The sequence below is a fragment of the Orycteropus afer genome, unplaced genomic scaffold, assembly GCF_000298275.1.
Source record: "Orycteropus afer afer isolate SDZICR_OR568_19922 unplaced genomic scaffold, OryAfe1.0 scaffold00015, whole genome shotgun sequence".
NCBI classification, from domain to species: domain Eukaryota; kingdom Metazoa; phylum Chordata; class Mammalia; order Tubulidentata; family Orycteropodidae; genus Orycteropus; species Orycteropus afer.
The window spans coordinates 6,126,900-6,186,795 of NW_006921602.1; the positions used below are offsets into that span (position 1 = coordinate 6,126,900).

Below are 59,896 nucleotides of genomic sequence, written 5' to 3' on the forward strand. Positions count from 1 at the left end.
GTAGCATAGTGCCTAAGGCACTTGACTGCTAACCAGAAGGCTGGCGGTTCAAACCCACCAGCCACTCCTCGGAAGGAAGGTTGGGCAATCCTAATTCGGTAGTGATACTGCCTCGGAAACCCAAGGAGGGGTTGCTATGAGTCGGGCCGACTCGACGGCAAACAACAACAACATCCTCCATTTAGCTGTTCTTGTCTCAAAGTATTGCTTCTCTACATGAACACAGACAAAATGAGTTGGTCCAGCCTAGTTAAAGTATTTTTGTCACACTTGAGCTGCCTTTGAATAAATTGTGTAAGTGATGGAATTCATACACACTAGAAGGTATATAAAATAATTTTAGGTGAATTATTGGGTCAGAACATTTAAACCTGTGTTCCTCTGCTAGGTGAGAGTCCCCAGGCACCTAATATGGTTCTCACACTTGGTCATACTCAGATGAATTAAAAATCTTTATATTCATATTGCTAGGATTCAGAATTTCCAGAGAAAGATTATGACAGAGGCATCCTCTCCTGAAAAGAGACAGTATTCCAACTAGAAATACAAACTTTTCAATTTCTCAGAATGCATTAAGTTGATCTCTAAGTCAAGAAGTTAGAGAGTATATATTTTTAAATAGATCATTACTTAACAGGTATGAAAAACTGCCATTACTAAGTAGATTGCCTGGGAGGATAATTTTACACTGTATGCTTAAAATTATATATACCATTTGCAAATGGTAAATATATTAAAAGTTCTTAGAAAGTCTGGTCTCTATTTCTTAACCTATTTAACGGGTTTTAGTATCCTTATCAAAGGAGCCTTGGTGATACAGTGATTAAAGAGCTCGGCTGCTAACTGGAAGCTCAGTGGTTTGGACACACCACCCATTCTGTGGGAAAAAGAAAAAGTCTGCTTCTGTAAAGATTACAGCCCTGGAAAACCCTACTTTTAGGGGCAGTCCTACTGACTGATTCGGTCACCGAGTTACCCTTTTTATCATAGAGGTTAACTGCCACCCCATATGAGTTAACACAAATAGACTCTAAATTAATTGCATTTCTATTTTTCAACCTAGATTTCCTTTAGTCAGTCTTGCTCTATAGCTTTTCATTCCATTATTTGTCCTTAAGACTTTTACTTTTTCCTTTACAGCCATATTTTAATGCTAAATATGAGAGTTTCTAGTTCTCATCTTCTTCCTGGTGACCAGTAAGCAAGCTTTCTTGTTGCTGACTCAGATTATCCTTAATAAATGTATTTAAGACTGATTCACATTCTAGTGTGTAGGTGAATTGTTGGAGGTTTTTCCTCCAAAAAATATAAACTATCTTCAAGCTGCTTTTAAGATTCTATTAATTTTTTTTAATTAGATACATATAATGGCTATGTTCAGGAGCTCTGGTAGCATAGTGCCTAAGGCACTTGACTGCTAACCAGAAGGCTGGCGGTTCAAACCCACCAGCCACTCCTCGGAAGGAAGGTTGGGCAATCCTACTTCCGTAGTGAAACTGCCTCGGAAACCCAAGGAGGGGTCGCTATGAGTCGGGGCCGACTCGACGGCAAATAACAACAAACAACAATGGCTATGTTCACGCAGTAGCACTCTTTCTCCATGATCAAACCCATTGATAAGTTACTATTCAAATATTAAAAAAAAAAAAACTATCCAATGCTTTGTTAAGCACAAGAAAATTAAGAATAGGCAACTTTTGATCCTCAACATTCCTTTCAAATCAAAATGCAGTAACTTCACGTTTGTTACCATGGATTTCAAAAGAATAATCTACATTTCTAAAACTATTTATATAGGAAGACAAAGAGAACATAATTAAGCTGAAGTCTTTCCAAATCATTGTCTTTGGAGTCCAAGCAGCAGAACCATGATATAGGTGAAAGAGACCATGGCCAGGTTCCAGTATATGTGACCCAGGTTCCAATGTATGTGATTCAAGGTGAAGAACAAAAAATTGAAACGTGGATACATTAACTTCACTTGTATAAAGGATGCTAACCAGGGAGCTTCCATCTTTAGACACTAAACAAAGGCAATTGAGCTAACATGGGAGCAGCAATGATATGGTTATTTATAAAACAGTACTTTCTAACACCTAGCAAGAGAGGCTAAGATCACCCATTCTCATACCCCTTTGAGTACAAGATAGCCTGCTCAATTGTTTGGAATGGTTCTTGATGGAAAATATTCTGGAAGGCAGAGAGATCTCTTTCTCTACTCAAAAGCCATCTTTTTCCCTAGGAGCTCAGAACTTTGAATTGAATCTCATTTTTTATTCTCAGTGTGATTCAAGCCCAGTTATAGAGTTACAGACTTTACACCTTTCATAGCCTAACTCTGCCTAAGGCATTTTTGACTGCTAACCAGAAGGCTGGTGGTTCAAACCCACCAGCCACTCCTCAGAAGGAAGATTGAGCAATCTACTTCCATAGAGATACTGCCTCAGAAAGCCAAAGAGGGGTCGCTGAGTCGGATCTGACTCGATGGCAGTGAGTTTGGTTTTTTTGTAGAATCACTCATCAGTTAGGAACTCACCCTGTCCAGACTTCATATCAAAATTCAGCAAGATTCCTAACATGGGGTTTCTTCTCTTATTGTATCTTCTGATATACCAAACATTCATAATATTATTTACTATTATAGTATGCAATAAACTGTAATCTAAGGGCAGGAAAGAAGGACTAATGGAAACCAAGAACCCAGAAAGGAAGCTAAAAGAATACTGTTACATTGAGAGAATTGCAACTAATGTTACAAAATGTGTATAAATTATCCAGTGGAAAATTTGTTCTGTAAACTTTCACCCAAACCACAACTGATAATAATAAATTTAATCTAAGAAACAACTCTAGTAAAATAAGGCCTGTAAGAGAAAATATTTTTGATGTTTGGTCATGCAGCACAGGGCAAATAGCTCAGCTTTTCTAAGCTATCTCTAGTTCCTTTTGAGGAAAAAAATATTAAAATTTTCTGAGAAATAAACTGTTGTTATGTGCCACTAAGCTGATTGTGACTCAGCGACCCTATAAGGTAGAGTATAACTGTCCCATAGGGTTTCTTAGGCTGTGACCCTAACAGGAACAGATTGATAGGTCTTTTCTCATGCACAGAACTCCTGGTGGGCTCAAACCAAAGCTTCCTACCAGTTCATATGACTGCCCCACCGAGGGTCTGCATTTCTACCCCAAATACACTGAATCAGAACCTACATTTTAAAGACTTATACAAATCATCTGGGGATCTTGTTAAACTGTAGATTGATTCAGTATATCTGGGGTGGAAAGCTAAACTCTCAGCAGGGGGTCGAACCACAATGCGCCTGTTTAACTCTGGTTCCAGCATTCCGCCTTTCAGTTAGCAGCTGAACACTTAACCATTGTGCCAAACGGGATCCTCAGAAATAAACATTAAATTCTATTTGTGAAAGTGAAAAGGTATCTTTTCATTCAAAGTTTGTTGGAAAAATGGAAATACTAAGTATTCAATCACACACTTTTTTTTTTGATATTTCAGCTTCCGTACTGACTTGACATCCAGAGAAGTCTTCTTTCAATTTTCTAACAGTAATACAAAAGCAGTTGTTAAAATTTTAAAGGGCAAAAAATATATATTTTTTAAAGGGCAAAATGCTTCTAAAAACAAGTATGTTACAATTCCTAACTTTCCCCAATTCTAAATATTATTACTACATGGAAGGGTCTTCCATATTTTGTTTGGGTACACTCTTTTTAAGAGGGGTTTGAGCTTCCAAGTCATCCTCTCCAGTCCTTAGACTTGAAAGTAAGCTATTTGCTTCTGTTTAGATGTGCTGGATGGGGCACATTTCTGCACTTGACTGGTTGGCTTTTGAGAGATTCCTCCTATGGAAAGGTACTGTTCCCTATCACATTGCCAGTGGTATGCTCTTAACTGTGGTAAAAAATTTTAAATTGAAGATGTCCTTATCATCAAAGAGAACATAAACTTCAAGTGTCTATGATTAAGTTTTTCAGAGCTGTTTTAAAACAACTTTAAATACCATATTCAGAAATAACCGACTCAATGGCAAAGGAAAAGTAATTAGGGGTCGTTCCTTACATTTTAAAATGAAGCCAATACTATTTAAAAAAAAAAAAAAAAGGTAAATTCCAACTACTTCAAATAGACTTCAATATTAACTGAACTGAAGATGCTAGCTAGCTGTTAGCCAAATTAGCAAGTTAAATTAAGTACACCAAAATGGATGAAAATGACTTTTATTTTGCATTGCCCAGCTACTCAAAGTGTAAACATTACCACTTTTTAAAATTTCACTTATTCTGTATGAATTTATGAAGTGTAAAGTTGTAAGATGCCCCCTGTATGTGTCCTTGTTAGCAATCCCTGTGATTTATTAAAAGCTATAGGCAGCCAATTTAGTACACGAGGAGGTCCCAGGCCTAGCCATACATAGTTGGTAAACCAAAACCAAACCCACTGCTATAGAGTGGATTCTTATAGTGACACCCTATAAGACAGAGTGTGCCTGGCCCATAGGGTCTCCAAGGCTATAAATCTTTACGAAGGAGATTGCCTCATCTTTCATCGGCAGAACAGCTGGTGAGTTCGAACTGCTGACCTTTTGGTTAGCAGCCAAATGCTTTAACCAGTGCACCACCAAAGATCCTGAAGTGGGTAACCCAGTGAGAATTAAGACTTTTAAGCCTCTTAAAACTAATGTGATTCAAATAATCCAAAGCAAACAAATCAGAAAACCTGGTGAAAATGCTCCAATTACAGCCTCCATGGCAACCCAAATCTAACCAATGACTCAGATGGACGATTAGAATAAACGACACCGTTTTATTGAACTACATCTATAAAGTCCCATAAATTATCTTTGGTCCAGAAACCCAGGAGTTACTTAGCACCTTCCTCTTGCACGTTTTAATATTCTCTATATACATTTATCAACAGTTCTTATCCCAAGTCCACGGTCTTCATCTATATATTGTCTAAACAAGATCCTGGGTGCCTCTTGGTGACCACCCCTCCCAAGCTGATCTCTGTGGAGAGGGTCGAGACCGCGTGGTAAGTCATCCAAAGGTGGAAGGAAGCATCTTGCTTTTCTTTACGTATTTATTCGAGAGGCAGCAATGGCCGCAGCCAGAGTTGGATGAGGCTGGAGGGAGAGGGGTGTGCTGGACTGTGAGCTGCGGCCACGGAGTGGGGAGTGGGGGGAGCAGCCATGCTCCTACAGCTTGGCCCGTGGGACCCAGAAAATGACCAGTCCCTCCCCCGAGCTGCACCCTAGACCCCTCCCCCTCCTTCCAGACCTCTCCTGGGCGCGCCTAATGGGCAGCAAGCGGACCCCGACCTCTTGCCGCCCGCCTTCTTCCACAACCCCCTCCGGCCGCCAGGGGCGGCCCGGCTAAGCCTTAGGCCTGACTGGGACCCCGACCCGACCCCTCCGGCCGCGCCACTCCCCTTCGTGTAACGCACCTGCGGCCCCGCCCCCGGCCAAACGCCAAGGCGGCGGCGGCGGACTGGCAAGGCCCGGCTGCTCGGCCCCCGAGGCACAGTCACCTTCCCCCGCCATTCCGCCCACCCCCCTTGCTCAGCCACAAGCAGCCACCGCGCTCCTCAGCCGCCTGGAAATCTAAAGGGCTCGGTCTCCGGCAGCACGACCAAATGGCTGAACCTCCCTGGCTGGCTGCGCAGCCCGCCCATTGGTCCCTTCCCCCCCCGCCGCCGCCACCGTGGGCTGTTGCCCGGAGACCCTCGGCGGTGATTGGCTCAGGCTGCTGCCGCTCGTCCTCTTGGCCGCAGATCCCGCCTCCACGACGATCAGGTTAGTGTGCGCTGCGGGCGCTGGGGGCTCGAGAACCGAGCGGAGCTGGTTGAGCCTTCAAAGTCCTAAAACGCGCGGCCGTGGGTTCGGGGTTTATTGATTGAATTCCGCCGGCGCGGGAGCCTCTGCAGAGAGAGCAAGCGAGAGATGGACATGGACAAACGGATTCATTTAGAGCTGCGGAACAGGACGCCCTCTGATGTGAGCATTTGCCAAAAATATCTGTCGGTCCATTCTCCTACTTTGTGTGTGTGTTGGGAGGAGGCACTGTTTTTTTTTTTGGGGGGGGGGGCGCCCAGAAGGTGTGGGTTTAGAGGTCGGACTGCAAATGAATTGCAAGGTTGGGGGTTGCAATGCCATCCGAGCTTGTTCCGGCTGCTGCTGCCGCTGCCCTTGGTGTGTGACTACCTGTGCGTGTGCTCCATCCCGCGTGTGCGCGTCTGAGTGTGCGAGTGTGGGTGCGAGTGTGCGTGCGAGTGTGCACCCATCGGGGGCCAGCGGGCGCACGCGTTTGAGTCGGAGAGAATGAGGGAGAATTACCCTCTGAGCTCGCTGCTCCCGTGACTCTGTCGGGGGGAAAGATTAACGAGGGAGGGGGAGGACAGGGGCTGCCTCCTGGGTTTAACAACAAAAATAAAGGGGTTCGATATTTTATAAATTTATCTCTCCTTCCGCGCCCCCCCCGCGCTTTCCCCCTCCCTTTCTCTCTCTTACACACAATAAGTTTTGGGCTTCGCGAGTCCTGTTTAGTTTCTGATAAATGTGGGCCGAGGCCCCCGGGGAGAACGCGTGGGGAGGGGGCTGCAGTGGAGTTGGGAACGGCTTGAGTTTAAAGTGCGTCTTCATTTCTTTGCAGTGATGAGGCGAGAGACGGGGGAGCCATATTTGTAACTTTGTAGTGTTCGTGAACGCGCCCTTTCTCTCCCTCCCTCCCTCCCTTTCTCTGCCTCCCTTCCTTTCCTCCTCTTTCTCCCTCACTCTTTCCACCCCACCTTCGGGCCAGATGCTGATGTTTCTTCCCCTCCTTCGGAAGGGAGGATAAATTAGAAGGCGGGGGGAGGGATTTTTCGAACGTGCACAGATAATCCCCGCGCCTCCCCACCTCAAGCGATCGCTATTGCAAGTTATCGAAAGGCTATGTCCCGGTCCCCCCTCGCCCCAGCTCTTCCGGCCTCCCTAAGATGCCAGCTTCGGAGCCTCGCCTCCCCCCACAACACGAACCCCCTGGCCTGTCTTTCTCTGGGGTGGGCTCTTTGGTAGCTGTTCGCGCCAGGTTCATAAATGGGCATGGGAAACTTTGTCAGGACGCGAGCTGCCCAGAGCTGGTAATGTGATGGTGGGTATTGGATGGGTCCAGATTCATGCGGGCATGGAAAACACGCAGCTCCGGAACGGGAGTTTGCCTTGTCTTAGCCGTTATCGATTGGGCAGCAGCGGGAGTCCGGCCGAAGGAAACTTACGTGGATGGGAAGGGGAGGCTTTGGCAAAAGCCCACCCCCAAGCAGAGGGGAAGGTGAGGGTGGGTTACTTGCACACTCGTTTTTATTTGTCTCTGCTTTAAAACGGGTTTTATGCGAGTTGGCAGCTCAGCGGAGGAGACCTCTAGGCCTGGGGCGAAGATGCTGGCCGACAGCCCTACGGGGAGATCTGAGGCGCGCTGGTTGGCGGGGAGGACCCCCTTCAGCCTTGGCGGCCCGGTTTGCGCAGAGTTGGGAATTTGGGTAGCACAGCGCGCTGACCTGTCGCCCCTCCAACCTGTTAAAACCTGAATCCCTGGTGGAGGCTGGCCTTGCTTCCCCTTTTCCCTAGTTCCTCCCCCAAACGTGTGTGACTTTTCAAAACAAGAGCGTTTTTGTGCCGGCCCCTCTTCAAGTCAAAACGCAGCTGTGGACTGGAGACGTGCGAGTGCCTTATGGCGCGCAGGGCTGGGGGGGGGTGGCCGCCGGAGGGGAGGGGGCGGCCGCAGGAGAAGGCAGGAGTTTACGCCAACAAATAGCCGACGGTTTTTCTTTCTCTGGCCAGTACCATCCCAGTTTGGACCCGGAGCCGGAGGATTTGGGGCAGGGTGTGGTGATGGGGGAGGGGGCCGGAGGCCACGGTCTTCCCGCGTACTTTCCGGAAGCCCCCTGTGTGGAGGGGGAAGGGCGCCAAGTGGGGGGCCGGGGTCGTGGATGCTCGAAGTGGAGGGGCAGTTCGTTGGTCAAACCCTTAAAACATTGCTGACCAACTGGGAACAGGATCTAAAGCGGGTCGAACCAGCTCTTTAAACTTCACCGACTGTGTGTGTGTGTGTGTATGTGTGTGTGTGTTGGGGGAGGGGAGCGCGACGCTCCGAACTGAGAGATTTCTCACGCTTCGCCCCCTCGCCTTCTAGTTTCTGTGCCCACACGCCTGCCCCCGGCCTTAAGACGGGGTAGGGCGCAAATGGGGGTGGGGGGGGCACTTTCTGCATATTTGAGGAGTAAGGGGGAAAAAGCTACCTAATGAGGGACAAAAGACGTGGGGGAGGAGGAACTATTTTCTTTTGAAACGTTCTTAATGCAAATAATAGCTCCGGGAGAGCGCCCCCTGCACCCCTCCCCGCCGCGCTGCCCCCGGGGCCCACACACACCCACCTTCGGAGCCTCTCCCAACTCTGTTCCGGGGGCTGGAGGCCACGCCGCGACGCCGAACTAGGACGAGCAGCCATGTTTTCCCGGGTCTCTCGCGGCCCGCCCCGCCCCTCCCCCACGGCGCGGCGGACGCGGAGCGCGGGGCTCGGAATGCGGGCGCTGGCTCCATGCGGTGGGGCGCCCGGGCGGCTTGGACGCCGTGCGCGGGGGCTGGGGCGCGGTCGCGTTGCCGCGGTCCCGGGACTGCCCTTGCGGCTTCCCGAGCTGGTACCGAGCTCAGGGTGTTGTATTTATTATTATTACTTTTAAAATATTTTAATAATCAGGCCCGCCCGGGACTGAGCCCGAGGGGTGCGAGGCATTATTGGGGGCGGGGAAGGCCGCCAAGGCCTAGCGCGCCTGTGGCACGACTGCCGGGCGCTGGGCTGCCATTTTGTCACCGTGGATGTTGTCGCTGTGGGGCGGGCGGGGTGGGGGAGCGGAGGCTTGCGCCATTGCCCCGACGGCCCTGGGCACGGAGGCAGCGGGGGAAGGTGGCTCAGGGGGACCCCAAGTCATTCTCGGGACCCCGACTGTGGCCATCTCTTAATGTCTGCGGCCTAAGTGTTCGCCGGAGTGTCGCGGCGGCGGTTGCATTGGGAGGGCGATAGTCCTTCCTGCAAAGGCTCCCCCCTTTCGCGTTCTTTACTTCCCCCACCCTTACTCTCGCCAGTCATCGCTTTTCCTCCCGCGGGCGTTTCAGACGAATTTCTATATCTTAGCTACGCCTTAAATTAAGACGAAGTGATCACTCTAGTTGTTCTTTCCGCGGAAATAAAATGGTGAGGAGAAATTAAACGAGGTTTATTTTTCGGGAGGGAGGTCGCGCACGCGACTCGGGCGGTCCTGACTGAAGCCAAGGACAGGAGCAGTTTACCCGGCAAGGAAGAGTTGTTGCTTTGGGGAAGCGCCCCAGGGCTGGGCTCTCCTGGAAGGTAGGTCTTGCACCGTGTTTCAGGTGGATGTTTTAGCGCCCCGCGGGCTGCTAAGGCTAGCTTTCACAAACTGCCCCCATCCTTTGCCCACTCTTCCGCGTTTATTTTTGCCCCGGGGAAGTCAGCTACCTTAGTAAATGTGATCCTAAACTGAATGAGAATAAAATTTGCTTTTAATAAAAGTAAATAATGTTTCTCTGCTGACCCACTCCCTCTTTCTTTTGGCTGTGGCGCCAGGAAAGGTATCGCTGATGCTGGGACTCTTAAAAAGCTATCGGTGCTGGTTAAGCACCTCACTGTTTGAACTCTGATGTCTGCGTGGAGACTGGCTCTCATTGCAGTACCGGCAAGGGCTGCCTAGGAATCCTAGCCAGGTTTAACTTTGACCTTTGGACTACATCTCATGATGTTTTCCAGACTAACTTAACTGCCTAATTGGGTTCAAGTAGCCTGATATTAACTCTGATTTATTCAGGCCAACCAGGCATCCATAGGCAGAAAATTGAGCTTGTCCAACTCGGTATAGTCATGGTCAGTTGTGTGTCTTTACTGGATTGCGGCTGTTAGTTTTGAGTCTGGGGGTTTCCATTATGAAACTGGACTCTCTAATCACACTGACCACACAACTAAATTCCGCCCCCCCACCCACCCATGTTAACGGAGGCAGGTTAATTTAATCTATCTCTTTGAACCTTGGATCCCTCACCTGTAAATTGGGAACAGTAATCCCATTTAATCAGTAAGTGGCAAAACTAGTTTGATCTGGCCCTCAGTAGATGCACAATATATGGCAGTGTTAAAGAAATGGGATGGTGTGAGGCGTAGCTTTGAACCTTTCCATGGTTTAAAATACAAACAGCAACAAGAAAAATAATAACTAATGTTTACATAGCACCCATATTGTGTCAGGCACAGTTTAAAGTGGATTACACATACCACCTAATTTAATCCCCATAACTAGCCTATGAGTTAGGTACTATTAATATGCTCATATTGCACATAAGGAAATTAAGGCATAGAGATGTTACCACATAATTGGCGAGTGGCAGAACTAGGATTTAAATCTAGACAGCAGTCTACCTACGCTTAACCTCTATTGTCTCTCTTGAAAACTCCCTTTTGAGTAAAATACACGGAGGAAGACCTTTTTTCCTCTCCGGTTTATGAGAGTTCCCCATCATTAAAATAAAACTCATGCCACCAAGTCTGATCCAACTCAAAGCGACCCCTCCTTGGTTTTCCGAGGCAGTATGACTACCAAAGTAGATTGCACAGTCTTCCTTCGGAGGAGTGGCTGATGGTTTGAACCACCAGCCTTCTGATTATGCCTTAGGCACTATGCCACCAGAGCTCCCTTCCTGTTATTGGAAGTATTCAGATGAAGACTGCATTGCCTCCTAGTTGGAGATAGTTTGTGTATTTTGGAGGTAGAGTTCAGGACAAACAAGTTCTTTAGATTGTCATTTTAGGGGTAAGCTACCCATTTTTTGAGTTTTGTTTAGCATGTCACATCTAGACTGCAGCAAATCTGGCCGTTTACTTGTTGGGGGAACACTTGTCATATTTTGGTAAAAAGAGGCAAGCCACTCTTAGAAGTAGCTTGTATGGAATCTTGCATGTAGTTACTACTTTCTGCTGCCAAAAAAAACCAATAATTGGCATGTCCTTGGTGTCTGGGATATACTGGTTAATCATACCAATAACACTTTCTGGATCATCTCACTTAATCCACATAACATCTTCTTAAGGGTAATCCAAGCAGTGTAGCATCATCCTTGTTGTGAGGCTGAATCGTCTGAGGTTTAGAGAGAAGGTCAGACAACCCTTAGGCAGCAGAGCAGGGTTCTCCTCACACCATGAAACCAAAGGCCCCTTAGGTGGACGGTAGAGACCTTGAGGATTGTATAGTCCATCAGGTCCCTGATGAAGCCTGTCATCAGTCACCTGGGGAGCATATAAATTGTTGATTCCTGGGCTCCATTCCCTAGACATTAATTTAGCACGGGGATTGGCATATGATTGCTGAGCTGCCAATTTCTGTGCAGCCCATGAGCTAAGAAAAATTTGTACAGATGAACAACACAGTTGATATGATGGTAGGGAATACTAGTTTTGAGCCCCAATTAAGTGAAATATCCCCTCAAAAAGAATTCCGTTTGTCTTAATTTACAGACCTGTGTTACAAAAGATCCTGTATTAGCTTTTGAATTTTATTGAGGAATTTGTGGAATTTTGTTTTCTTTTGTATAAGTACCAATATAATATCCTCAATTTTGGCTTCTGGCAAAATTTACTATCTGGAATTTTTACAGAAAAAGTTTGCTAATCCCTGGTTTAGCAGCCTGGGGGACCTTGGTATCTTTTTTTTTTTTTTTTTTTTGTGACAAGCCATGCATTTGGGTGGTGCTTTGAGGGTCTTTCTTGCCTAGTGCCTAAGGCATTTGACTGCTAACCAGAAGGCTGGTGGTTCAAATCCACCAGGCCACTCCTTAGAAGGAAGATTGGGTAATCTACTTCCATAGTGATACTGCCTGGAGACCCAAGGAGGGGTTGTTATGAGTTGGCAAAATCTTTTTTTGTTGTTGTTTTGGTTTTTATTAAGTGGTAGGAGCCTAGTGAAAATCAGCCTTAATCAAAGAACTTTTGAGAAATTTTGCTTGTTAACCAGTTTAATATTATTAAGCACCCCTCTCCATCCAGAAGGTCTGTACAACCAACTGAAATTATTTGTTACATACTCAGAATATCTCAGAAGATTTGTGCATGTCTTGTAGTGGAATAGTTACTCTTTGGTTTTAGATATGTTTCCTAGGCTAGCAGGAAGGAGCTGTGAATTGCAACGATTTTAGCTTTGAGGCCTGCAGAAGGTGCAGCCGCTGTGTAACTGGTGGCTGACATTAGATCCTCAGAGCACAGATAATTGAAAACCACAGATAGTCCTGGAATCTCTAGTTTTGAGATTCTTCTTCTGCTCTTCCTACCGTGCATGCTTCCTGGGGAAAGAACCAGCAGCAAAGTGGCTTTGAGTTTCAGAAACCAAATTTCTACCTCCTGCCTTTTCTGCCTAACCTATTGTGCAGGAGGAACAGATAAAAAATAGGTTGGAATAGATAGAAGCTGTAAGAGGGTAGGAGGTATGAGTCCAAGGAGATGAGTTCCTATCCCTATAACTGATCTATCTGTACTTCTAAGACAGCCAACCATGGACTAGTTTCTTCTCCCAGCTGCTGCTACACCACTAGCCTTGCAAGGTGACTTGCTTTAGAGTTACACAATCTGTCATCTTTCTTATTTGCAGCATCACTGGAAAGGTACCTGATTTAGCCCCTGATTGGTCATCCCAGAGCTTTAGTAAAAGTTCATTACATGCTTTGAAATTAAAAACCGGAGGCTGTTGATGATCTTTTATAGAAGTTGCATAGAATACTCAAATGTCGTCTTACATTGTACCCTCTCTACCTTCATGTAGTCAGTGCAGGAGAAGAGACCTTGTTGTTCAGTAGTGTTTGAATGAACTTGGCCCCATTGTTTGGCCTGAGTTCTGACTTGGTTTAAGAGGAAGCCCTTTGCTCTGATTTCCAAAGGGGACATTGACATTGTCTTACAGGTATTTGCTGTCGCTGCCCCATACCCACACCCCCATTTTCACCTGTCTACCCTCTGCTCTGGGAGCTCTGGTAGCGTAGTGCCTAAGGCACTTGACTGCTAACCAGAAGGCTGGCGGTTCAAACCCACCAGCCACTCCTCGGAAGGAAGTTGGGGCAATCTAATTCCAAAATGATACTGCCTCGGAAACCCAAGGAGGGGTCACTATGAGTCGGGTCCGACTTGACGGCAAATAACAACAACCACCCTCTGCTCTAGCTAATTCTCTAGTGTCCTAGAAGTACCTTCTAGTCCCCTATCACAGCTGACTTCTTCCCACAAACAAATAGAGGAGCATGGACCTGACTCTGAATCTTAAATTATGGTGAAATAGAATTTATATAATAGAATTATATGACAAATGATACATACCCAGCAGCGATGTTTTTATTAAAGAGGTGGACTCTGCCAGGGATAAAGACTTGTGAAGGCATCCATTGTTGGAACTCTTTTAGCAGCATTCTTTGAAACTAGGTGGTTAACTCACTGTGGTCCTGGGCCACCTTCTCAGGTGGGGAAGCAGCCTCATTGTATATAGAACCAGTTGTCCTGATACTTGTTAATCAAAGTCTGTAAACAAGTTAAAATGCCTTTATTCGACCACACCAAGCCCTGTCCTGTACCTACGGAGCACGCCCTGAAACCCTGGTGTTTTCACTCCAGTTTATTTTCTTTTAGCTTCACAGTTACCCTAGTATGCTCATCTACCCTCTCCTTTACCAAAACTTGCTCCAGGCAGCAGATCTAAGAGATCAGCTTGCTGTACTAGAATGTGGATTCAAGTCAGAGCTGTCTTCCTCAAAGGTATTTGTGTTTCGATTCTGGTTTGGTGGGGAAATTAGCAGAGAACTATTAAAGATTTGGGTTCTGGTCTTCCCTTTGTTGTTAACTAACTTGGACAAGTTGTTAAGCCTCTTTTGACTTCTGTTTTCTCCTCTAGAAATGAGGGAGTTGAGTTAGATTGTGGCTTTCAAACTCTTTTGATCCTAACAGTAAGAAATAAGTTTTACGCTGCTGCTAGAGTATGAATACATACATACATATGTTACAGGGAAAATGGAAAGAAAAGTTTTGTGGAAAAGTATTCTCCCTTACTGTGTGAAAGTCACTTTTCATTAAAAATAAAAACCGTTTTACTGGATTTGACCCATAAGTTGATTTCATTACTTGTTAATGTTTGAAAGACATTAAAAAGACAGATACTAAGGTTCGTTCATGTTCAAATACTTTGTGGTTTGATTTCAGAAGATGAGAGAATGTCTTGTAGCTCTGTGATACCTCTCCACTGAGGGTCAATACTATTTTCTCCTGGTTTTAAAGCACTGTCGTTGGGTCCCATGTTTTCAAGTTGGTCTCCTTACTTCTACCTCTTTCCCACCCCAGACCCTGTCATGACATTAAGGAATCATCATCCCGCATTCTTGTCCTAGATAGATGCCTCCCAAGTTTCCTGACTGCCAGTGGCCCTCAGCCAGCCCTGTTCTCCCACCCCCTTCCCTGTGCTCTTGATCATCCAGTGTCCTCTAGCTCTTCTGTGTGCCACATTTATGAAAGAAGCCTTGGGGCTCCCACATTTTCCAGCACGGAGGGAAAGAAGATTGTGGAGAGGGGCATGTGCTGATGAAGCTCTTGACTTCTGCTCCCACCCAGACTGCCTGGGTATGTGTTTGTCTCTCCTACTTCTAGCCATAGGCCTTGGGCAAGACTCTCCTTACAATGCCTTACTTTCAGTCTCTGTAGAATGAGGGTATCATATAAATAGTAGCTACTGTACAGTCTGGATGGAGCTCTGGTAGTACAGTACCTAAGACATTTGACTGTCAACCATATGGTTGGCAGTTCAAACCCACCAGTACCTCTGCAGAAGGAAGATGAGGCAGCCTACTTCCATAAAGGTTTATCACCTTGGAAACCCAGTGGAGGTTCACTGTGAGTCGACTAGATGGCAGTGGGTTTGGTTTTTTTAATACAGCCTGAAGACCCACACCTGGTTGGGTTTCTAACTAAAAGGTCAGAGATTCTAGTTTACCCAGAAAGACTTGTGATCTGGTTCTGTAACATCAGCCATTGAAAGCTTTTGGACAGGGCTTTGAACCAATCATTCCAGTTCAACTCCTTGCTGAGGATTTGACTTTCCACCAGATACACTGAATCAGAAGCTACATTTATCAAGATCTTGAGGTGGGAATGCAAATTCTCAGCACGAAGTTGAACTGTAATGAATGAATATAAAGCCCTGTCCTTGGAGCCCATTTCTACTCTTGACATGTGACGTCACCACACTAAATTTTTTGTTTGTTTTTTAACACGTAGTCTGGCATAGTAAGCACTCAATAAATATTAGCTGTTACTGTTAGTATGGTCTGTTCCACTCAAACACCATAGTTAACCAAAAACCAAAACCAAGCCCACTGGCATTAAGTCCATTCTGACTCATCACGACCCTGTGGCGCAGAGTAGAACTGCCCCCATAGGGTTTCCAAGGCTGTAAATCTTTACGGAAGCAGACTGCCACATCTTTCTCTCGCCAAGCAACTGGTGCGTTCAAACCACCAACCTTTTGGTTAGCAGCCCAGTACTTTAACCACAACACAACCAAAGCAGCTTCTATAATTTACATTCACTTAAATATATTACATTGTCCAAAACACATTATATTAAAATGTAACGTTTGGTTTGATGAGAAATGAGGTGTTTCTCTACTGTAAGTTTCAGACTTCCCAGTAGAGTCATTATTGAAAGAATTTCAATAATAAGTTGTTTCTAAATCTGAGTATACCTCTGAACATGATGGAGCAGCCCTAGCATTGGGTGCCAAGTAACTTCTGCTGAGAATAGTATCATGACATGGCTATCTCCTGAGCTGCTGCTTTCTCTGGACCTCCACTCCTCAAACCACCGACTAGCCTGCCACCCTTCCCCTCTAAGCTGGTAACCTTTCTCTTGTAAGAGAGTCAAAGCCTCTTGGTTTCTTAGACCCAAACCTGCCTCTTATCTCTCTGCCCAGTTCAGCTGTCCTTTGGGTCTCAGCTGCTCTTAGCCTTCTTAGCCTTCAGTCTTCCCTTCTTCCTCTTGGGCACCTAGCCACTATTCTCGTTTGGTTCCTTTTCAAGCTTGAGATGTTTCTTACACCTTAAAAAAGACAAACAGAAAGCTTCCCTCAGTCCTACACCCCATTTTAACTACTGCCCCATTTCTCCTCCCTTTTACACCCATACTTCTTGAATTGACTGAAACCACTCTCTCCACTTCCTCACCTCTCATGCCTTAACCCTCTTGAGTCTGGTTTGCTTCCTAAATAGTTCCTAAAATCCCAGTAGGCTTCAACATCTAATAAATGACTCTCAGCAGCAGCATTTGACACCCTTGACCTTAACACAATGTTCCCACCTTGATTTTCCCTTTGTCTGGTTTTCTCCTACTGTAGCCATTTCTGTTTCTGGTGTCAACTTTTGTTGTTCCTGCCCTCCACCCCCATGCAGCTGTGGGCTTGGTCAAGGCTGGGGCCTGGGCCCTCGTACTCTGGATTCCCTCCCCATTAAGTCTCACCCTCACTGACAGAGTAGATAGCATCCGTGCACTGATGGGATGTGCTATTTACATCTCCAGCCCCAACCTCAGAAGTTTGAGACTCATCTGATGTCTCCTCAGGGTCTCCAGATTGCCCCACACTTGGCATGTCCAAACAAAACCTGTGACTACTTCTCCCCGCCCCCCATGCACCGTCTTTCCATCCATCACGCAGACCCGCTGCCATCAAGTCAGTCTGACTCATATGACCCTACCCTATAAGACGGAGTAGAACTGCCCCACAGGGTTTCCAGTGCTGCACATCTTGATGGAAACAGACTGTCTCATCTTTCTCCTGTGGAGCAGCTGGTGGGTTCAAACCACCAGCCTTTTGATTAGGAGCCGAATGCCTTAACCGGTGTGTCAAAAGAGTCCTATCAATTCAAAATATCACCCTTTACTGCTTACCAGCTGATCTCCCTAAATCACAGCCTGGCCCCTTAATGCCACACTTCAAACTTCAGCCAGAATGATCTTATCAAAACATAGATGTAATCATGTCACCCATCCTTAAAATACCTCATTGTTCTTAGGATAGAGTCCATAATCCTTAATAAGGCCAAAGTGGTTTTTCATGGTTTAGCTATTGCCAGTCTCTTACTCTCATCTTTTCCCTCTGCTTTGGTCACCTTTTTAGTTAATGGATTTATCTCAGATCTCCACACTATTAGGTAGCATCTAATTGTCTTTACTGTCTCCTTCATCTGCCGTTCCTCGGGTCTAGGGTAGTCTCTTTATTACAGAATTCTTTTTATTTTTTAATTGTGATTTGGGTGAAAGTTTATAGAGCAAATTTATTTTCCATACAGCAGTTCACATACTCTTTGCCTCATGACATTGACTACAATTTCCCATAATACAATAGCTCCCTTCCCACTTCATCCCCATAGTTTACCCCTTCCCTGTGTCCTTCCCTCCATGCACTCCTGCCCCCTGAGCTGTCTTCCTGTGCATACACAGCCCTTCTTTCTCCCATGACTGTTCTCTCCAAGGAGTGTGTCTATCTCATGTAAATGTTCACCTCATGTACTTGTCTTTTGTTTGGCTGGAAGTCGTAGGGGTATGTTCAATTCCAGACCTGAAAGGCAGCTAGGGGCTGTAGTCTCTGGTTTCACCAGGCTCTGTCAGACCAGCAAACCTGGTCTCCCCTTTTTTGCACCCCCCCCCAATGATTTTGAGTTTTGTTCCCTGTTGTTCTCCCTATATTCAAGATCTCCTACATAGATCCCCCTCTTGTTACAGAATTCTTAAGGAGCTTTTTCTGCAAAGTGCTTCAGCTTGTAATTGCTGTTAGGTGCTATCAAGTTGATTTGAACTTTTAGCTACGTAAATGACAGAGTAGTCTTCCCCATAGGGTTTTCTAGGCTGTGATCTTTATGGGAGCAGATTGCCAGGTCTTTCTCCTACAGAGCTTCTGGGCAGGTTCAAACTGTCAAGCTTTCAGTTAGCAACCAAGTACTTAGACATTGCACCACCAGGGCTCCTTAGTTTGTAATTATACATTCCTAAATGTGATTATTTAATTAGCATCTCTGTCTCCCTGTGTAGCTGGTAAGCTGTATCATGTAAGTAAGGGGCCTATTTTTGCTCATTGTTGTGTGTCTTCAGAGCTTAGCACAGCACTTATCACATGGTGGGCATTCTGGAAGTTTTGATTAAATGAAGGAACCTTGGTTGTTCTTATACATTCTTGATCTCTTTCTTCATAACCTGTCTGGCAAACCAAGCACCAAGCCACTGAAACAAAACATCAGCTCGTGTCCACTGCTTTCCACTTGGTTTTGAATGAGTTTCTGATTGAGCTTGCTTCTGAGATGGGCAACAGTTTCTTCTCAAACCCAGGGGTTCTTCAAACATTTCTTTTTTGATCAGTAACAAATTTAATGTGAATGCCAGTGTGTCTGATTTTTAGTTATTATAGGTTATGTGCGCATTACATATAGATGTTATATACAACATAACATCAAAAAATAGAATTGAAGAAGGATAAAATAAAAGAATATTAAAAGTACTAGTATTTTCTTCCTACACCAAAGTGGTTATCTGGCGTAATCCACTTAGGAGACCACTGCTCTCATCAGTTGCTTGCTTTACTTTCAGTATGAAAGTTTATAGTGTAAAAGAAATGCATGTATCTTGCCAGCACCATTTCCTTGTTAAGATCCTCCCAGCCCTGGTGTGTGATGGGTAGGGGTGGAGGATGTTCATAACCCATCTTTGAGTGACAGGAAAAATCCATTGTCCTGCCTGAGTCCCCCAGTGAATCATGGGCCCATTGCTGTGTCAGCTGTGTACTGCCTGGTTAGGCTGTGTGTGCAGACGTACCAACTCACCTTTAGCTCATCCCCAAGTGTCCAGCAGAGGCAAACCCTGGGCTGTCTGCCCCTGCAGGTGTCCTGAGAGGCCCAGGTGGGAGGATTCTATAGATTTAAGGTCAGGCCAAGAGGTGGAGGTGGAGGTGGAGAGGCTGCTCTCTTACTTGTATTTAGGCTGGGGTTAAGTAAAAGTTACCATCTGCTATAGGCTACAAGAGCTGGAGTGGAGGGACAGAAAGCCTAAAGAGAGTGGCCTGCCAGTATTTCTGTTTGGCACTTAGACACAGCCCAGGGTGAAATTGTCCTGGACTCTGCAGCCCCCAGTACCTAGAAGGTCTGTAAGGCTGAATTCTGCTGCCTCCTGCAGAAGTCATGAGAATGAGGGTGTATGTGAGTGTGTGTGTGTGAGGAGTTACAGGGTTAAGGGCTTACAGTAATGAATTTAAAGGGATTACTTTTAGATTTCTTCGAGGGCCATGCATTGGGGGGCGAGCACATTATATAATCAAATTTCACCTTAGCTGTTTGCCTCACCTGCTTTGAAGGGAGTGGCTGGGGAAGCGTACTTTCACTGATATGTATGCCCAGCGTCCAGAATAATGCAGGGAGTTAGATGAATGCTAATTACATGTTAGCAAATTCAGTTTATTGAATCCAGTTCCTATGTTCTGGATGGGCTGGATTGGGGGGGTTGTCTCTGGGTATGGCAGAGTGGGTTATAGATGGATGGTGTTGGCAAAAGAAAGATGAGAGGAAAGAAGATAATGTGGTTAGTAAAGCTAATTTCAACCCCGGTTGTATGTTGGAACCACCTGGGGAGCATTTTAAGAAATTCCCAGGCTTTACCCCAACAAGTGAATCTGTCTCCGAGGGTGGTGCCCAGCCTGTATATTTTTAGAACTCTCCAAAGGGGACTCTAAAGCACAGTTGGGAACCACCACCCTGAGATAGGGTGCAGAATTACACAGCAAGTAGGAAGAAGTAAGCTAAATGGATGTCGGGGGAAAAAAAGAAAAATGAAACAAAGAAAGCAAGAAATAAAGAAGGGTGCAGGATCTAACCTGGGGTACAGGCATCTGCTCCCTTACACAACCCTAATAGCCCTGTGGAATTCACACTCTTGCCCATATTGGCACTCATCATACTTGTAATTTTTTCATTTACCTGTATCTCATGAGGCTGCTACTGGAGTGTTGAGTGAGATTTATTGAGCTAGACTGGATTTGCCCCATCCTAAATCTCCAGAGGATTGACAGGCTTCTCTATACCTTTTGGAAGAATAAGGGGGGACCCCCGGGCCAAGCATCCTAGTGTAGTATGCAGAGCTGGGGTCTGCTGAGCTCCATTGCTTGGGGCTATGGGGCAATTGCCTCATCTATAAGATGGTGAGTAAAAATAATGCCTGCTCTGCTGGGTTTTTTCTCAGGACTGAAGGAAAGATGGCTTGTACCAGGTGTGTCGCAGACAGCCCCTGAATGTTAGTAGATTCTAACTGGCCCAGGCTTAAATGGGAGGGGGTGGGCAGCCTGTCTGAATCAGGTTTTTGCTAGACCTTGACCTTATGTGTGGTGGGAGTGGCTCTTACAAGAGCTATCTTTGCCCCAGAAGGAGGTAGCACTTGGAGCTGCTAAAGCAGGTAGCAGGAGGTAGAAGGGCCTTGGGACAGGACACAGAGCCCCCAAACTTTGTTGAAGTGAGACTGGAGGGACATCAGCCAGGCTACAGACATTCCCCACCCCTGGGCCTCCTTTTCCATTGTGGAGATGAGGTGGTCTTCTGCCTGGGTTGCCTTTTCTGCAGCAGTTGCTCCAAGGCATCAGCCCTTCTTGCCTTACAACTCCCTCCTGGCTGCAGAACTCTGGGTCGTTGTTGTGCCCCCACCCCCCTTCTTTCATTCCAACAGCCTCTGAGAGGTCCCTTTGTCCAGAAAGTCTTCCTTAACTTGAAAGAAAGGAAGCAAGTTGTGTCCATCCCATCTGACATAAAAGTACAGTCACCAGGACTGCTGGGTCATGCTGTGCTGTCTGCTTCAGCTAATTCTGGTAGCACATTTGGGTGTACACTTGTAGCTCTGCTTTCCGTTGGCTTTGGTCAGTGTCTCTTCCCAAACCCCCAACCAGAGGGCAGCGTTGAGGGGTGTGTAGGAGCCTAGCATGACTCCCCTGTGGCTGGGGACGTTAGGAAGGCTGTATGATGACGTCAGATATGCTGCCTGTGTGAAAGATCTGCCTGTTCTGGCTCAGGGACCTGTTCCATATGGAGGACCAGGAACTGACCGACAGAGTAACCTAGCGAGTTCCTTCCGCTTCTAAACGTTTCCCTTTCCCCATGGAGATTAGGGTGCGCCTAGAGTAGGGCCTAGGAAGAGTAGAGGCAGGCATGCATTTTTAGAAAGCTCCCCAGCTGTCTTTGGCAGACCTTAAGAAGCCTGTCTGCAGAGATTGGCCTGGGGCCATGAGCGGCTCTATTCCTTTAGCCTCCATCCAGTTTACCCCTCCATTGCAGATATACCTTTGTGTGTCTTAGTTGAGCATTGGTGTGTCGGAGTCTAAGTGTGGTGTGTGGGTCTGGAAGGTTTCTCGTAGAGAAGGAACAGGCTTGGGAGCTCATGGGGCAGGAGGAAAGCTAGAACGAAATGCCATTCTTTTAAAGCTGAAGGGGCACTGGGGCAGGGCAGCAGTTGCCTCTGTAGGTATTCAGGAGTCTTCCGTCATTTCTGGTGGCTAGCGTGATCATTGTCAGAGCAGCCTCAGAGCAAGGTCAGATGTGAAAGTGAGAGTGTGTCTCACTATTTGGCCATTGTTGTTATGTGCGATCTAGTCAGACCCAACTCATAGCGACCCCTTCTTTGGTTTCCGAGGCCATATCACTACGGAAGTAGATTGCCCAGCCTTCCTTCCCAGGAGTGGCTGGTGGGTTTGAGCCGCCAGCCTTCTGGTTAGTGGTCAGGTGCCTTAGGCACCACGCTACCAGAGTTCCTAGACTCCAGCAAAGTCTGGATTGTGGTCTGAGAGGAGCCCACTGTGTCAGAAAATCAACTTGAATCTGATGAATGCCTTATTAGCCCCAGAAGACTTAGTGTAGCCACAAGTGTCCCTAATGATGGGCAGCACTTGGCTAGCCTAGTGTCTGATGTTAACTAGAGTTATGGGAGTAATGGTGTCTGCAAATAGAAAATACTTTGGAGGGGTTAAGTGCCAAGGTCACCCAGATCATAAATGGAAGTGCAGGGTTGGAATCCCTCATCTTCTGACTGATGCCCCAGCTTCATCTAACTCATTTGTTCATTTATTTAGCACATATTGGTTGCCTGTTGTGTGCCAGGTTCTGTTCTAGGCATGGATATAGCAGTGAACTAGACAAGGGCGTGATCTGTTCTGCTCTCATGGAGCTTCTGTTCCATTGTGAAAAACAGTCAATAAACCAGCAAACAAAGGCAAAGCTGCAGGTGTAATAACTGGCACACAGACAGATAAAGCCACATTAAAGGGGATGGGTGATCCAGAAAGCCATCTGCAGCTGGCATTTGAGCAGTTGCTCAAATGACTACACTAGTCTTGCCCCCATGAGCCAGAACCTTAGAATATTTGATCTGGAATTACTCTAGGAGTTATCTTCCCAGTGAGGAAGCTGAAGCCCAGGGAGATGAAGATGCAAATTCATGAGGTGATGATTAGTAGGCAAGATGGAATGATACAAACCAGAGAGAAAATTACAACAGCTGGCCAAATACTCTTTGCTCACACCCAACCTGAGACATTTCCCCAGGCCAGCAGACTCACTTGCTTTTTCAACCCAGAATGTCTTTTACTATCTTTTCAAGACTCCTACTTTGAAAGATTTGTACTTCCAAATTGCATTTATTAGCAATAATAGATTTGTTTTCTCATTTATGGTTATGCATGTTGCACGGGGCAAAAGTTAATCAAACACGTCTATAATTGCCAGTCAGCTCTCCAGGCAACTAGTGACTAACCAACCAGCTCTGGAGTGGGTCTTGTTCTGGCCTAGGGAAATGTCACTGTTTCTCAGAGGATTCCCCCTTACTTTTCCTTTGCCTTTTTTATTGCTTTTTCCTTCACCCAAGTAAACTTGTACTACTCTCTAATTAGTGGTTTACCCTCTCTTCCCACCCCGATAACCATCAAAGAATATTTCTTTGTATATGAATCGCTTTTCTTGACTTTTTACAGTACTGTGCTCATAAAATATTTGTCCTTCTGTGTTTGACTAATCTCACTCAGCATAATGTCCTTGAGGTTCATCCATGTTTTTGGTGCAAAGTGTCTTTTCATGTCTGTCCATTTTTTAATTGGATTATTTGTCTTTCCGTTGTTGAGGTGTTAAGGTTTTCCATAAATTTTAGAGATTAGCCCCTTGTCCGGTATATCATTGCCAATTTTTTTTCCTAGTCTGTGGGTTCTCACTTTACTTTTTTGGTGAAGTCTTTTGATGCACAAAAGTGTCTAATTTTTAGTGTTTCCCAATCATCTGTTTCATCTTCTAGTATTTGTGTGTTTGTAGTTATGTTCAGTAGTGTATATGTGCTATGTATTAGGACCCATAAGTTTGTCCCTATTTTTTCTTTGATGGTTTTTATAGTTCTAGGTTTTACGTTCAGGTCTTTGATCCAACTTGGGTTTTTGTTTTGTTTATAGTGTAAGATAGGGGTCCTGTGTCATTTTTCTGCAAGTGGATAATCCAGTTTTGTCAGTACCATTTCTTAAAGAGACCACCTCTTCCCCATTTAAAGAGTTTCAGCCCTTTGTCGAAGATAAGCTGACCATAGGTGGATAGATTTACTTCTGGGTTCTGAATTCTGTTCCATTGGTCTCTGCGTTTGTCCTTGTACCTGGCTGTTATAAACTACCTTAAGTTTTGAGATTGCCGAGTGAAAGGCCTCCTGTTTAGTAGTGCTTTACTTCTCCAGGGTCTCTTTCCTTTCCATATAGAGTCGGTGATTAGTTTTTCCAATACTTTAAAAGAATCATGATGGACTGTGAATCAGGATTGTGTTATATATGTAGGTCACTTTGGTTTGTATTGACATTTTTACAATGTTAAGTCTTCCTATCCATGAGCATGGTATATTTTTCCATTTATATATAGGTCTTTTAATTTCTTGTTTGTAGTGTTTTATAGTTTTCTCTGTATAGGTCTTTTGTGCCTCTGGTTAGATTCCCTTACTACTTTTCTGATAACAGCTGTACCTTCAAGTCTTCCACATCTGGTTTGGGGGTCAAGACACCTTCAAGTGCGCTGGAGTGATCCGCCAGATAGATGCCTGTGACCAACGATGGCGAAGCTGGACTCCAGAGCATCTGGGGCTTAAGGGAAGAAGAGCCTACAGTTAAGTCAGTGGTCATCAACTCATCTCCCAAGGACGAGGATGAACCATAATTAGCTCATAGTTTTCATTTAGAAGCAGGTATCCTGCATGAGTTTAAAAGATGCTTCCAGTGAAATAAGACTTTGTGCCAACTTTCCATCATAGAGTTCTTAGTTTCCCTCAGATATATCACACACTCTTTTTTTTTTTCCCTCCTGTGTGTTCCTTTAAACCTTGGACCTGATGTTTGGGGAAAGGAACAACCCAAGTTCAGGAAAGTTTATAAGGATATTATAGTAGTGATGTCTTAACATGTAGGGAATTACAGAAAGGTAAAGACACTAAAAAATATATTATGGTATCTGTCTCTGTCTCCCCATTCCTAGTACCCCTCCTGGTGCTTCAGCCACTGACCACACTGTTCTGATCCATTATGGCCTTTCTTCTCTTTCCTGCTGACAAATGACTCCTCATTATTCAAGGCTCACATGCATCTGTCTCAAGTCCCTCTACTGTTCTCCTTTAAACTTCTTAAGAGAAGGCATTCAATTTTCATCTTCTTACTAAATGTTGAGAAAGAATTTGATATCTTTTCTATATGTTGTGTTTATTTTTCATGTGAGTTCTTATGTGCCAGACACCATATGTGATCTTATTTAATCTGTACAGAAACACTGCACAATGAGTGGGATTACTTTTCATTTGAACACTTGAAGGAACTGAGGCTCAGAAAGGTTAGATGATAACTAGCCCAAGGTTACACAGTACTAAGGGTCTGATCTTGGGTGCAGAAAGCCAGGTCATTGGACTTTGGAGCTGTGCACACAACCTGGGAATCCCAGCTTCAACTTCCTGCCTCCTCCTAGTTTCTTAGGGCCTGTTGACAATATAGGAATACTCTGTACTCTTGACTTTTGTCCCTTGCTCTTCTTTATTATAAAGTCTACTCTTCCAAAACTGAAGTAGAACATGCTAAAATCTGTAGTTATTTAAAAGAAAATAAAATGTTCAGTGATTCTTCTGATTTCCCACCCCTCACTCCTTTGAAATGATTATTTCACACGGTCAAGAAAATCCCGATAATACCAACTTTCTGTATGCCTGCACATACCTTTCTGTGGCAAGGTTCTTAACAAATGTGTCTGCTTTCCCCCATGGCTCTGACATACCATACTTCGAACACTAGGGCTTGTGTACACAAATGAGAAGCATATCAGGGTGCCTAGAGTTACTAAAAGCAAAAATCCCACTGCCATCGAGTTGATTCCAACTCATAGTGACCCTATAGGACAGAGTAGAACTGCTCCATAGGATTTCCAAAGCTGTAAATCTTTACAGAAGCAACTGCCTAATCTTTCTTTCATAGAGCGGCTGGTGGGTTCAAACTGCCAACCTTTTGATTAGTATCTTGAATACTTTAAACACTATACCACCAGAGTTCCTTTGTAATAAAAACCAAACCCACTGTCGTCAAGTTGATTCTAACTCTCAGCGACCCCCATTGGATTTTCCAAGGCTTTAAATCTTAATGGAATTAGATTGCCTCATCTTCATCCCACAGAGCAGCTGGTGGGTTTGAACCATCAACCTTGGAGTTAGCAGCCAAATGCCTTACCCACTATGCCACCAGAGTTCCTTAAAAATACTAAAGAGAGTTTGAAAAGCCTCTATATGGATAGTTGTTTGAGGGTAGGGAAGAAGCCTAATTGGGGAGCTCTAGTAGCATAGTGCCTAAGTCACTTGACTGCTAACCAGAAGGCTGGTGGTTCAAACCCACCAGCCACTCCTTGGAAGGAAGATGGGCAATCTACTTCCATAGTGATACTGCCTCGGCAACCCAAGGAGGGGTCGCTATGAGTTGGGTCCGACTCCACGGCACATAACAACAACAAGGCATAATTGAGGAGTCTCTGGGTGGCATAAATGATTAAACATTGGACTACTGACTGAAAGGGTGATGGTTCAAGCCCACCTAGAGGCACATTGGAAGTAAAGCCTGGCAATTCTGTGGAACATTTTTAGTTTGCACATGTGGGTTCACCATGAGTTGGAATCAAATTGACAGTAAAAAGAAGACATAATTAGGGACTCACATTGCTATCTCAAAAAATAAGTAGCAAACCATACAATCCTCAGCTCATACTATGAGGTCAGAAGAACTAGATGGTGCTCGGCTAACGCTGTCAACCTCTTGGAGAGGGATCTCTGTAGGAGATCCTGGATAGAGTGGGAGAACAATGGAATACAAAACTCAAGATCTTTTTTTTTTTTTTTTCCTTTTAAAAAAAGGACCAGCTTTGCTGGTCTGATAGAGCCTAGTGGAACCACTGAGACTATGGCCTCTAGCTCTGCCCTTCAGGTCTGGGATTAAACCCACTCCTGTGGCTTCCAGCCAAACAGAAGACAGGCATATGAGCTGAACATTTACACTAGGTAGGTGCACTCCTTGGAGAGATCAATCATGGGAGAAAGAAGGGCTGTGTATGCACAGGGAGACAGCTCAGGGGGCAGGAGTGCATGGAGGGAAAGACACAGGGAAGAGGTAACTATAGGGAGAAAGTGGGAAGGAAGCTATTGCATTGTGGGAAATTGTAATCAGTGTCATGAGACAAAGTATATGTGAGCTGCTGTATGGAAAGTGCATTTGCTCTGTAAACTTTCACCCAAATCACAATAAAAATTTATTATAAAATGTAGCAGTATATTCTCATTTTCTGTAAGAAAAGAGTGGTGGTGGGTGTTGAGTGGGTATGACAATGCTGTGTGTTTTGTCTAGAATACCTTGCTCCCCTTGCCATCACTTAGAACCATTCTGGGATGGGAGGAGGCTTATTCCTTATTGAGCACCTACTATAACCCTTGCCTGATGCTTGGTATTTGGGAAGCATTACTTTTTTGATCCTTAAGAACACCACTGAGGTGTAGGTATGGCTACCCATTTCCAGACAGGGAGACTGTCCCAGAGAGATCAGAAGGCTCTCAAGGACCCTGAACCACCCTTGTGTGTATTGTAACAGTCCCTTCCCTTGCTTATTCCTCCCAGTTAGGGTACTCTGAGGGCAGAAGATAGGGACACCTTTATCACTGTATTACAATCCCCAGTGCCTGGCATAGTGCCTGACATTTAGTTGGTTCTAAAATAGGTTTTATTGAATGAGTGGAGTTTAAGTAACTTGTCTATATAGATAGATAGTGGTGAGCCCATTTGAGTCACTCCAGTGATCTGTGACTGCCGCCCTGTGGGTCAGAAGTGGTACCTGTTTCCTGCTCTTTTGTTAATAAGCTGGGTGAATGCAAAATGACATGTGCAAGATTATTTGTTGCAGAATTATTTATTAGAGCAAAAGATTTGAAGCAACCCAAATACTCAGCAATAAGGGACTGATTAAGACAAATGATACATCTGCACAATGACTTTGTAATACAGTTGCAAATAATGAAGGTCTTCATGTACTGATTATAAATGAACCATGAAAAAGGGCAAGGTAAAGAACAGTATATAAAATGCTAGTTTAGGGTAAAAAAGAAAAATAAGATTCTGCTTTTGTATATATATGTGTAAACAAACCCTAAAAGGATAATTTAATGGGTGGTTAACTTGGAAGACAGTCAACAGGATGTGATGAAGTAGTAACATTTCCTTAATCTTTTTGGTTTAAAATGAATATGTTAAAAAATTTAAAAACTGTAAAAGAATGAAAAAACAGAAGGGTCTTTGGACTAGTTATTTTTACTTAATGGGCTTCAGCCTCCCCTCCATAAAATTGAGGAGCTGGAATAGAGTGAGGCTTTTTAGTCTGTGGTGGGATGTTGTGTAGATTGTGCATTTCCCTGGCTTTAGTCGCTTTATAGAAGGCCCTGACTCTATCCTAGAATGGTCTGTGGAACCATCTTTCACCCCTGACGTGAGCCTGGAGCCGGATCAGCTCAGGATGTTTGAGAAAGGTGGGGTGGGGCAGAGACCAGGGAGCCTTCAGCAGAGGTGTCAGGCCATGTTCCCCTCCCCATTCCTGACCCACTATTCTGATGTGACTTAGTTGGTTCTTCCCCCTAGGTGAAGGATTACAGTGAAGAGAGACTGTCTGCAGCATTCTGGCAAAGTGTTGTGGTTTGATAGGAGGAAAAAATGGCAGAATGTTTTTCCCTAGGTTAAACTTTTAATACTTTTCAGTTTGGCAAACATTTATTGAGAGCTAAGTACAAGGCAGTGTGGGGGACTCAGATTTGCACAGCATCTAGTCTCTGCTTTCTGGGGTGCAAAGTCTTGGATAAGAGACCTACTCATACAATTCATCATAGTAACCTCCAGGAAGGCATGGTTTACTTGTTCCTTTCATACGCAGCCATTATTATCTCATTCAGTCCCACAGACTTGTGAGATTGGTAGGGATTCTTCTCCCCATTTTTTACAGATGAAGAAATTGAGCCTCAGTGTGACATCTTGTCCAAAGTCACACAGTTCCTAAGTGGCAAAACCTGGAACTAAACCAGATTTTCTGACCACTACTCATGTGCCCAGACACTCATAATCAAAACATTTTCCCGTGAAATATTTCTCAGATATGTGGCTTAGGCTCATTTCTACCTGGAAACATTGTGTGTATGCAGTTCTGAATGAAGCACCTTTACTTTTTTTTTTATTTTATTATTTTTGTGTGTGTGTGTGGCTCTTTTTCACTTAAGATAGGGCAAGGGAAGTCTCAGGCTTCTGGCTAGGTCTTGGGTCTTACTTTCTTTTCTATAGTTTGAAGAATTCTGTCTTTCACTGTCTGTGGAAACCCCATCACCCTGCAAGCAGTTACATGAGAATAACCTATATGTCCCTATGTGTATAGGGGTGCCTGTGACATACAGCAACCTTCTCCCTGCCCCATTCCATAATACCACCTCTTTTCCTTTCCTTCCACAAGTTCTGTTGTGGCCATATGGCCTCCTAGCTAGTACCCAGAAGGGCCACACTTGTTGCCCTCTCAAGGTCTTTGCCCTGGCTCTTCTCTCTGCCTGGAAGGCTCTTCCCCAGGTGTTCAGTTGGCTTCAGCTGTCCTCTGAATGCTCATCTTCTTGGATAGGCCTTCTCTGACCACATTTTGTAAAGAATGTAGTGTCTTTGCCACTCCTGCTTTACTTTCTCATTTTTTGGTAGCATTTGTATACATTCTATCACATTCCCCCACTAGAATGAGAATGCATGAGGGCAGTCACTTTGATTGCCTGTATCGCTTGGCTCCTGGCATATAATAGACACTAAATATTATTGAATAAGTAAATTAGAAGGCTTTAACCTAAACAGGGAGCCCTGGTGGCTCAGTAATTAAGTGCTTAGCTGCTAACCAAAAGACTGGCAGTTCAAACCCACCAGCTGCTCTGTAGGAGAAAGATCTTCTTCAAAGTGGAAAAGCTCAAAGTCATTGTTTTAAGAGGTGGGAAAACCCAGAGCTTACCTCCTTGCAGCACTTCTTCCTACAATTTTATTTATTCATTCATTCAGTTACTGTTGAGTACTGTTTATGTGTAAGGTTCACTGTGAACAGTCACTTAGCAGCTTCTGCTTCATATGCTTATAGGGACAGAGAGGGAGTTCACTACTTTTCAGAGAAGCCCATTCTTACGCGGGACAGCCAGAATGATTTTAAACACGCTTTTATGTTGTAAGTTGGACAGAAAGCTGCTGCTGCACACTGATCGTTCTTGAGCTGTCTGAACTACACAGAGTAAATATACTTCCAGTTGCACATGACACTCCTTTAAATAGTTGAATAAAGATAGCTATCATGTGTCTCCCCAACCCTCTGGCCCAAAACATCACTAGTTCCTTCAATTGTTCTTCTAGTGTCACAGTCTTCCCCACCCTGCTTTGCTTGCCTTCCTCAAGTTTGCTCTTCCTCAACTTTCTGAACTCTGAGAGTAGAATTTAAAACTTGGTCTCATGAACACAGAGTGGTTTGGAACTGACCAGGGAACCTTGGTCTGTTCTCCTTGTTTCTGTCAACATAGCCAGGGACGACCTTGTCTGTGATGGCTGCCATGGCAGGGACCTCCTTCACATACTCCTGATGAAAACAAAAATGATGATGTCCTTTTTACATTGTCCCTTGTCTTGTTTTTGGGGTTTTTTTTTTTTTTTTTTTTTTAGCAGTTTAAGATTAAAACAGCTATAGACCTGTGAACAATTAACTCTTAATCTGTAACCTAATTCCAAAAACAGTAAATATGGATAAAGTTCTAGTTCCAAAACTCAAATGAGGAGGGTGGGACTCAGGACGTTAAGCAAAACCTACCAAGCCTATAACCTTCCCCTATCTTTCCTCATACTGACAGTCTTTTACTCAATGTCTCTGTCCTTATCTGTCTCTTTCCTTTCCCTTCCCTACTCAATCTTCCAGCAGCTTCCCCATTCCTTCTTTATTTCTCATTCCATTGCTTCCCAGTTATCCCCTTTCCAGTTACTTAGAAACATAGAACTCTATTTCTTAGTATTTCTCGCACTTCAATCACCGATACCTTTACCAGACTTAGGCAAGCATCACATTGCACATTTCTCGAAAGGAGAAAAAACTGAGATTAAATTGCTGCTTATATGTGACCCTTGGCTAATTTGTTTTGTGGTCTTAAATAGAAAAATCTTTCAACCCAGCCTTAGGTTCTTCTGCATGATTGATCCCTGTTTCTGTCCAAATCAACAGTTTCCAGTTGGCAGTTGGACACCAGAGCTTCAGTGCTGCGCATTTGCTCTGCTTCTGTCATTGCCAGTGCTGCTGTCATTTTTGGATAGAGGTGGTGAGGAAGGAGGCCAAGGTCGAGGGTTTTATCTTTGAGACCGTTTAGCCTTTCCCTGCCTTTTTTTTTTTTTCATTTCTAGCCCTGTTGGGGGGATAGGCTGGAGGGGGAGTGGGAGAGAGAAAAGGGGACCTGGCATCAGACCTTAATTCTTTTGGCTGAGGCCTACAACTATTTTTATTTTCATTGCCTGTTTCCTCTTGTTTCGAGGAGTTCACCATGGAGAGGCTGTAGCTTTGGGGTGTGGGCTCAAAGTTAGGTGTTCTTGAGTGTGGCCCAAAGTTTGATTCCACAATGAGTTTACCATGTAACCTCCGGTGGTTCATTTGGTTTCCACCTACCTTTGTCAATTACCCAGGAGAGTTGGATTGAATTCAGTGGCTCCCTGATAATGGTGATCTTTTAACGCTTTGAAGCTTTTTTTTTTTTAATCCCAAAAAAAACTTCACTGCCATCAAGTCGGATCCAACTCGTAGCATCCCCTCCTTGGGTTTCCGATGTGGTATCACTACCAAAGTAGATTGCCTAACCTTCCTTCTGAGGAGTGGCTGGTGGGTTTGAAACGCCAGCCTTCTGGTTAGCAGTGGAGTGCTTTGGGCCGTACACTACCATCTGGCAGATAGCCACCTTAATGCTGTGAGAAGTGTCCCATCTCTGCATGGCATGGTGTCCTTTCAGAATGCTTTAATGCTGCTGGGCTCAGTTAGAAGCTTTGATTTCACATGTCTCTGATTAGTGGAACCGGGGAACTGACCTCTGCAGACTGATCTTCTACTCACTTCACTGGGCGTGGGTGGCAGTCAAGGTTCCACAGCCTGAGCCTGAGCTAGGTTGTGCTGTTTCTTCATCAGGTCTTTGACCCACTTATTTCCTGTTCATCAGCCCTCTGCCAAGAATTTACATTTCCACCCCAGAGATACGAAATCAGAATCTGTATTGGAACAAGATCCCCAAATGATTATTAATGCATACTTAAAATCACCTGGTGATCTTGTTAAAATGTAGATTCTGATTCAGTTTATCTGGGGTGAAAAGGTAAATTCAGAAGGTTGAACCAGAATGAAGTAGTTTGAAGCTTTGGTTTTCAGACCTCATTGGCCCTTTCAGATGTTATTGGCCCGTAGGAAGCTGAGAAGACACTGGTGGAATTGCCTCAGCAGACAGTCCTTGCTGTCCCTAAGTGGTTCTGTAGGGGCAGGCTCCCTGGGAGGGATAGAACAGGTAGATTTCCAAGTGTCTGCAGATTCAATGAGGTGATGCCTGGGGAAGAGCTTTGTCAGTAGGACTGTGCTGAAGAAATGCCAGGTATGTCAACATTTTTGCTGCAGGTCAGGGAGGCTGGCAGTGGGGTGAAGCTAGAGACAAGTTGCCTAGGGATGAGGCTCATTGATGGATGGGGACTAGGAATCCTATGAATTTGCACTTGATCCCCATGGCCACTAAAGACCTTTAAATAGGAGAGATGGGACAGGATGTGACATGATCAAAAGTGCGTTTTAGGAAGATTGATCAGGATTTACCCCCTTTGCTCTCCAGACCTTCCTCTTCTGTCTCTTCATGGCTTCTCTGTCACATGGCAGCAGTGCTGTGGCTCTTTAATAAGATCATCATGGAGGGCTGTGGTTCATTATGGACCACAAAATTGGTGAGCTGGGAACAGGCCCCTTGAGTTGAGGTGCTTGCTCCCTACTACCCAGAGGAGGTTAGAGGCCCCTCGATGGCCGGTGCAATGGCGGGCATCAGGTGGGACAGTGCTAGGCTCCCACATTTGGAATCCAGCACCCTGGGCCTCTAAGGGGCTGTTTTTGTGGTCCTGGTGTGTTTTAAGAGACTAGATGATTGATTTTCACATTTCAGTGATTACCCAGGATAATTACCCAGTGTCCCAGATTTCCTTTCTGGCATCCCTCGATGGTGAATGCAGGGCTCCTTCGGCACATGAAATCTCCTGCCTCTTTTTGGGGAACAGTGACTGAGTATGGGCTCAAAGAATAATGAACTACTAAGGATCTCATCTCTGTACCTGGGCTCCATTGCCCAGTGGATGGATTAGGGGACTGACCAAAGCCCAGTGACAGGAGGTGACTTCCCACAGGGTACACAAAGCAAGTTAGTGGCAAAGTACTCAGGCCATCTGACTGCCTGAGAAGCATCCTTTGCACTGATTCTCAGTGCTTCTTGTCTTCTCTTCCCTTCTCCTCTTAGTTGCCATTCAGAACACTACCTGCTCAGACTAGTGCAATCACTGGACTCTGCTTCCAACCCCTGCTTCTTTGGGCCTTCTGCAAGATAAAGGGAACAGCTATTTAGGAGATGAAGCCAGAGGGGTTTTTACTCAATCAAGTCACCGGCTCGCCAGTTCTGAAACCCTCATGTTTCCCTCTCCCCACTGTATCCACCACCACCACTCCCTCCAACAAAGTCAAACCCAAGACTTCTGGGCCTATTTCCAGATGCTCAGAGAACACTTTCCCGTATACGTAGGGCTGGGGCAATCAGGGAGGGCTTCCTGCAGGAGGTGGGACTAATGGATCCTTGAAGTAGGAGCAGAATCTAAATGGGAGGAATGAGGTTTATGCAAGCAAAGATGCAACTTGAGAGAGGGGCCCACCTCTGCTAGGGTTCATCATCTAAACTGGCTCATCTGACAAGCCCAAAGTCTGTCCTTGCCTGGGTCATCAGACTATTGCCTTCACGACTGACTTGGCTGGAGGAAGCAGGTGCTGTGGAACCAGCTTCTCAGCCTTGGCCAGGCAGAAACCAAGTCCTCCGTTCACCTGCAGGAGGAGGTAGGAAGCCAGTTCCAGGAAGCTCCGGACAAGTCATAGAGTTTATGTTAATGCCTCCTTGCTGGCCCTCTTCCAGCCCTGGCAGACAGCTTAATTACCGCTGCTGTGCGCCTCCGCTTGCGTTCCTTGGCTCCCTAAAATAATAAGGATGGCGTCACCACGTTACTGCGGCCATGTGCTCCGTCCTGGGCCTTTAGAGTGCTATTGAAGAAAACAAAAACATTCAGGGACACAGGCACCTTGGAGAGATTGTATTGTTTTTAATGTAACATGGGACCCTGCTCCTAGTTAAGATATTACAAGATATTTGAGAGGTGTAGAATTCTAAGTCTCAGGCGCTTGAGTTGCAGAAACTTGAAGGCTTACTTAATCCGATGGCCTTCCATTAGGCACTGATCTCTGATCCAGGTTGGTGGTGTGGAGAAAAATCACCCAGCTCTGGGTTCCTGGGCTCTAGGTTCAACTCTGCAAAAAAGAAAACAAACCCATTGCCATCAAGTTCATTTTGACTCATGATGATCCCATGTGTTGCAGAGTAGGACTACTCCATAGGTTTCTTGGCTGTAATCTTTATGGAAGCAGATTGCCAGGCCTTCCTTCTGCAGCACCTTGGATGGGTTTGAAGTACCAACTTTTAGGTTAATAGTCAAGCACAAACCATTTTGCTACCGAGGGGTCTTCTTGCAAACTATAGGTTGGTCATGTTAAGAATGACCCAAAAAAAGGTAAAGAATGAGGATAAGTTTTGTTCCAGTTTTGTATACCTATACATACACAAAATCATGTGTGCACTAAGCCATGGGATAAAACACATTTCTTGCTATGCGTTACGGTCAGAAAGCCACTGGCCTAAGTAATCTCCAAGGCCCTTCCAGCTTTTGAAACATCCAACTCTTCTCCCAGAGCCTTGGCTTTCCCCCATGGATCATAAATGATTTTTACAGGTTTTGCCACACTTGTCTGTTGAGGCAAAACACATAGATTTTATGGTTAAAATGACAAAATCACTAGCATCCATCACTCCTATGTAATACCTTTGGGAAGCCCACATCCCCTCTGCCTTAGTGTCTCAAACAGCTTGGCCTTTTAGCTAGAAATGGATCTGCAACAGGGGATGGCCCATTTAAAAGCTGACCTATTTAAAACCCATGAGCACTGACAAACACAGGGTCAATTTGATTTGAGTCTTCTTTTCTGTGCAAAGACTGGAACTTGCAAACTAAATTGGTCAGGGACCGACAAGGTTGAAACCAAAGCTACAAATATTTATTGAATTCTTCCTCAGTGAAGGAAAAGAAAACCAGGGTTCTCTGTCAGTGAAAAAAGAAAAACCAAGCAGTGAGCAAAAATACAGGCCTTGGCTGGTATAAAATCGAAGGGAGGGGGGCATGTATGCTATGGGCACACCATCTTGGTTCTCTAACAGGTTAAGAGGCCTTGTGTTTTCTTAAGGAAGCCTTGCAGGCAGCTTAGATAGCTGTCTTGCCTCTCACATTCATACTCAGTAAAAGTGGCTTTGAATGAAGGAGAAGGCAAGTGGCTTCTTCCAAGCTGGGGACACTAAGCATGTTACTTCATTTAACCCAACCCTAAGAAATGAGGATTATTGTTGTTGGGGAAACTGGAGCTCAGAGAGGGGAGATGCTTTGTCCAAGGTCACACAGCTAGTAACAGGAGAATTTGGATTTTAACCAGGTCTGCCTAACTCCGGAGTCTGCCTGCTGTCCTCAGGAACTGCTGAAAAAATTAAACGGCAGATCTCATTCTGAGCTTCCTTCTCTCTAGCCTCATCCTTCAAAGGGGGTCCCGTTTTAGCCCTAAGCTGGCATTTTAATCAGGGTGGCCTTCACAGGCATGTGACCTGTACAGTCACTCAGGGCCCTGTGCTTGGCTTAATGGTCTATGGTCATTGTCTTGAAATTCTTAATAATTTTCAAGCAAGGTAACTCACATTTTCATTTTGCATGGGCCCCACAGATCATGAGCCAGTGTGGGTTCTAAGATCCTGCATGTGCTTTCTTGGCCTTCCTAGGCCTACTCTTCATCTCCCTTTAGTGTGCCCCATCCTGTGGTGGAGGCATTTGAAGAATGTACTCAGTCCTGCTACCTGCCACATTGGACTGTGGCTGTTTACCAGCTACTTGTCCCCTCCTAGCCCTCCACTGCACCTCTTGGTGACAAGGACCCTAGCCTTGGCTTGCAGTGGCCACATGTGCCCTAAGCATTTGCCCAGGTGAACAACATTGCAGAAGCAACCTGTGTGGAGGGGGACTTCTAGGGCTCTTGCTTGAAGAACACTGGGTCAGGTGGAGGCAGTGGGGATGGACACAATTAACCTGCCTCCCCCAACCCAAGAGTTATGTGTGTGTTGGGGGACACACAGTTAATAACTTAAAAAAAGTTGTTGTTTATGAAAGGTAGCACTCATTCCACACTTCCTCAACTAGTTACAAGTAAGTTTTACAGTGGTGTGACTGCTGCATTCCCAGCTCCTAGTGGTGTGTCTGGCACACTAAACAGGACATTTGTTAAGCAGTTGTTCTGCTGTCCTTCTGCCTGCTAGGCTGATTATGGAGGACAGTTCCTGACCTCTAGGAGGATCGAATGCTTAATACTCAATTAAATGATTCATGCGGTGGCTGCTTTCAGTGCCTTGGGATGCTAAGAGCCAGGTCCAGGAAGGCCCCATGCTTCGTGGGGAGGGTACTTGAACAAGATGAGTAGTGTGAAGGTGAGAGGTGGGGAGTAAGGAGACTGGAGGAATAGGGGAGAGGTCAGGAATGGAGGACTTCAAAGGTCATGCTCGGGAACTTGGATTTTTTTCTGGAGGCAGGAATGTTTGCTAGGCTGGACTTTGTACTTTATAGGTTAAACAGATGTTATCATCATCCCATTTCTGCAGAGGTAGAAGCCTGAGACCTGAAGTATAGAGCTTGACCAGTCAAGTCTTGGGACTCCAAGTCAAGGTCTGCCCCCACAGTCACAGAACCCTGTTTGGAGCCAGAAAGTCAGGCTTGAAGTGACTTGAGGTGACAGTGAGTGACCCCAGGCTGCAGTGTTGGGAATGGAGGAGAAAGGTCAAATTTGAGAGATTTTAAGGACGAAGTTACTTTTGAAACAAGCAGTAGTGTTCCTGTTTGTAATGGAAGTTTCAGCTCCCACTGGTGAGAAGGACTGATGATGGGACCTTGCTTTGGGGACAAGTTTTTCAAGAAATGCAGAAGTGGTCATTCCACCCACCTTTCCCCACAAGAGATTCTTTGGAATCTCTCCCCATTGACATCTCTTGGGGCTGAATATGTATGAATATGACAGCTCCCATTAGACATTGATGACACTTGAGGAATGAAACTTTGTCGGTTTGGCTCTGGGGGCTGAAAAGCTCCTTACACAAACAGAGTAATTCCAGTTGTTGGATGAGAGAAAGTAACCACATTCGGGTATTTTTAAATGGCCACTGTGGCCAGTGGAATTTTGAGAGCATCTAAACCCAAAGTACAAGTTTTTAGTTTAATTTTAACTTTGCACTTAGCCTTGGCAGGGGGAGTGGGCCTTAGTTTTCTGTTTCTTTTTTTGGAGGGAGGGGTCCTTTTTAAGCAGAACACACCCTACATGTGAAAGGGATGTGTTCTTTGCATTGAAGAGTTTCAGAGCAGTGGCCACTAACCACAGATGAATGGAAGTAGCTTCAAATTGCAGTTGAGTTTAGAGTCAAATGGGTTGGAGGCTTTCAAACATGTTAGTCCACCCTGGAGCTCTGAGAAGATATAGTCCTCCATGGAGGCAGGGGTTGGACTGAATGACTCCACAGGTCAGCTGGTGGACTCATGTTTCTGTTTTGTCTTGTTTGGTCAGTTTCCACCTTCCAGGCAGCCTCCCATTTAATGCACCATCCTGCCTCACTCTGCCTGAGAAGCAATGGGGGCTTTCCCTCCACTTGGTTTGGGCTTTTTGGTGATATCAGCACCCTCCAGATCTAAGTCCTGCCCTCCTCTCCTCTGTCTTTGGTCTCACCCCAGATGTACTGAAAGCCTGCCAGGAAGGAAATGCAGAAGCAGTGGGGATTCCAGAGACCCCCCCGCAGCCCAGACTGTTAACCACCACCTGGTGGGTCAGAAACCACAGGGTTTCCCAAGTGCTGCCTAGGGAAGAGTAAGGTCCCCAGGCCCCACTCCAGAGTGTTGCTGCCTGACTGCAGCATCATTTGAGCAATGGCTTGCTTAGATTTTGTGCTTTAGTTACCAAGGAAGTGTAACTAGGGTGGGGTCTGCTGGGAGTAGCACCCAACTGACTGGTGAAACCGTTAGGAGAGGGGCTAAAGGGGAGCAGCTAGGGTCAAGGAAACTTGTAGAATTGATTTAGGGGGTCTGGGAGCACTTGGGTACTCCATTTTGGGAATATTGGAGAAGCCATTTGCGACTCTCTTCATCTTGTGCCTAGTGCTGGCCTGCTTCATCCAGTTGACATCCTCTTCTGTGAATATGTCCTAGGATTTTTTTAGTGAGGAGAATACCCCATGGAGCAATTGTCAGGTTCAAATGTGGTAATATGTGTGTGAAAGACTTTAGAATGTCCTTGGTTCATGACAAGGGCTCAGGAAAGATCCAATGACTATTATCGATAAAAATACTATTAGTGGCTCACTTACTGTCCCCAGGAAGACTGGCCACCAGTTTAGTTGTAATGTTGGGAACTGGGGACTGGCCCGATCAACGCTGTGAAACCTCATATCTGCCTGGCGTCCTGGCAGGGGTGGCAGTCAACAACAGCATGCCTCTCCAGGAAAGAGGCGGACATCCAGGCAGAATTCTCTTAACTCCCCAGCAGCCCCTCCCCCATTGCTGAGGGCCCTTGACACGCCTAGAAAAACCACATGTCTGAAATCTTTGAGGGTGGACTGGAATCCCTTGTCATATTTGTCTGTCTTTGGTGAAGCTTAAGGAATTCCCAGGGCCTTCCCAGGAAACCAATTGCTAAAGAAGACTGGACCTTGTGACTCTAGTGTTTACTGCAGATGACAGAAATGCTTCCCCCTCCCCCAAGGCAGTTAATCTCTGGCATTTGCTCTGGTCCCCTAAGGCCTGGCTTCCTGGCTCTACACTGCTTCCCTACCTTAGAGCAGCAGAAGGCCTACAGCATTTATTCCCAGGCATTCTTGCCAGTGACCTTGAGAAGGTGGTTTGACCTGGCCATCTGGCTTCTCCTAGAGATTGAGGGCATGGAAAGGGACTCGATTTCTCCCAACTAAGAGCCAGTGGCAAGGTGGGCCTTGGGTGGCCAGTGTCTAGGCTGAGAGCCCCTTAGCACTGGGAAAGAGCTGCCATTCCCCTGCACTCCTTTGTAGTTATGCTGGATGGAACCTGCTATCGCAGCTCTCTTGGCGGAGCATAGTGCCTTTGTCCACTCGGGTAAAAGCAGGGCGGCTCCGGGCTTCTATGGTACTGTGAGATCCAGATATACTCAGAGTGCTCCTGCTCTGCCTGCCAGCAGGAGTGGACTGAGCCAGGGGGCAGCCTGGTGTGGATCCTATTCCCATTTCCTCTTCTCCCATTGATAAGAAATCAGGACCTGTGGATAGGAGTTCAGGGGGCAGCATATCTAGTCAACACCCGAAAGTATTTCTTGGCAAGCTGCAGATAGTAGGCAGATGAGAATGGCTGTGCTCTGAGCTGAAGAAACTCTGGGCTGACCATTATAGGGGGCGTCGAGCACAAGGTGCAGCCAGGAGGGGTCACCTTTAAGGAGCCCTCCAGGCTTCATAAGCAGCCGGACTGCTCTGCAAACAGGAGTAGGTAACCCTGGGCTGGCTGCCTGGAGGACCAGGTACCCTTGTCTCTCTTGCTGACACACCTCTGGGTCACTTCATGCCGAGGTCCTGATTGCTCTTCCTCAGCTTGTCTTTTTTCCATCTTTACTGGATCCTTTAACTTTATCTTCAAGTCCATTCCTGTGTAAGACAAGTCTTCCTTTTAACAACTGAGAGAGAATGTAGCTTTCTACTGGTTCTTTCCACCTTGTTAGAAATAAAGGATTTAAGATCCAAATTTTGGGTAAAAGAAAAAGAGGGGAGGACAGAGGGCTAAAGTGCCTCCAGGGAGTTGGGAGAGGGGAGAGAGGCGGTAGACAAGGGACAGTGTCTCCAAAGATAGTTTTTTGGATTTTGCCAACCTCAGCATTTCATTATGGGCCTATCCTGGGTTTATGGATTTCTGTGTCCTCTTCCTACATCTACACTCAGGACTTTGAAAAGCAGTCTATAGCCACACTATCCAACATGGTAGCAGAATATGGCTCTTTTACACTTAATGACATTTACAGTGCAGTTCCTCAGTGACACGTATCACATTTCAAGTGCTCCTTAGCCACATGTCTGCTCTGTTGGGCAGTGCTGAGAATGGAAAATTGGGTTTCCTGGTCTGATGTCTGACCACGGGGCAGACCAAATGGGTGACCACAATGTCTTAACACCAGACTCCAGGTGGGCAGGCTTTGACTAATGGTAAGAGCCAGTAAAAGCAAGTGTACATGTGCATCTTGGGAACCATCAACAAGCAAAGGGTCCCCGACTCGTGGAGGACAGGAAGGTGGGGGCTAAAGACAGCAAGCAGACTAGGGTCTTAAAAGGGGTGTTAGGGTAGGGATATTTGATGGTATGGTAAGTCCTAGGCCAGGAGGACCTTGAACAGCATTATAGAGCTGGTGCTGGCAGGGAGCTATGGGACTGGTGTTTTATTCATGCTGCCTTCCTTTTCCAGGTGAAAGAGCTTGTCCTGGACAATTGTCGGTCGAATGAAGGCAAAATCGAAGGCCTCACAGATGAATTTGAGGAACTGGAGTTCTTAAGTACAATCAATGTAGGCCTCACCTCAGTCGCAAACTTACCAAAGTTAAACAAACTTAAGAAGGTAAATATGAGTGGAGAGAAGGAGGGAGGGAGAGGGAGAGAGAGTGAGTGAGTGTGTGTGTGTGTGTGTGTGTGTGTGTGTTGGGAGGAAGACTATATTACTGCCTGGTGTTTTAAGTGAGCATAATTACAGGTAAAGCCAGGTGCGTGCAACAACATGCTGGATAATTCCCTGAGACTACTTTTCCTTCCTGGCTGTGTCTGGTGAGAGCCAGGTATCTCTAAGCTGAGCCTTCATGGTAAGAGCTGTTTCTGCTTCTTCTCTCCTTGCCTTGTTTAGCTTGAACTAAGCGATAACAGAATCTCAGGGGGCCTGGAAGTATTGGCAGAAAAGTGTCCGAACCTCACGCATCTAAATTTAAGTGGCAACAAAATTAAAGACCTCAGCACAATAGAGCCACTGGTAAGTCATTTGGATCCTCCCTTCTCTGTAGGGGCTTAGGGATGGAGAGGAATTGCTATCAAGGAATACTACTATTTATCGTACTTCCTTTGATTCTCATTATTGTTTTATGAGACAGACTTGGAGCTACTATTTCTTTCTTTGTCCATAGAGAAAGTGAGGCTCATAGAAGTTGAATGGAATGGCCAAGGTCAAATAGCTAGAATTGGCAGTCATTGGGAAAGTGGGTGAGGACCTTGCTCTCTGATTTCTGGTCTGATGCTTTTCCCTTCATGGTTTTTGCTTGACTTTGGGAACCTGAGCTGCAGTTTCTTCAGGCTTAGCATAAGCTTATGAGCCTTCTTGCGGGGTTAGGAGGAAGTGATAACCAAGGTTTAAGCTGGCCCCTTACCTCAGTGGGGCCCCATTTCTCTTTGACTTGACACTGTGTTCTGAACTGCAAGAACTCTAAACTGAACATTATAGGGGTGATGATAATGCTGGTGACTCTGAAGGATGAGAGTAGGTCTGTTTGAATACAACCTGTGGGTGACAAGGATGTAGGTGACAAGGATGTGGGGTGACAGACACCTGGGTGGTACCCGAGCCTCTTTCAGGTCTTCCTCTACATGGCATGGAGAGTAATAGTTCCTGTCACTGGTCTTTGATGTGACTTGACCTGGGCTGCAGAAATCTGGACAGTGTGTCTGTCTACTCTGCTCTTCCTTGTAGAGCTGAGCATACCCTGGTCCTCACTGATTTATTAACCAGAAAGGAGCAAGTTCTGGTCAGAATAAGAATTTCTACATGGCCAGGATCTGAATTAACTGTGCTTTTCCTTCATTCTCAGTACTGCCTCTCCTCAAAAAAAAAAAAAAAAGCTAACATTAAATAAGCACGTTTAAACACAGTAACAAATATACATAAAAGAATCACCTTATAAACCATGCATCTTAAAATCAGTGAAAGACCATGAAGACATTTTGTTAAGTCTGCCTGTGCTTTCCTTTTCTGGGTGTATATAATGGAGGTTGGGGATATCCCATCAGTTTGAGCTTGCAGTTGCAGGGTTTTTGCCCCCAAAACACTCCCTCTCTCTGTAGAATCTCAAGGGGCTGGCCAGCAGGGCTGTGGTGGCCCAACAAGAACCTGGCATTTCTTTCCCAAGCTCAAGTTTTGCTTGTCCATCTGTGGCATGGGATTGACTACTAGTACGTGATTCTCACAGAACTTCTTTTCAGGTCTCCCACTGGTCTAGGAGGAAGCAAAACTATTCAGATCGACCAGGAAGCCTTGATTTCGTAATTGCATTAGAAAAGGAAAAATCATTGAAATTCTGTTTGTATGTGTTTGGGGAGTGAGATATGGGGACCAAGTATATCAAATCCTTGTAAAATGTTATGATTCGGTCACCACTGAGGATTGGAGACCCTCTTCTGCTTCCCCTCACCCAGCTCATGCATGTATTAGTAGCTTTCCTTTCCCTGGTTATCAGCATGATACTGCTTTTGTTTGGGGTGTTACCCTTGACTCCCAGCATTGACCCTGAAGGCAAGTGGCTGTCCTGTCTTGTTAGGCATGGTCCAGTCAGAGTGGGGCTCAGCCTGGGACTAGGGTTCTTGGTGGCAGGTAGAGATGCAGCTCAATAACTTGCTAGCAGTGTGGCCCTTTAACTTTCTGGGCTTTAGTTTCCTCACCCATCGAACAGGGATGATATGGCTACATCCCATCTGGTATAAAGCTTTGACCTAATTGTATTAAGTTCCATTGAGTCAATTTCAACTCAGAAGTGACTCCATTTGCAAAATAGAACTGCCCCGTAAAATCTCCTAGACTGAAATCTTTACAGGCACAGACTACTAGGTCTTTTTCCCATGGAATCACTGGGCAAGTTTGATCCACGAATCTTTCTGTTAGCAGCCAATCACTTAACAGTTGTACAACCAGGGCTCCTGTAATTGTGTTAAGTACCACAGACAAAACTTGAACCCCCTAGACCCTTAAAAACTACCCCCTGCCCTCCACCACTTTTCAAGAGCTCTTTTAACTGAATAGAAGGGTTTGTCCATCAGTTTTTCTCTTGTTCTTTTTGGTAGGCAGTATTGCAGAGTAAGAACACAAGTTTGAATTTGGGCTACCTGATTTATTAAATCCCAATTTCTGTGACAGCTCTCTTAAGTCCATTTATTTTCTCATCTTGTAAAATGGATTATTTCTCCCTTTTGGGAGTGGTGAGGATAAATTGAATTATACTACATATAAAGTATGATGTTAGCTAGATACAGATGGGCTTAGTTCATGCCTCTTTCATTGTTTCCCTGTTGCTTCTTGGGCACAGGGGACGGACAGAGACAGGACTTGGTTCATGTTCCAAGAGAGTTTAAGTGTAATTTCAAGCCAGTCATGGTTAAAACAAAAGCTGAATTGCAGAATAAAGTGTTAGCATTAGGCAAGGTTTTAAAGATCCACAAGTCCAGTCCCTTTGTGCAGATGAAGAAACTGAGACCCACAAATCAGGGTGATGTGCATGGGCACACATAGGGCTGAACAGAAGCCACATCAGAGTCTCCTTATATCCCCTGTGAGTCCTGAGCTCTCTGCAGTCTCCCATTACCTCTTTTTCTCAGGATTGTATGCTTCCCTTCTGATGGATCACTCACTGTTGACTTCATATTCCCACTTTCAGAAAAAATTAGAAAACCTCAAGAGCTTAGACCTTTTCAATTGTGAGGTAACCAACCTGAACGACTACAGAGAAAACGTGTTCAAGCTCCTCCCGCAACTCACATATCTCGATGGCTACGACCGGGACGACAAGGAGGCCCCTGACTCAGATGCCGAGGGCTACGTGGAGGGCCTGGATGACGACGAGGAGGATGAGGATGGTGTGTGCTATGTTGGAGGGGAAGGGCTAGGATTGTTGGGAAGCCCCCGCCCAGCTGCTCAGGGCTAGCTGGGTGCCCGCCTCTTTCCAAGCTATGGAGAAGTGGGCTGTCTTTGTTTACTGCTGTTCTCTAACCTGCCCCAAAGAGAGATCATGAGAGTCATCAACTGGTTTGAAACTTCATAGATAGCCAGCTGTCTACTTCCATAGTGATACTGCCTCAGAAACCCAAGGAGGGGTCACTATGAGTTGGATCTGACTCGAGGGCAGCGAGTTTGGTTTGGTTTGGAAAGTCATTCTCACTTCAGTTTTTCTCCTTTCCAAACCTGCCCAGGGAATTAGTTTTACATTCTCTCTCTACAACATGACTCTGGACATAGACAGCCTTTGGTAGAGAAGAGGAGGTAAAGGGATAGAGGAAGGTGGGGTGCAGCCTGAGGGTCCTTTCCCCTTCCCCCACCTGGGTATCCAGTGGAGGTGAGGTTATGACCTAGAGAGGTTGTGGCACCCCCTGGTGGCTGCAGCCCACAAGATCACAGGCTATGCTTGGGGGTGGTGGGGCCTCAGGAACCAGCCCCAGGGGCCCCAGGAAGCAAAGGAGGCTGCAGACAGCAAGTTCCTCATGCACTCACAGGCACAGTCCAAGACCCAAGACTTGGTGTTCGGGGAGGAGAAAGGCACACCTCCGATTCCTCCACATCACATCTGCTCAGGCTGCAAACAGTGCAGCTTCCCTGCAGGTCTTCACAGCCAGGGTAAAGTTGAGAACTGAGATACTTGACTGAGTACAGGTTTCCCCCACTATCTGAAAGTAGAGCATTCCAACAAAACCTTTCAAAAGCTGAAATGGCATAAAGCAAAGAAGCAGTTACCTCTTAATTTATGTGGGAAAATAATCAAACATTTCCCAGACCCAAAAAATAATCTACCAAATAACACATAAAACCTAAAGCTAACATACATAGTAAAAGCAGGAACTATATGATAAATATATAGCCTATATAAAGTATAAATAATGTTTGTACAGTGTAATTCCTGAGGAAAGGAGCTTGATGACACCATTCTTGGTACTTGGAGTACGTGCTGAGTCTTTAATGGCTCGCTGCAAAACACACTGAAAGAGAGTTGTACCTTTGGAGCTCTTCTCCTTCCCCTCCCCCTGCAAGGGAAAAATCCTCTTTGGATTTCATTTCTTTGGTTAGTGAATACAGGCACTAATATAGGTCTTTTGTAAACGTGAAGTCGTGTAAAGTGAACTCTTGACAACTGGGGGTATACATGTAATTCAGACACAACTTTTTCTTTTCCTTGTTAAGTTGGGAGTATTTTTGCAAGGTATTCAGAAACCCTGTATTCCTGATCTTGTGATGTTGCAGAAAGGGAACAGAGTTCCCAGGACATGGTTTCTAAACCCAGCCCTCCCACTAATTTGATGTGTGACCTTGAGCAAATCGGTTCTCTCTAAGCCTCAGGTTTCCCGTCTTTAAAGTGGGGAGTTTGGACTAGATGTTCTCTATAAATTAGTTGACTTCTTCTCAGGTCCTAGAACTTGTCCTTCTGTTGTCTCAACTTCTACAGGGAGTTTTTGCTTTTGTTGACCTTGTGGGGAGGGACTCTCTTGGATCCCTTTCAGATGTATTTGATCACATATATTGGCCCTGTTTTCATGAGTACTCAGACCTTGGCCTGGGTGGGTGTGGGAGGGTCATGGTCTCCTCTGCCTGCCGCCAGCCTGGGGCCTGCATTGGTGTGAGGGGAACAGCCAGCTCAGCACCATGTCTGTTCTTATTCTCCATTTTGACTGCACAGAGGAAGAATATGATGAAGAGGATGAGGAGGAGGAGGAGGAAGGTGAAGAGGAGGATGTGAGCGGCGAGGAAGAGGTAAGAAGCCAACCTCGCCTGGGTGGGACTTACTCTTCCCCCCAGCTCTCCTTACTTCTGCCTCTTGAGTCATTCCCACTAAAGGACTTGGTGATCAGCCCAAGAGCCCTGGTTGGGGAAGTGGTTTTATTCCATACCCTTTTACTGTTCTTGGGGAGGCAAGACTTCCAGCAATCCTTGGGGAGGTTGGATTAGGAGTAGGGAATAGAGGATTTTGGAGGCAGGTAAAGAAGGGGACTCACTTATCCCAGGTAAACCTGGCTCTTACTCCTATGTAGAAATTCTTACAGAATCAGTGTCCCTATCACCTATGGTTTTTGCGTTTATGTATTAATTCAGTGAATATTCATTGAGCACTTAGAGTACGCTAGGAAAAATCAAAGACCAGCACTGCCTTAAACTGATAGTCAGGTTTCAGGAACACTGCTGGATCCCAAATCAGAGGATAGGGGTCTCCTGTGAATGGTGGCAGTTGTACATCAGGAGTTAGCCATTATCCTAACAGATTGGTGGGTTCACAGTTACTTAACAAGGTCTGAGATGTCTGTGAAGGGTAATGTAGTGCAGAGGTTAAGAGCACAGTCTTTGCAGAGCTGAATTCCAACTCTTCCATGTGCTAGCTGTGTGTCCTTGGTTAAGTGACTTGACCTTTCTGAGCCTGTTTCTTTACCAGTATAATAGTTACCCCATTAAAACTTTTATTTCACTGAATTGTTAATTGGATAAAATAAAATGGGAGTTAAATGCTTGATGGTCTGTTGGGGTGAGGTAGATGTTCAACCATATACTATTTAAGGCTTTCACACCTTTTCTAAGGTCCTGGGTTTTGTGTTTTGATGTCCAAGTTTCTATATGTTGTTGTTGTTGTTATGTGCCGTTGAGTCGGACCCGACTCATAGCGACCCCTCCTTGGGTTTCCGAGGCAGTATCACTACGGAAGTAGATTGCCCCCTCTTCCTTCCGAGGAGTGGCTGGTGGGTTTGAACCGCCAGGCTTCTGGTTATCAGTCAAGTGCTTTTAGGCACTATGCTACCAGAGCTCCTAAGTTTCTGTATAGCAGAATCATTTTCCATGACTTTTTCAGAATTCTAAATCAACTCTCACTAATTGCCACAGTTAGACCTAGAGAGATTTAAAATGACAGGTGCACTGACAAGAACACATCTGCCTGCAGCAGACTCTGTAGCACAGACCCGCTCAGACAGGATCTCCTAGCCATCCCACCCTGGGGTAGGGAGGAGCAAGTCAAGGCAAATAGGAAAGCTAATGAGATGGGCTTAGTGTCTGTCTAGTTCTGGACTGGGGTTTTTTTCTCTCTCAATCTTAAGCTACTAGGCTCACCTCTAATAAATATTGTAAATATTTTAAAAATAAAGACTGAAAAATAAGTCATCCTAGGACAGAACGGCCCATCTTGGCTGATGGATTTCTCGTCTTGCCCTTCCTGTCACAGGAGCTACAGGGGCTGGGCTTTTCTTTTGTAATCTCATTGACCATCTGCAGATTTCCAGCTTCCAGTAAAAGAGAGTCTACACAAAAACAGAACCTTAGCAAACAGACTGATTAGAGAACTGTTTGACATTATAAAAGGATATTTCCCCAGACAAAAAGAAGTCTTATCACCAAGTTCTTTTTATACAATGGCTGCCTGATGCTTTAGTAGCATTGTCAATATACAGAAATTCAACTAGCACATAACTTCAGGAGCAGCGTAAAGCTAGGGCCCTGTGTTGAGAATACAGTCACATGTCTTGCTGAATCTCAAGTGAATTAGGAATGCTGTCCTTGGGGTTCTTGAGTTTATCCTCCCTTTCCCTGGGTGTGGTACATGTGGTTCATGACTAGACTATTAACTAAAAGGTTGGAGGTTCCAGTCCAGAGGCACTTCAGAAGAAAGGTCTGGCAATCTAATTACAAAAAATTAGTCACTGAAAATCTGTGGAGCACAGTTCTACCCTGGCATGCATGAGGTTGCCATGAGTTGAGATAGTCTCAACAGCAGTAGTTTTCCCTGCCTTTTAGTTGATCCAAGGAGTCTGCAAGATGGTATAGCTACTAGGTAGGGTAGGGTAAGGTTGGACTTAACTCAGAATCTGATTTTCGGAAACTGTGGTCTTCCCTTGGAAGTCAAAATTAGATTAAAGATAGATGGCTTGATGGCCTACTTGACATTGTAGAGGTCTGCTCAGTTGCCATTGTTAAAGGAGGCTTCAGATTGAGAGTTCTTAATTCAGGGACAGAATCTACAAACACTTAACATTGTTTGCAGCTATTGTATGTCATACAGGTACTTGGTGAAAAAGGTTCTCAGGCTTTCTGCAGATTCTCTCTCAAAGAGGCCCTTGACCCAAAATAAGTTAGGAACCCCTCTGCTTTAGATGTATCTTGAGATGGCTGGTCCTTGGCATGGGGTTCCAAGAGATTAGAGGTGACCCCTGCTTGTTTGAACTCAGTGCCAGGGAAAGTGGCCACCACAGCATGTCCCTCAGCTGGGAGTATAACTAATATTCTGATGTCCATTTTCTCTCCTAGGAGGATGAAGAAGGTTATAATGACGGAGAAGTAGATGATGAAGAAGATGAAGAAGATCTTGGTGGTATGGCATCCTTCTTTCTCTCAGTGTTAGCAGTCTGGCCCCTTCATTTGGCTTTAGATTACTTTTAGACCCTGAGAACCTGGCGGTGGGTGGAACACTCCTTCCTACTGAGACCCCAAGTGCTTTACCCTGTATGTCTTACCCTAGGGATCTTGTGATGTGGCAAAACAGACAACAGGGGTCCTGAGACCTGGTTTCTAGACTCAGCTCTCCCACTAATATGATGTGTGACTTTGAATAAGTCACTTCTGTACCTCAGGTTTCCCATCTTTAAAGTGGGGAGTTTGGACTTGGTGCTTTTTGCATTGGCTTTGCAAATACCCTGCATTCCGTTGCCAGGAAAGATGGGCCTGGGATTAGGAAGCTTCCTAGATGTGTAGGACCCATGTTTAATCTAAATGCCTTTTTCTCCTCCTTTCAGAAGAAGAAAGGGGTCAAAAGCGAAAACGAGAACCTGAAGATGAGGGAGAAGATGACGACTAAGTGGAATAACCTATTTTGAAAAATTCCTATTGTGATTTGACTGTTTTTACCCATACCCCTCCCCCAAATCCCGCCCCCCAAACTTATTTTTTTCTGATTGTAATGTTGCTGTGGGAACGAGAGGGGAAAAGTGTACTGGGGGTTGCAGGGGGGAGGGAGGGTGGGAGGGGGTGGAATAAAATACTATTTTTACTGCCACTCTTTTAATTTTTTTTTTCCCCCTACTTTTTCTTTGTGTCTGGTTCTGTCCCTGTAAATGCAATAGCTGAGGACAACACTGAGTGAGCATTTGCTCCTACTCTCAAAGAGGATGGTTTGGAGGTCTCTTACATTTCCTGGTATTTCCCAAATCTCTTGAGTGGGTTGGAAGCTCATGGCTGGCCTCAGTTGGTTACTACTTAAAGCCCAGAAGAGGCTGAGCACTTGCCAGGTCTTAAGGCTTGTTCTGGGTCATATGACTTCTGCATTTCTTGGGCCTGCTAGAGGCATCTGACGTCCAGGTTTGTAAATAGTAACCTAAAGGCTATTTTGGCACTGGTTTGGGGATATTCCCCATCTCTCCTCCCCCTCCCCCCTTCTCAGATGGTGTTGGGCTTCCCTCTATGAAGAGGGCTCTGATGTTTCAGCCAGAGAGCTGAGAACAGTGGGCTTAGGAGTTACAAGTAAAATGAGTTTTACAATTACAATTCAAAGAGAGAAGCAAACCCTCAAACTTCAACCTCTTTAAAAGGGAAAACAAGCAAAACAAAACAAAAACTATCCTATCTTGGTCTGTAAGATATTTAGAACGCTTTGTTTTACAAAATGGCAAGAGAATTCTTCCATGTGTACTTCTGTGCTTAGAACATTTTTACAGACCTAAGTGCAGGAGGCGTTGCTGCATGTCGGCTGGTTTTTTTTTTTTTTCATACACCCGAGCACGGAAAAACTAATGCAAAATTGTATTTTCTTACCTAGTAAAAATCTGAAATGACTGCAAATTCCTAGTGAATGTACAGGTTGGCTTTCATGTCCCTCTTCTGGATTGCTTTAGAAGTGACGTGTTACTTCCTAGTCCGTGTTTCATCTGTATAAAAGAACATCTGCTCCAGTTCTTCTCCCCCTCAGAAGAGCCAAACTTTTGAGTTTTATGTCTGTTTGTCATTGATAAATTTCAATAAATCTTTTTATACAATTTTTTTGGGGGTGGCTTCTTTGAGTCCAACAGGTCACTGATTTTCTAAGATGCATTCCAAATAACCTGCCAGGTAGTTGGGGGGGGGGGGAGCTTCAGTTTTGTTACCTGAGAAACTAGCTTTTCTTAGAAAATATACAACCTGATACTTCATTTGGATATGTTAGGTCTCAAAGCCAGACTCAGCCTGCATTAAAAGATTGGAGGGGGAATAAAAATTCACCAGAAAGTTGGTGGGATTTGGGCCAGCCTTAGAACTTTATTTTGAATATCCTCCATTTCATTTTTCAGACTCAAACAATTCATGCTTCAAAACCCAGGAATATATCAAAACAAGTTCACAAACATATATACATGATGTCTTGTTCCTTTTTTACTTAACAAATAATGCTATTTCTTTCTAACTAAATAGTATTCAGAAGCATTTATGTTAACTGGTTATATAGTTTATCAACTATATGCTGATTTGCTTAATTCTAATCAAATGGTTAGATTATTAGGTTATTTCCATTTTACCACTACATTCTGTTAACATAAGTAATTGCTTATATAATGGATTTCTTAGTTCAGGCTTGGAAGCACAGTTATTAGACCAAAGGCTAAATTGTTTCACCCTTTATGCTTTTTAATAACAAATGTATAAAAAGCAAGGATAAAATTAAGTTACAGGGCACGTGGAATGTAAAGATAACAATTTGTGATAACGACAACAAAAGAATAGAGTAAATACAGGATTTCTTGTATGTTATTGAAGTTCGTACCAATTTAGAATGTTACAAGTACAAGCTGCTAAATATTCTTAGTAACCACTAAGAAAATATTTTTAAAAACTTAACAAAAAGGAAAGGAGATGGGAACCAAAATGGCTTGTTAAAATAAAAGCAAGCAGTAGTAAAGGACAAGGCTTCAGATAAAAACAAAATAGCAGAAGTCATTTCCCAATAATTACAGTGAATGTAAATAGACTAAATGTTCCAATCAGGGAGGGAGTGAACCAAAGGTTTACAGAGCTTATAAGGGTCAAGAGGAAGGTAGTTGGTCTCCCATGAGCCAGATGCTATAGCACTGGGGCTGTGAAGATGAATTGGGCAAGGCTAAAATTGAGGGCTAACTGTTGTGAAAGGTAAAATGAGTGATGTGATAGTTACGGTGGTGTGTCACCTTGGCGGGGCCGTGATTCTCTGGTTTGGCAGTTAAGTCACTCCCGTAATGAGATCTGATAAAATGTAGTCGCCTTCATAGTGAGATCTGATATGATCAGTTGAAAGGGAGTTTCCTCACAGGTGTGGCCTGCTTCCAATAAATACATGGGCCTCCTGGCAAAGCTCTATGGCTTCTTACTTGGTCTGGGTCTTGCATCTGGCTCATCATTTGACTTCTGGTTCTTTGGCCTTGAGCCAGTAACCTGCTATATTGCCTGCTGATCTTGGGACACATTAGTCTATGAAGGCTGTGAGCCAGCAGCTTGCCATCTGACCTGCTGATCTTGAGCTCATCAGCCCCTACAGCTATATGAGTCAAGAGAATCCTCCAGCCTGATGTCTGATTGACGGACTTGGGACTTACTAGCTTTTATAACCTCGTGTTTCGTTCTGCTGTGCATGGGGTCACTATGAGTCGGAAACGACTCGACAGCACTTAACAACAACAACATAACCTCGTGAGCCATTTATTTGAGATAAATCTCTCTGTATATAAGCTTCACTGGTTTTGCTTCTCTAGAGAACTCAGCCTAAGGTAGATGATAATAAAGGAGAAAAGCCCTTTTCTGTACAAATCATTTAGGCACTGTCAGCAACCTTTGAGGAAAGTCATCTTGTGCCCATTTTAGAGATGAAGAAAATGGAGGTTCTGTTGCTTGGAGATAAAGTAAGAGGTAGAGCCAAGTTGAGACTCAGGACTGTTTCATAGAGCTTAGTCATGGATGGCAAAAAAGAAGAGGAATTTCAACCAAAGAGGAGTAAAACTAAGCCAACTTTTATGGAGCTCTGCTGTGTTCTAAACACCACTTTATAAGCATCATCTCATTAATGTGATTGAATCCTCACAGCCACCTGAGGTAGATACCATTATCATCCTTGTTACACAGTGGATCATTCACCCAAGATAATACATCTGGAAAGAAAGCACTATCAGTGTGCAAACCAGGTGTGTCTGATCCTAGCGCCTGCCCTCTTACCCTTGCCCTAGAGTACCTCCAGCCTTCTGCCTCCTTCCTGCACTGAACACGCTGTCTCTTGGTTCTGGTGCTGCTGTTTTACCACAACTGGTTGTTCTTGTTAATAGCTTTTTGTCTCCTAGATCCTAGCACAGGGACACTGAGTCCAAAGGACACACTCCATCCCTGTCTCTTGATTGTAGTCAGGTCCTGTCTCTGCTTTGTAATTGGCTCTTTTAAGCCTAGTGGGAGGGCAAAACTGACCAATCCCTTCGTTAGGGTTCTTTACACTATTTACATGGTTCAAGAGTACCATATACCTTATTTACATTATTAGCAAGCTATCCAATCCCCTTAGTGGCCCGTAAGCAACTCACATTTGCATTGTCCCATCCGGTCATTTGGTGGGAATTAAAGACTATGACTAGAAGGGCCATATTAAGCAGTTCACTGCACCAAGCTTGTCATTTGACAAAGGAGGAAACAGTGAGGTTCCCAAGGTCACACTGCAAGGCAGTGGCAGAGACTATCCTGGAGCCCAGGACTCCCAATCCTGGGCTTCTCCATCATACCTCACAATGCTATTCTGTTTGGATTGGAGAGCCAGCTGTTGTGAGAAGTAGAAGATACACAATGCAGTGTAGCTTCTAGGAGGAACACAGCAAGCCTCGGGTGGACAGGATGTAAGAGTGCCACGGCCCATATGTTTTATGTGGCTTTGGAATGCATCATGTTTTTTAATATTCACAGTGATAGTGTCTGGTGTTAATCACTACTGGAAGGGCTGTCCACATCCTGGTGCAGACTGGAGCCTGGAAAGAAAATAATGAAGATTTGTGGTTATGAGCTCCTACTCTGTACCATACACATCGTATCCATTGCCTCCTTTAATCCTCACTCAGATTTCACAAATCAAGGCTCAGAGAGGTGAGACAACTAGCCCTGCTAGTGAGTGGCAGGCCTCAAACATAGGACTTTCTGATGCCAGAGCACTTAGCCTGCCTGTTCTTATCCACTGTGTTCCAAGTGCTAGGCAGACAAGGAAGGGGGATGAGCAATTCAATTTGTCTCATTTGCTGACTGGCAAAGGCTGTTTTTATCCTGCTTCAGAAATTCATTGTTCATGGTTGGAAGGATTCCCACAGTGGGTCCCTAATAAGCAGCTTTGGACAATGGTGGCCATGAGTCCCTGGACCAGCCCTTGGACAGGCCCCTGCAGCAGACTGGGGCTAGGGATGAGGAAGGCCAAGAAGAGGGCTGGAGATGGTTGAACAGATGGAGGTAAGTCTGAGGCAGAAACAGCCTAATGGAGGCTCTCGTGGCCAGCCACCAATATGCTAGCAAAGGAGAGACAGGAGCAATATTCAAACCAAATGGGGCATCCAGAGACTGCTAACTCACTGTGGGACTTAGGAGCAGATGTAAGGGACATCTATGGGGTTGCCTACCAAACATCATTTTCTTTTGGTTTAGTAACTACATTACGAGGGACAATCTGAAGGACTGCTGTAGATATGAATAATTCTGCAGCCATGAAGCTCATATAGGGCTGACCCTTTACCATTCTGGCTTCTGGGAGAAGCAGGTGACCCTGGCTGGCCTGTCCAATCAACATATTCCAAGAGCTGGCCACAGTGACAGGTACATGGATAGGTCTGGAACCCAGACTGCTCAAATGAGGCTTGGTCATTGGGATTTCGAAAATGGGAACTTCTTCCTGTCAGGGGTCCTGAGCTGGGAGGCTGTAGCCCTGGAGGTATGAGTCCACACCAGATAGAGCCTGCCTGAGGTTGAAGCCTACACAGAGGAAAGCAGAAACAGGAAATGGGGAGAAAGTTAGCCTCTGGATGATTCCGTTTCAGCCTGAACAATCCTGATGCAATTGAAGTGAGATAATCAACATATACTTAGGACTTATTGTTTTCTAGGCAGTGTATGTTAGTTTGCTTGTTTCTCATTGTAACACTATCTGGTAGTCATTATTATCCCCATTTCAAAGATTAAACACGTATAAGTATTAGCTCTTTAGTGCCAGACACAACAATAAATGCTTTAAAAATATCATCCTGTCCCAAACTTCTCTGATAAGAATCCCTGGAGCTTGTCAGACCGCCAGGCTTTGGCCCCTGGGAATTCCGGTTCAGTACCTCTGGATTGGAGCCCAGGAATCTGTCTAACAAGCACCCTAGGGGATTCTCATCAGCAGCAAAGTTTGGGAAATGCTGCATAAAACTCAGTACTCAACGACAGCCTAGTGAGGAAGGTATTATGATCATGATCATGCTCTTGTAAAGTTGAGGAAAGAGAGACTCAGAGAGGTTAAGTAACCTGCCCTAGCTCACACAGGCTGAGCTAGGATTAGAACCTGGGTCCGCATGACTTTGATACCTCTTACAGAAAGTTCTCAGGCCTAAGGCAGTCACCTGGCACACACAACGCTGTCGGTTCGAGCCCGCCAGAGAGCAGGGCCTTCTCTCTGGGAGCTCTGGTAGCATAGTGCCTAAGGCACTGGACTGACAACCAGAGGGCTAGCGGTTCAAACCCACCAGCAACTCCTCAGAAGGAAGATGGGGCAATCTACTTCCATAGTGATACTGCCTTGGAAACCCAAGAAGGGGTCCGACTATGAGTCAGGTCCGACTAGGCGGCACATAACAACAACAATAGAAAGGAGATGATAACAGCTACCTATGCACCTCAGAGGTTATAGAATGGTGGGAAAGAGTAGTATTGTAAGATGGAAAGAGAAAATAATTTTTTTAAAAAATCTAGTTTTATGAAAAAGTCCAAAAAACCCAAATATTTTCTTTAACATGGGAAAACAAAGTCCAAAAAGTCCCTTGTGATTAAGATAATCTACATGGATTTTTTTTTTTTTTTTTTTTGCCCTTCTCTTAAAAATTACATCCAGTAAAATACACTCTTTGTATCAACCACAATAGTCATGATACAGTTCATGTAAGATTTTGACTGTAAAAAGAAATAGATGTGCCCTCTGGAAGTATCCTAATCTTGCCTTCTGAAGTTGTTACAAACAGGATCTGAACAGCTCATTCCAGTTCGACCTCTGCTGAGAATCTGCATTTCCACCCCAGGTACACTGAATCAGAATCTACACTTTAACAAGATCCATAGGTGATTCTTATGTATTGTTATGTATACAGATTTTTATGTATTCTTATATAGACATAAGAATCACTTGGAATCTGTAAGAACATTTCAAGATCTATCACAGTGTCAATGATAGGATAATATCCATACACCTGCAAGGAAGACTAGTTAATATGACTATTATTCAAATTTTTGCACTAACCATTAATGTCTGTTGTTGTTGTTGTTGTTGTGTGCCGTTGAGTCAGCCCCGACTCATAGCGACCCCCTCCTTGGGTTTCCGAGGCAGTATCACTACGGAAGTAGATTGCCCCATCTTCCTGCCGAGGAGTGGCTGGTGGGTTTGAACCGCCAGCCTAACCATTAATGTCTAAGAGGATGAAATTGAAGATTTTTCCAAACTTCTGCTATCTGAAATTGATCTAACATGCAATCAAGATACATTGATAATTACTAGTGATTGGAGTACAAAAGCTGAAAACAAAGAATTATCTGTAGTTGGAAAATATGGCCAATGGTAGAAACAACATTGGAGATCATATGATAGACTTGAAAGACCAACAACTTATTCAATGCAAATATTTTTTTTAACACATAAATGATGACTATACTTGTGAAACTCACTAGATGGAATACACAGGAATCAAACTGACAACATCTGTGGAAAGAAACAATGCAGAAGTTCAATATCATCAATTTGAGCAAGGCCAGGGCTGACTGCAAAACAGACCATCAATTGGTCATATGCAAGTTCAGGTTGAAGCTGAAGGAAATTGAAACAAGTCCACAAGAGACAAAGTACAACCTTGAGTATATTCCACCTGAACTTAGAGAGCATATCAGGAATAGATTTGATTCACTGAACACTAATATCCAAAGAACAGACGAATTACGGAATGACATCAAGAACATCATATATGAAGAAAGCTAAAGGTTATTAAAAAGACAGGAAAGAAAAAAAATACCAAAATGGATGTCAGAAGAGACTTTGAAACTTGCTTTTGAACATACAGCAGTGAAAGCAAACAGAAGAAATGATACTGAAGTAAAAGAGCTGAACAGAAGATTTCAAAGGCAGCTTGAGAAGGCAAGTATTCTAATGAAATGTGCAAAGACCTGAAGTTAGAAAACCAAAAGGAAGAACACACTCAGCATTTCTCAAACCAAAAGGACTGAAGAAATAATTCAAGCCTCAAGTTGCAATACTGAGGGATTGTATGGGCAGAATATAGAACAATGCAGGAAGCATCAAAAAGAAGATGGAAGGAATACACAGAGACACTAGGCCAAAAAAGAAGTGGTCAACATTCAACCCTTTTAGGAGGTAGCATATAATCAAGAACCAATGGTATTGAAGGAAGAAGTCCAAACTGCATTGAAGGCATTGGTGAAAAACAAGGTTCTAGGAATTAACGGAATGCCCATATTTGTGGTCATTCTGAAGAAAGGTGATCCAACACAATGCAGAAATTATTAAATAATATCATTAATATCACACGCAAGTAAAATTTCACTGAAGATAATTCAAAAATAGTTGCAGTAGTGCATTGACAGGGAACTACCAGAAATGCAAGCCAGATTTAGAAGAGGATGTGGAAGGAGGGATATCATTGCTCATATCAGAAGGATCTTGTCTGAAAGCAGAGAATACCAGAAAGATGTTGACCTGTGTTTCATTGACTATGCAAAGGCATTCAACTGTGTGTATCACAACAAGCTATGGATAACATTGTGAAGAATGGAAATTCCAGAACACTTAATTGTGCTCATGTAGAACCTTCTCACAGATCAAGAGGCAGTGGTTCAAACAGAACAAAGGACTACTGTGTGGTTTAAAATCGGGAGAAATGTGCATCAGGGTTTTATCCTTTCACCACACTTATTTAATCTGTATGCTGAGCAAATAATTCTAGAAGTTGGATTATATGAAGAATAATGTGGCATCAGGATTGGAGGAAGACTCATTAAGAACCTGCAATATGCAGGTGACACAGCCTTGCTTGCTGAAAACAAAAAGAACTTGGTGTAGTTACTGATGAAGATCAAAGCCTACAGCCTTCAGTATGGATTACACCTCAACATAAAGAAAACAAAAATCCTCACAACTGGAACAATAAGGAACATCATGATAAATGGAGAAATTTTGAAGTTTTCAAGGATTTCATTTTACTTGGATCCATAATTATCACCTATAGAAGCAGCTGTTAAGAAATTAAATGATGACAACAATAAAAACAAAATAAATCATAAAAAAAAATTAAATGATGGATGGCACTGGGCAAATCTAATGCAAAAGACTTCTTTAAAGTGTACAAAGCAAAGAGGTCACTTCGAGGACTAAGGTGGGCCTGACCCAAGGATTGGTATTTTCAATCAGCATGTGAAAGCTGGACAATGAATAAAGAAGACTGAAGAAGAATTGATGCCTTGGAATTATGGTGTTGGTGTAGAATACTAAATATGCCATGGACTGCTAAAAGAAGGAACAAATCTGTCTTGTAAGAAGTACAGCCAGAATGCTCGTTAGAAGTGAGAATGTTAAGACTTCATCTCACATACTTTGGACATGTTATCACAAGGGATCAGTCCCTGGAGGATATCATGCTTGGTAAAGTAGAAGGTCACCAAAAAAGAGGAAGACCCTCAACAGGATGGCTTGACACAGTGGCTATAACAATGGGCTCAAACATAACAATGATTGTGAAGATGGTGCAGAACCAGGCAGTGTTTCGTTCTGTTGTGCACAGGGTCAATGAGTTGGACCCAACTCAATGGTACCTAACAACAAGTAGAAGACCCTTGTAGGATTGGTTGAATACTATGCTAAGTAGATGACTTTTGCTCTACTGAGATGATTGATTAGTTTGTGGTCTTGCTGGGGTAGGGATGGGTTGAGGGGTATACCTTGAAATTGATAAGAAGATTGCTGTATAAGCAGCTTATCTGGTAGGATTTTAGAGAGAGAGACACACAGACAGAAAAAGGAGTTGTAACACTGAAGACAGCAAGAAACAATACAAGATGGGGAGAAATGGCAGAGCCTGGTGGCAGGAGACTCAAGCCAGGCCTGGTGCTGAGAACTTTCTTGACTGGAAGCTGTCCTGATTGATGAACTACATCTCATCTCCTGAATTGTTCCTGTTATTTCCAAGTTGATCCTGATCCCAATTTGTAACATGTTAATCAGAACCTGACTCGATGGCACATAACAACACAACAACAATCAGAACCCACTGACATTGAGTCAATTCCAATTCAAAGTGATCCTATAGGGCAGAGGAGAACTGTCCCTTAGGGTTTCCAAGGCTGTAATCAGAAGCAGACTGCCACATCTTTCCTCCACAGAGCAGTGGTGAGTTTGAGCTGCTGGCCTTTTGGTTAGCAGCTGAATGCTTAACCACTGAGCCACTAGGGCTCCTTCTGTAACCTGTTACTTCCCTAATAAACCACTTAACTATAAGCCCGTTTCCTGAATTGTGTGAGACATTGCATTGAATTACTGAACCCAAAGATGGGAGGAAGTGTACCGAAGGGAGGGCACTGAGTAGTTGTAGTGTTAGAAATGATGGAGTGGTACAGCTGCTTGGAGAAGTTAGATATTTGAGACACCTTTAACCTCACCTCATAGGAACAAGTTTTGTGCTGATCCTTATTAAAGATATCATTCATTTAGCCTCAGTCAACAAATAGTTTGCAATTATATCATTTTTCTCATTGCCTTGAGGCTTGTGGTTTACCTATTATGAACATGAAGCTTACTATGGGCATTCCTCAGCCAAAATTCCATAGTGGTATTGAGTCCATTTTGACTCATGGTGACCCTATGGGTGTCAGAGTAGAACTAACTGTGCTCTATAGGGTTTTCAATGGCTGATTTTCCAAAAGTAGGTCACTAAACCTTTCTTTTGAGGCACCTGTGGGATGATCTTGAGTCTCCAACCTTCCAAATAATAGCTGCTTGCAATACCCAGGGACTCTGTGCTGGGCAGTAGGAAGGGTCAATGTGGGAGAAATAGCCTCTCTCTGGAGGTACTCTGGTGGAAGATGGGTGAATTAGCAAAATGGCCTTTCAGAGTCTCCAAATATAGAACTATAGCCCCATCTATATATACCCACAATTGCCTAGGTAATCCAGTTAGGCCAATAAAAGAGATAAAAGTAATCTATATTGACTGCTTATTATGTGTCCAGAGCATGGCACATGTGATCTCATTTTATTCTCACAGCAGAATTCTCTCTGAGACAGTTATTATCCCCACTTTCCAGATGAAAAAACTTAGTGTTACAGATTGAATTGTGTCCTCCAAAAAGATAAATTGAAGTCTAAACCACTGGTATCTGTAAAGGTGACTGTTGTGGATTGAATTATGTCCCTCAAAAATATGTGTTGTAAGTCCCCACAACTGGTACACCATCCGATCTGCAACCTATACAACTATGAGACCAGAAGAACTAGATGGTGCCCGGCTACCACTGTCATCCACTTGGAAGGGATGTAGG

The 59,896-nt window shown here is 44.6% G+C and overlaps 1 protein-coding gene across 1 annotated transcript; it reads left to right on the top strand.

Moving 5' to 3' along the window:
- The first annotated feature begins 5,957 nt into the window (after nucleotides 1–5,957).
- On the top strand, nucleotides 5,958–48,953 carry ANP32A (acidic nuclear phosphoprotein 32 family member A). Its single transcript, XM_007957318.1, has 7 exons — nucleotides 5,958–6,011; nucleotides 40,577–40,726; nucleotides 41,006–41,128; nucleotides 43,794–43,992; nucleotides 45,801–45,874; nucleotides 48,407–48,470; nucleotides 48,892–48,953. Exons 1-7 carry the CDS (start codon nucleotides 5,958–5,960, stop codon nucleotides 48,951–48,953), a joined length of 726 nt encoding a protein of 241 aa, XP_007955509.1.
- The last annotated feature ends 10,943 nt before the right edge of the window (nucleotides 48,954–59,896 follow it).

What these genes read in the sequence shown, in the direction of transcription:
- ANP32A (XM_007957318.1), top strand. Translation starts at nt 5,958, where the DNA reads ATGGACATGGACAAACGGATTCATTTAGAGCTGCGGAACAGGACGCCC. An exon ending in AGTTAAACAAACTTAAGAAG is followed by an intron (nt 40,727 to 41,005) that starts GTAAATATGAGT and finishes TGCCTTGTTTAG; the next exon opens with CTTGAACTAAGCGATAACAG. An exon ending in CGACGAGGAGGATGAGGATG is followed by an intron (nt 43,993 to 45,800) that starts GTGTGTGCTATG and finishes TTGACTGCACAG; the next exon opens with AGGAAGAATATGATGAAGAG.